Genomic DNA, 71,829 nt, shown 5'->3' with positions numbered 1-71,829 from the left:
GCGAAGTTAATGACATTCCCATCAGCCTCAGCCCATGTGCTAATTAACGGATGTTGCATGATAGCATGTTAATCTCAGATAGTAAACATGATTAACGTTATACCTGCAAACTATCAGCATATTAGCACTGTCATTGTGAGGAAGTTAATATTGCTAGTGTTGGCATTTAGCTCAAAGCACTGCTGTAGGTAGAGCAATGGAATGTGATTTGTGAACCTAAAAACATTAAAAATGACATTTAAAAAGTGTCTCTTTCTGGAAACACTGTCCTGGTTACTGTGGACAGCAGCCATTAGAAACTACCAGACACTCAGCAGTCCCATTGAAGACAGTTGACAGAGAGGCTTATTCTTAAGGATGGATAGATGAAACTTAGGCTGCCAGCTGGTCATTGCAAAATCTGAGGCTTTCCACTGGGCTTTTTGTGCTGTCTGTCTCTGTGATGGGGAGCAGGTGCTGGGCCAGCAGAGGGGCGCACTGCTGCTGCTTGTTTGGAGAAGACTGAGGTGGATCTCGTCTTTGGAAGTGTCAGTTACAGGGTTTGAAACCATTGACAGGTGAAGTGGGTCAGAAAGCAGTCCCTGGGAGTGAATTGACAGCTTCACCGACTCTAATAAGATATCCCAGTTGGCAGTTTTGATAGCTCTACTCCTGCTCAACAAGCTTCTGGCAAAGAAATAGTCATTTTCTTTTTTCTTGAGGGCTTGTCATTTAATTCACTGGTGTTCCTCATATTCCTCCCATTTCTTAGCAAGCTGCAGCGTCGGACTGCTGTATTTCTCTTTTCTTCAGTGGGCATATTTCTTCTGAAAGACATAAAGCATCTGAAGTGGCCATGTGAGTGGTAAAACTATCACTTGCACATCTGAAGGCCATTGTGTTCGTGGGTGCTGAGATGTCTTACAAGCTCTTCAACCCTCTTCAGGGTCCAACAGCAAATTGTGGTTCCTTTACAAAAAGATCCTGCAGAGGTACATGTTGGATTGAAATAGTCAGAATAACAGATTTCTATGCTGTACTGCTGTTATATGACAGTCCTTGTTATAGTTGTTTGAAATGTGTGTCCACACAGAACATAGTAACCGATGTATTAGATCACTCTGTTATCAGGTTTTAGTTCACTAATCAAATACGTAGCAACAGTCTTCTTGAAATAAACAGAATCGAGCCTATCCATGGCTCTTCTCTTGCAGAATGTAATTTCTCCTCTTTTCTTTTTAAACGTTGTACGCTTGCCCCCCCGAATCCATATCCTTTTACACAGTGCAGAGAACATTGCAAATATACAGGCAAGAGTTGGGCAAACAGTATTGCGAATCAGATTGTTGCTGTATTTACTGCTGGGTTATGGTAGGGATGTAATGTAATGAGTACATGGAAGTGCAAAGCTGACTGTAATAATCATAGATGAATAATATGACCTCAATTTTGCAGAGAACGCCTGAATTATTATAGAGGGTGAATGGATAAGGTGTGGTCATATTAAAATGGATACCATCAAGACAGCACATTGGTCCATTTAGTGGAGTATTAATACTCCAGTAAAGTTTTTATCAAGCTTGAGTACCCCCCCCCATCCCTGCTGGATGATGAAGAGGTGTCTCTTCATCTATGTGCACGCGCGTGCTCTGTACATCCGCTGTGTGCGCGCGCATTATAAAAACCCTTTGGTTCACGTGCAGAAAGAAACCGTGGAGGGGAGGGGAAGAAGTGACTTGTGGGATGCGGCAAGAGACACGGAGGGGGGAGAGTGACTGACACACAGAGTGGAACAACAGCGAGAGGAGCGGGAAAGACAGCAACAAGACAGCCAGAGTTACGCTTCATTTAGCGCCTGACATTCAGGTTTGCGCAAGACAGACAGCGGAAGAAGAAAGTTCAGATCCCACCAGCCAGCGCGTGGGAGTGGGAAGCAGGATCGTGACTGACTGAGGCAAGCTCCACTGTCTGTCTCGTCATGGCAGGTAATTCAGTCTAAGCATTACACACCTAAACACCGCGAAGAGGCCGGTGTTTCTACAGCAAGCTCTCTGCCTCGGCGGCTGCAGGATGATCTTAAACGTGCCGAGTGTCAGTTAAGCTAACGACACTTAGCCAATGCTAACCGTAGCTAGCCAGCAAACTCGAGTGTCATCGCCCACTGGCCTGTCTATGCCGGCTAAAGCTAGCTAGCTAGCCAGCCAGCCAGCCGCCAGCTGCTGCTAGCAAACGGTAGCTGTTTACCATTATCGCCGGCCCGGGACCAGTCTTGCAAGCTAACACTGCCTACCGTGTTAGCCAAACAGTATCTAGCTATCCGCTACTCTAACCTAACGCTAACTTGCCGTAGCTGTAACGGCTGCCTCTCAGACGTGTGCACGGCACTTACAAACCACTGAAGTCATGTAGTCTGCAGTTAATGATGAAACTGGAAGCAAATAGCTACAGATGTAAGTGGCACAGTGCACACATTTCTCATACATGCCATGCCTGGCTTGACGTGCGAGGCTAGCTAACGTTAGCTCAAACTTTGACATTGCCCACATGCATGCTAGTACTTCAGGCCTAATGCAGCCCGAGCAAGCGCTTAGATATTCAGTGCATCTGTTCATTCAAAGGACTGAAAAAGCCAGGCCAGCCTATGATTGGGACATAAATATACTAAAATGTGAAAAATGTCCCCTCAAATAAGAACCAGATAGCCAAGGATTTGTGTAGCTTAACGTAGCATTTCACCTTTCATTCATCAGCTGATTCTTGTGCAGTGAATGTTGAGTGTTGTGCAGAGTTATTAAGAATGATATGCGGTTTTAGCCCCTTGTAGCCGATTGAGATTGATGGCTATGTATTCATTTTGCAAAAATAGGTCAATGCCAACATATTTAGTACATGCATTTGGTCCTTTTGGGTGGGGAAATGACACTGGTGTTTGGGCAGAGGTATTGCACATCCTCCTCCTGCTGAAACATCAAAACACCTGTTTGCTTTGAGCATTTTCTTGTGCCACAAATGCAGGTAATCCGTGAGAGTGCGACAGTTTGCATTTGCCAGAACCTAGCCTGTCCTGGCTTTTTGTTTTAAATCATGATTCATTTCAGGATGCGCCTGAATGATGAAGCCAGGATGACTCATAAATGTCCTTGATTATTCTGCAGAGCTGTTCCATTATGTGTTGACATTGTTATCGCCAAATCAGACCAGTTTTTATTGTGTAATAACAGAGATGGTCACATGTAAAAATATGTGGAATTGACCTAGCTGTACTGTGCAGTGAGCTATGTTGATGGAGAACCTGTTGAGGCGAGAGATGGAGATCTTTATCAAACAAGACAGCTTGTTTTTTCATGTTGATCTATTTTTAACACAGGACTCTGGTGTGAGAGCATTTAATGCTGGTATAGCAGGCCTATGATCTCGACTTTTTTAATTTGACGGATGCATTTATACACTCATTGAAAGTATAGAGATCTTTGACATCCAAGTGGCCTGTATTTCATAACAGCAGAAACAGCTGGCCTCTTAATACGCCTGTACATAACTGGTTTTAAAGGAATCGTGTGTGTAACAGTTCAGGGATATCCATGTCTTGATTTTAGTTTTAGGAGAGAATGAAAGATCTTGTATTATATCCAGTTCTCTTTTGAGGCTAGACTTACAGAAAGCGTGAGGATATGTGCACATGTATGACCACACAAATTCTTGCAGCAGGTTTGCCATCTGATTATAGTTCTGACATCATTTCGATTTTCTTTTGCTGCCCGAGAGTGACAATATGCTGAAACAGAAGCTTTACTTATAGAGGTGCTACTTGTACACTACTTGAATGTATTTGATTGAAAAGTCCAAATACGGTCATTGCACTGCAGTCAATGTCCATCGCGTCACAGTTAAAGTTAAAGTTACAGTTAGAATCTGTGAAACATCTTGAAGTTTGGAATAGAAATAGATGTAGAAAAAGAGCAACCAACATTTAACTTGACTGCTTATTTTCTTTTAAACTCTGCAGGACCTGGAGGTGACATGCAGTGGTGCTTCTCTCAGGTGAAAGGAGCCATTGATGACGATGTCGCTGAAGGTATGAGCTCTGCCAGAAACGGAGTATTTATAAGTGTTAAGCACAGATGGGAAAGGAGAGAAAAAAAATCTTACAGGTATTGTGTAATACACAACAGCTTGCAGTGAGTGAACAGATAGCAGCTCAACATCTTCCTCATCTAGATATAGACACAATTTAGCCATGACGTGGTGTGGCGAGCTGTGATGCTGCACATTTCAACTACGTACTCCTTGCTGCAGAATGATAAAATAATGGCTCCTAACCTTAAATGTGACTGTCAATTGATTTGCTCCCCATGTGTGGTCATCATCTAGATGACTCAAAAGAGAAAGTTCCTTTTTTAGAACTGTGTGTTAAGGTAGTGCTAATACAAACCAAATACTGCTGCTTCACATTAGAAGCTTTCCACTGACAAGCCACAGGACGGCACTCATTGCTACAGGAAGTGCAGTCTTATTTTGTTGCTAAGATTGTTGACTGACTACTAAAACCTTGAGTAGATCAATATAACAACCACAGTGAGCTGGGTAGATGAAGAGCTGTAGACATCATGCATCACGGATTCTGATCACGGTTGCTCAACTTGCAGGGCAGGTGTCCCAACTATAAGGAAATGCAGTAATAGAGCCCTCAGCAGGACAGATGTCTGGTAGTGGTACAGAGATGCTGAATTATATATCTACGAGTGTGATGGCTTATCAGACACTGCACAGTGATTTGTACTCCTTCTAGACAGGATTTCTGCAGTTATCACAGCAGCAGTAATTTCCCCCTCTGTGCTTACACATCACATGTATTTGACTGGATTGTCTTTTACAAATTGTTTTATAATTGTAGAAATTTCTCTCGTTGATGAGGTGAACAAAAGAATGGAAACACCTGTCAATGTAACATAACGTTCATTCAAGAGCACCACAAACTACATCCTATGAACTGACGAAGCTGGTGAATCAACATCTCTCTAAACAGTTGGAACTAAAACCTAACATTATAACATTCATGAAGGTAGGATTTATTGCTGGACTGTTGTTTTAAATTACATTAGTTTAAGTCAAATGTAGGTAATAAATTGGAAACTGAGAATTCCACTGGCATTTTTTTGTGGACCCCTGTATGGTGGTGTCTCTGTGTTCCTAAAGCAGTTGGCTCATTGAAATGAATGAGGAAGCAATGTTCATCTGTTTTATTATTATTATTATCAGAATTATTATCAGAATTATTTTTCTTTTTTCTGCAACAGTGCTTTTGTTGGTCTTTCTGTCAAATTGAGGCTGCTGGCTGTATCCCAAATATTGTGTCCCATGTATTTTAGAATATGAACTTTCTCTTGATTGCATTTTATCAGATATTTCAGGGGAACAGTGAACAGATCTTGAGGCATTGTCGCTCATTAATTTGTATCTTGTGCGTTCTATCCCCAAATGAATGAAAGAAATTCCTATTGGATCATGGTACTCTTTATGTGTAACCTGTTACGAACAATATTGATGGTAGCTCGAATCTGTAGCTAATTTACTGTAAGGCAGAAATGTTTGTGGTGTTCTGTGGCCTTGTATGTTTCAGCCCTTTAGCACATGCCTACAGTGGAGTGACAGAACTATGGTACATTGTACTCAACCTACATTCTTAATATCACTGTTCTTCATTTATGCGGCATCCGCACAAGTATAATGTCTTGCATTAGCCGTTAAGAACTAATGCATTTTAGTAGTCCAGGTAGTTGCTCTTTTTATGCCTGTGATGGGCATTCCTCATTTTATACATTTTATGTGCTAAACAATTGAATTAGTAGGAAAAATGAAATGATAGGCGATGGACAATGTAAAATAATTAGGCACTGCTCTAATAGAAGAGCACTGTGGCCGCTTACTTCTCGTTCAAATGTATTACCCCCCTACTTTGGGCCTCAGGGAGCACGATGCACACAACAAAGACCTCCTACTACAACCTTTTTCAGCTTTGTCTTTCTGCTCCACTGGGCAGCAAAGGGTTAAGTAAGTAACCGTGTGTGTGTGTGTGTGTGTGTGTGTGTGTCAGAGTTTTAGTTTATAAAGCAACATACAGCTGCTGGGGAAATGGTAATGCTCTCTGAGAGAGTGAAAAGGGAAAAACTAGGTTACTGATCATTTTCCGTCTGCTCTACATGCTCTGACATCCTTCTGCATCTCCGGCCTACACGCTCGTCCATCGAGAGCACTCTGATTCCAGGACAGATAATAAATCCAGGCTTAGTTAGGATGAACTGAGTGGTTCCTCATTGTCTTTTCATATCGAGAGAGGTTGGTTCACCTCACCACCCCGATTTATAAATAACATTACTGCAGATGCAAGTTGACACTTACGTCATTTTTGTGTTTTCTTGCAGCGGACATCATATCTACTGTTGAGTTTAACCACACAGGGGAGCTGCTAGCCACAGGAGACAAGGGTGGGCGCGTAGTCATTTTCCAGCAGGAAATAGAGGTACAGCTGCAACTTTCAATCCATTTTGTAAAAGGTCAACACCTGAACTCAATTGCTCAAGTTCCAATGGTTTGTTTCTAGGAACTATGCTGTAAGCAAAAAGTTGAGGAATAAGAGTTAAAACTGATGATATGCTTTACGTCCATGCCAGTTTTATTCCTTAGTAAAAGTAGGTGTCACCTCTTTAAAGCTTGATATGTCTTTTTGGAATGAAACTTATAAATATAAAACAAAACTGATTCCTGGCAGTTGCTGTCTAACGTCTGCTCTCTTCATCTTGTCATGTCTGATGTTTCTCCCGTCTCCTGGCAGAATAAGAATCAGCCTCAGTTCAGGAGCGAATACAATGTTTACAGCACTTTCCAGAGCCATGAGCCCGAGTTCGACTACTTAAAGAGTTTGGAAATAGAGGAAAAGATCAACAAGATTCGCTGGCTTCCTCAGAAAAATGCAGCCCAGTTCCTGTTGTCAACTAACGGTATGTTGGACACTTTGAGTGCGTAACCAGATATTTGTTAAGGGCCATCTGCGGTGACTTCAATTGTAAATGCAAATGAGTGACATTTAACCCATTTTTAACAAAGAAACTAATTATTGCCCTTTTCATGCTTCACAATCAAATGTGAACAAGAACTGGAATTAATATTTAAGAAAACGCTGTTTAGTAATTTCCTCTGCAAGACTGCAAAATTCCTGGGAATTTCTCTGGTTATTGTTTTCAGTTGTACCTCAAACAAAGTATTCAGGCTGTCCTTACCTTTCATATCATGTATGGAGGCATTTACACAGGACAGATGGCACTGCACAAAAAGTTATTATAGTTATTGGTTCTCTGTGTGACAGCAGCTTATGGACGGGTCAAACGGCTTAATAAAATCAGTGGTGAGCGAGAGAAAGAGCTACATAAAGACCTTAAGTGCAATTCAAAGTTATCCAAAATATGTGACCAAGCATATAACAACAATTAATTCGGCAACAGTAGAGTCAAAGATTTTACATCCTGAAAGGTTTCTTTTAACCTCCCTTTTCTAACTCCTCCGTTTGATTCCTCAGAAATGTACCCAGACGAGTGTGCTGTTTTCCTTTGAAAAGAACTGGTGCTGTTGCTATTTGCATTATTTATTTACTTATTATTTATTTTTAACAGATAAGACAATCAAGTTGTGGAAAATCAGTGAACGAGACAAGAGACCAGAGGGCTATAATCTCAAAGAGGAGGACGGACGCTACAAAGACCCCAACACTATCACATCACTGCGGGTCAGTCCTTGAACCAAAGGCAACTTGAGGGGTATTTCAGGAGGTGGGATCGCTGAGCCAGACCAGGGTTTACCAGAACTGAAAATAATCTCTACACGTCCACTTGATACTTGCTATAGTGAGAGAGCAGTGCTGCTTAGTTTAGTAGGTTTGCTTCCTTAGATAGTGCAGACAGCTCAGTTGCTCCACTGATGATTAATGCTGATGAAATGTATGTATAAATTGCCCTGAATACCCACACAGGTGTTCTCTACTCATTATGGCTGATTGCTCTGTTTTAGGTCGAATTTAGGGGCAGCTATGCTGGCAGAGATCATCAAATTATACATCTAAAAGGATCATATATTGTAGCTGCAAGTTTTCCTGCACTAACAGATGTAACAAAACTGACTCATCTAATCTAATAGAAGCAGCTAGATGTTATTCAAACGGTTTGATTACAGGTCTAATCAGCCAATATAACTGAAAACACCCTCTGTGAGGGTAACATAGGTGTTTGGGAGCTTTAACTGTGGGTACATAACTAATAGTTTTGTATGATGTACAAGATATAAATGGCTCTGCCTCTTAACTTGGAAGAGAATTTAATACTCATTATCTTACAAAGGCCTACCGATTTGGCTTCTTTCGTAATGTGAGCAGCAAAGTTGACTGCAGCTCTGCAGCACCTCACCCCCCAAGTCTTCTTCACCACGGATTTAACAGTTCTGTACCACTTTATTGATTGAAAAGAAGAAAGAAATGTGGTCATCACACTCAGTAGATGGACGACTAAACAAGCAGCTGAAAATCATCTTGGTTAAAGAAGGCGTCGGTGCTTCCTATTTAATCTAGCTAATTAAATGCACTGGCTACATGCCCTGGTACTCAAACGCTATAAAGAGCTTTGTGACAAGAGAAATGTGCCACAAAGTGCTTTCAAAAATTCATCCCTGCCTTTATTGTGAGTTTCAAATTACACCCTGTTTGTTCTTACCTCAGGTACCGGTTTTAATACCCATGGACCTAATGGTGGAAGCCAGTCCGCGGAGGGTTTTCGCCAGTGCCCACACCTACCACATCAACTCTATCTCGGTCAACAGTGACAATGAGACATACCTGTCAGCAGATGACCTCCGCATCAACCTTTGGCACCTCGAGATCACTGACCGCAGCTTCAGTATCCTTAAATACACATCGGCGTGTGTGTCTGTGCACCTGCCTAATCATGCAACTCATCTGAATATGAGGTTATATAATGCCAGACTGATCAACACCAGGATCGGCTGTATTGTTTTATACAGCCCTGCATGTTTTCGTCACTTGACAAGAAAATGGCAGGTTTGACGCTCAAAATTAGATGGGGACAAAGAAAAGAATGTAGAGAATCAAAGTAATGCTGTCACACAAGACAAACAAAGGAGTGGGGTAAAAATGATGTCTAGTCTGTCAGGGCATTTCAGTTGCCATTGGTTGTCTTTCATGTCTAACCAATAAATGGGATGAGAAGACTAATTGGTATCCTTGAGGGGTATTTTGTCTCCAGACACCGCTCCATTATCGGTCTGCTGTTTTTGTTTTCTCTCTTTCCCATGCGGATGCTCTGTACAGGCGACATAATCACCCAGTTTGACACTTGCCAAAGCAAATTGCTGCAATTTTCTAAGAGGTGTTTAGGAAATATTATAGTGCTCCAAAAATGCACTGAGAACATTATCATGCATACTTAAACCAGGTCAGACGTCATCCTAATTACTCCACAGGTTTATTTCTCTTAACCCAGTGCTCTTCAGATATTGTTGACATTAAACCGGCCAACATGGAGGAGCTAACGGAGGTGATCACAGCAGCAGAGTTCCATCCTCATCAGTGTAACACCTTCGTCTACAGCAGCAGCAAAGGAACCATCCGTCTGTGTGACATGAGGGTTTCAGCGCTGTGTGACAAGCACTCCAAATGTGAGTACCCACTTTGGTCACTTTTAATCACCATTCCGCTTACTCGACAGGTGGCTTAAAGGCTTGATTCATTAAATTAAGCCCCACAATTGTCATTGACCTACACTTTGTTTTATACTAAACCTCTGGAGAGTAGAAAGGTTTCCCATTTACATTGCCTGCTCACAGCAGGTAGTAGAGGACACATTTGCCCAAGGTCATGATTGTTTATACACTGTTGCCCATAAAGTTGGAATAATTGTTCAATACCCCCAATGTTGTTAAAGCCTGAATACACAGTTTGAAGAGGTTAATTGTGGTTTAAGTTTCACTGTGATATGTTTGGAAGAGTTTGATCAATAAAGTTGAGAAGATATACACTTTATTTATCAAGAATAGATCACATTGTCACAATCATTTCATGAGAAGAGGTAAAAAACATTTTATTCCAACTTTATGGGCAACAGTGTATATGCACATTTTCAGTATTTAGGAATAAAACGACTAGCTTGAAACCAGTAAAATCTGTTTGCAGGTAGATCTGTATGTGGAGGACATCTGTCGGTTCTAACTAGCTAAGATGACACATGTTCCAGATGCATATTGTGTGTCTTTAATGATGCTTCACCACATTAAATACAGTGGTGACATTTACATCAATCATGTTTCATGTTAACTTTATCAAACGTGAGAAGAAAACGATAACAATCAATATTACATTAATATCCAGTTAAGCTGTAGCTACTGAAATGACATGACATCACATGGATGCTGGTTCCCATAGTAACGTGCTCTCTAGAGTTTTTCAGGAGCTCAGCAGTCAGAAAAATGGTGACAGTCAGAGATGCAAAGATTTGACATGGTAAACGGAGCTCAAGTAAATTCTGATCTCATCTCAGATCTCACCGCTGAATCTAACCGTTTTGGCTGCATGAGGAAAGCAGATATTGCATTCACTGTGGCACTACACATCCCCAGCATCATATGTGTGATCTAGCACACGTGAAAACACGACCAGAAACCAGTGGAATCAGACCTGCAGCTTCTGCTCTTTCCCCACATCAACAACAGGCTGACATGTCCCATTAAAATGCCAGCAACCTTTTTGTTTTGTGAATTTATGCTTATCTAGAATTTAAAGGAAATAAAATGACGTGTACATGTATAGCACATTAGGGATGTAGCGACACCAAAAAATGGTTTGATATAACCATGATAAAAAGTCCATAAGATGAAATGAATCACAATATTACATTTCTGATTTCTGTCAGGCAGCCTCTACCACCTTTAACCATAATCTAAGCTATAACCACTGTAAGCTTTATAAGATGACATAAGATTTCTTTTTTCTACAACCGTTGGGTCCTCCTGGTATGATGTAATTGTAGACTCAAGCTCTACACACTGTATACTGTAACGGTTTCAGTGAAGTTGTTAAAAACTTAATCTAGAATCTTGAACACTGTCTGTTTTTGTTCTGCTTCTTAATACATTTGCGTGATGCCGACATAAATCACATGTTTGAAGTGTTTCCATAGACACACCCGACTTCAGCTGAACAATGTCGGCATACAGTTTGAGACAAATTGCTGTCCCTTTTTGCTGTAACTAATGGCGACCAACGTGCGACAGCTGACTGGCAGTAACTGGTCCGCTGACGAAACTTGCACTGCAGCATTTGTGTTGACCCGATGTGCAGGCATGTAATAAGTATTACTGGGGTACATTTCACATTCCCATGATGACATCGAGACATTTTTTTCATCACAATATCACAAAATTCGATAAGTCGTTATATCCCTACTGTATACCCATGTAGTATCGTTTTTTTGGTGGCTCAGGGTGTCATGATGAAACATTTTTTAAGGCATTCTGTGGTCTAAGTTTGTGAACCATCAACTAGACTGCATGAATCTATTATTTGTGACATCAGCATATATGAAAATGTTGAAGTTTCCTTAGAATGTACGTAACACTGGATATTGTTCAGAAACCTGCCTATACAGCAGTCTGACTATTTTTCACCTTACTTCCATTTGCTTTCTTTCTCCCGTCCAGTGTTTGAGGAGCCAGAAGATCCCAGTAATCGCTCCTTCTTCTCTGAGATCATATCTTCAATCTCCGATGTTAAGTTTAGCCACAATGGACGCTACATGATGACCAGAGACTACTTGTCTGTGAAGATTTGGGATCTGAACATGGAAAACAGGCCAGTGGAGACCTATCAGGTGAGACTGGCAATCTGGTGCACAGTAACAATGAGCACCTGGATTAACTCTGTTTGAGGGAGCTGTTGCTGCAGACTCCACAAAGAGAATGATGGAATGATGGTCCCCCATTACTCTGCAACTTTGTCTGTGCTTTAAGAGTCTCCTGTTGGGGATGGTGGAATAGCATCAGCATTTATTTCAGTGCTGCACAGCAAATACTTTTACCACTGATTAAGATTTTTAACTCGAAAAGCATGCATCACACCACTGAAAATGAATCTGAACAAAAATTTACCTCGCTAAATTCAACTGGGCTTGCAAGCTAAACGTTTTCATTGTATGGAAAGGGGATTGCTTTGATTAACCCAGTGTCTGAATGACACTGACATTGTTCAAAAGTCACCCTAATGTATTGTTTCCTTGTCGTCTCAGACTCAAAGTTTACACCAAAACAGTACTTATCGCAGGCCAGTTATTGCATGTAATAATATCTCTACACCTTGTAAATGGAACAATAGATTTCATTTTATTCTTTCAAATGTAACTAAATGGTGAATGAGCATTTAATCTTAGTTGGTGATATTTTGATGTAAACACAATGACAATTCAAGAAAAAAGTGGCCACACCTTTTTTTTTTTAATCATTCCTTGTAATATCAGAAAGTGGCCACTAAGAGGCACCATAAATATGTGGTTTGCTGTGCACTGGCTTTTGCAGAGGAACGTTTGCTCCATTGTGATACCATTTTAAATAATACAAGACGTAGATGGCTTGTGTGTAGCTTTAAGTATGATTGTATCATTTGAAGTAAATCCAGATCTGCAGTGGTAATGAGGATCTGTCACAGGGGATGTGTGAGTCTTGAGAATGCCCGTTCACACCTGCTTTTAATATTACAGGTTCACGAGTATCTTAGGAGCAAGCTGTGCTCGCTCTACGAGAATGACTGCATCTTTGACAAGTTTGAGTGCTGCTGGAATGGCAATGACAGGTGAGTACGTACAGGGACGTAATAAGACTTAGTCTTAACTGATGCACCCGCAAATTAGGCCACTTTGCAAAGATGGACAGGACATTGGTTCAAGATTTACTTTCTCATTTCCTCTCATCAGTGTGGTGATGACCGGCTCATACAACAACTTCTTCCGGATGTTTGACCGTGGCCAAAGGCGGGATGTGACTTTGGAGGCTTCCCGAGAAAACAGCAAACCCATGCAGGTCTTAAAGCCTCGCAAAGTGTGTGCAGGCGGCAAGCGCAAGAAGGATGAAATCAGCGTGGACAGTTTGGACTTCAACAAGAAGATTCTTCACACTGCCTGGCATCCCCAGGACAACATCATTGCAGTGGCGACGACCAACAACCTCTACATATTCCAGGATAAAGTGAACTAACCGCGGAGTGAGCTTATGTGAGATCTGCCGTGACGTCATGTGTACCACCTGCAACCTCATCCAGGGTGATCTGTGGTAACGCCGACAACCAGCATCCCTGTCCGTCACTACTGGGTGACCACACTATGCCACTTTGTTCTAGATGTGGACAGAGGAAGCCTCGCTCTTGCCCATCATCAGCTTGTCTGTGGCAGAGTAACACCCGCCTTGTTGTTTAAGTGATGTTGTGCCAATTATCCCCCCTCTCCCCTTTTTGGTATGTTTGTTTTTTTTTGCCAGCCCACCTGCCCTTTTCTTCCCCTGGGGTGACATGGGTAAACCAGTTTAATTTCCTTAAAATTCTGAATACAGATACACTTATTTTTATAACTTTTCCCCAAATGGCTCTGTGGTAGAAAACAAAAACTCTTTATTTAGTATGTCCCCTTATTGTCCTGTGCCATTCTAGTGTTTATTTTTCTAAGAAATGTTTTTTTTGTGCATACACCTTTTATTAATTCATCTGTTATACTGCCATAGTATTTTTTTTTTTTTTTGAGTCTCTTCACGTCTCCCCTCTTTGATTAAACCATGCATATTCAACAGTCACAAACGTATGCTCACAGTTTTCTTTACACACTCACTGCTCATACTGGACAGCAACACCTCAGCGGTTGCCCGGTTGCCTCCAGGAGTTTGAGAAGTACAGTGTGTTGTCACAGATTGAAAGCCTGGCCCAGAGGGGAGTTGTCTCGCTCGCTGTGCCTCAGGCTCTGGGTGGCCAAATATGTCCACGCTCCAGAAGAGATTTTTTTTTTTTTTTTCTTTCTTTCTTTTGGATTGGCTCTGTGTCTTGACATCTCTTGTGCATTGGTTCCTCTTCCCTCTTTTGTTTGTGTTCAACAATAGTCAGGTATAAGAGATAGCCTATTCAAAGATAATTATTATGATTGTCATATTTATATTAAAAAAAGTCAAAATGTCACAAGATTTGTTCCGTCCTATTTTGTGAGATGAAGCTGGACCTTACACATATCTTTTTGAGTGTTGTCTTCCCATGGTGTACCACAGCTCTGAAGCAGCACTTCACAACAGGGAAAACGCTTGATTTGACACTGGACTCACTTACTGCACCAACTAAAGTACTTGGATGTTTTGTATGACTGAAGCTTAAAAGAAACATTATTTGAGGCATTAAGTCACCTTAAGTATTTGTTGAAACCTCTGCAGATATTATTAATGCTACTGTATGTGATGATACAATAAGCTGCACAAGGGTTTGCAGCAATTGATCTGTCCACAGCGCATTTAAAATGTGGACAGTTCAGACTATATTGATGCCTCTAGTAATGTATAACTACAATTTTAATCTATGACGGTGAAGATAATAAAGGAACTACTTTTTGCATCCTTGTGATTGCCTGATCGTTGATTGGATCTCAACAGTACTGTACTCATTTTACGCAATGTGCTGTCAGTGTTGATGTCTCTCAGGTAACTATGGCAATCTATGATCCACAAGGTTGTACATCAGTTGCTAAATCAGTCCTAGGATGTCCTGGATCAATGTCTACACTATTAACTAACACAGGACCAGCCAACCATTATTGATCAGAGCATCATCATTGTTTTAACTCCTCCTACACGGACACGTTGAGATAACAACAATCACTAGATGCCACATTATTAGGGCCCGAGCACCAAGCGGTGCGAGGACCCTATTGAAATGTAAGGAAATGCATCCGAAATAAATTGCAAGTTTGAGGCCCTAAACATATATGTAAACTCATGAAACTTTGCACACGCATCAGTCGTGGTGAAATATTACATATTTTATGGGTCTTGCAAATGGGTGTGGCAAAATGGCTCCATAGCGCTCCCTAATTTCAAGCCCCGGAACCATTTTTTATGTACATGTACAAAATTTGGTGGGTTCATGTATCTCTTCAAGATGTACAAAAAAGTGACCTACACCCTTCCTACTTTCACATAATGGTATGATCCTACTCTGTTCTCGCATGTGATTGGCTGCATGGTGTGCCCATGACAATAAAAGTCTGAAGATGCGGCGCTTCCGACGGCAGTCGGCTCTTCTCCTTCAGCTACAAAGAGTCGGAGGCTTTGCTTCGGCTTCATAAAGTCTTTGGAGGAAAACATCATAGAGACACGGAGTTGGCTTTGGTTAATGAGGTCAGTCTGAGGCTGAATGGCTGTACAAACACAAACAAATCAGTAGTCAGTTGTTAGCTAATTAGCTAACATGTTGACTGCTGCTACATTTTACTGCTGCTTGAGGTGGATATATGCTAATATATGTATATGATAATAAGGGCACAACAGTTTTACTCTGTGATTTTTGGATGTATTGGTGGTTTCATTGTGGAACAAAAGTACCAGATTACTGCTGTAATAAACACTGATGGTTCTAATGTTCTCTGTGTTTGCACTAGAACCTCCAGAAGTTCCTCATGGACCTTCGCAGCTGTTTCCTGTTAATCAGCTGCTGCTGCTTCAGAGGGAGAAAGAGGAAACAGATGAGTATACAAACACACTGCAGCAGCAGGAGAGTTAAAGCTCAGACTTAGTGTAATGTTAATTTAAAGTCCTGTTTAATTAGTAAGAGTGTCTGCAGTGAGTTTGCTGCTAATGACTGGACTACAGGGTCAATAATCACTGATCAGTTTCACCATGTGGCTAATCAGTGGCTAACACACTGGCTAGTGTTAGCATGTAGCCTGTTTGTAATGGGATGTTATTCAGGAGCAGATCAGGCAGCAGTGACGTTGCTCCCTATGGTGTCACCTGGAGCTCAGGTGTGTCCACTTGGTGCAGTTAAGGGACAAAGTTTGTTTGTTTCCTGTTTTTTTGCTCTAATGAAACTTCAGACTTTTAAATTAGTTTAAAGACTAAAAGCTCAGGGAAGTATTAATAAATCAGTGGTTTATTGTGGCTGAGATTAGGTGAACCACAGGAAGTTTATCTAATAACGTCACTTATTTCCTTTTTACTTGAGTAAAGAGCTGTAGTTTTTTTGTGAATCTTCTCCTTGCAGGTGGTGGCTTCCCTGGGCTGAACCTGTGGGACACAACAGCTTGTGGTAAAAACGCTCAACTTTACCTAGAACATCAGATGGATGTTTAGACATGAAATGTGAGCTTTTATTTTCTCCTCACAGAGCAGACTAATCATTTTCATCCACATCAAACTCTGATTTCTTCCTGAACTACTTGTTGTTCCACTCTTCTAATATGATGATGATTTACAGGTAGAAAACAGTTCTATAATGTCACTAAATGTTGGAATTGGAGCACAAACATTGATTTGTGGAATTGGTAAAGATGAACACAGGATGTTGTCACGTCAAACTTTATTTACACTATTTAACATGAAGAGAACAATTTCAACCTTCTGTCTGGTCACTCATTGATAATAGTTGTACTGTTTTTGTGTTTTCCCAGGATGCAGCAAGAGAACCTGGATCCAAACAGAAGGTCCTGTGGAAATGTAGCAGACTGTAGTTACCTTTGTCTCACAGGAGGCGCCCATTAGCAGCAAAGTCTTAATGCATTCAACATGTGATTGTCTCCTCTGCAGCATCGTGTACGAACAAAAGATAAAAGTTGTGCTGTTTGTGTTTTCCCAGGATGCAGCAGGAGAACCTGAATCAGCCATCGATCCAAACAGAACTGTTTGTACGAGAACCTCAGTTTAGCACTGATTTCTACATAAAATGAAGTGGAAATTGTTGTTTTACTTTTATTCTGCTGCTGCTCTTTATGGAAAGTTTGTAGATAATTGTTAAACTGCTTTGAGGTAAAAGTAGACCAGCAGCTCCCCTCTGACAGTATCTGCCTCCATGTTCCTGCTGGATGTCCAGTAAGCGAAGCAGCACTGTCACATATCTTAAATAAAAAGGTTTTGTCTAAATCTTGTTTCCTATATCTTTTATATTGTGAGTGATTTTTTTGCATTGGCTTAATTGCACTAATTAACAGGGAGCTGAGCCAGAAGGCAAAGCTGTGGATCCACCTATGGCCAAATGGTCTGTATAGCACCTTTACATGATGTCCCATAGGCGCGCTTCTGATTGAGGGATGACCCACAGCTGGCCCCATTTTGGAGCAGAATCCTGTGTTTTACTGGTCATGGATTCAGTGTAATGTGAAATTGATAATTTGTGAACCCTCTTTAGTGATTAATTACAACAAGGTCAGTTTAACCCTAAAAAAGAAAATACTTAGACAAAAGTACCGTCTACCTGGTTGGAGCCTCAAATGCCGCGTTTCCACCGGCTTGACTTGGCCCGGCTCGACTCGGTACGCTTTAGGTAGCGTTTCCAGTACCAGGTATTACTTTAGTACCTCCTCCCACAATCCAAAACACATGCAAGCTAGGTTAATTGGTAACTCTAAATTGCCTGTAGGTGTGAGAGTGAGTGTTTGTCTGTCTCTGTATGTGGCCCTGTGATTGGCTGGCGACCACTTCAGGGTGTACCCCGCCTCTCGCCTGAAATCAGCTGGGATTGGCTCCTGCTCCCCCACGACCCTGATGGATAAGCGGTATAGATAATGATGGATGGATGGACTATGTCAGCCACTTTTAGTTGCCCACTTCAACCTCTTTGCTAACTAGTGTTCAGTTTTCATCAAAAGGCGTTGCCTTGGTGGCGCGACAAATTTCAATCAAAAATTTGCCTTCGTCATGAGTATTAAAAGTGCAGTAACTCCACTCTACAAGGTCTTATCTTCACCACATTTATACTGCTTGATGACTGTTTGGCTCTGAAGACATGTACATGCCAATTTTGAACCATAGTCATAGCGCCACCTAGTGGCAGGAGGAAGTGCATGTTTTATTCTCAGACGTCTCTCTCTCAGCAGGTTAACCACAGCCACCTCAAATTTGGTCCGAACATTCCCAAGACGTGGATGATGCTCACTTATGAAGCTTTTGAGGTTTCGTCAAACGTTGTCACCGTGGCGACGCTATGTTCGCCATGAAACAGGAAATTGCTGTATCTTCAGTGTACATTATCCAATCTGTTCCAAACTTGTCATGATTAATAAGAAGACATCTACATGACAATTAGTGACTGCAGTCACTGCGCCACCTAGTGACAACAGGAAGTAAGACTTTTGTGCCAATGATCATTTGATTTGCATGAAATTTTCACAGTGTAGTCAACACTTCATATGCTGAAATATAGGATGCAATTAGTGGCTGTTCTCTAACGCCATATAGGAGACACAGGTAGTGACATGTAACTCCTTGATGCACTGTCCGAAATACATGAAAATTCTGAGCCGCATGGAAGGGTCGGTGTCCGGCAACAGGACGAAGCCGCCGCCCACCCCGACATGCACAAAGGTGCGAGGATCCTTCAACGCTGCTTGCAGCTTTAATTTAGACTTTGACTTCCGATTCATAATCGATGCTAGTGGTCCATGCATGTAACCGGGTGTGTGTGTGTGTGTTTTTGCTCGTTATGTAACTGGAGTTGCTCTCCCCCCTTTTGTTATCAACGGGACAGTCTGACGTCATCAGCCAGCTCCTGATGGGGGGTCTGAGCGGCTCGCGGCTGCTGCTCCCAGACTAACGAGACGGACGGAAACAAAACCGCAGCGGTGCATTAGCTTAGCCTAGCTTAGCTAGCCGCTCTCTGAGAAACGGGGCAGAAAGCGACTGGGGGCACTTGTACTATCGCACGTCTGAATGTGTGCAGATAAGGCGGTGCGCGTTCTGCACTGACTCGAGCCCTTTTACCCGCCCTGCTCACCAGGCATAACCATGTCCGACGCTGCTAACGCTGACGCTACTTCTACAGACAACAACGGAGACCCCGGGCTACACGGTGAGCTAAATGTTACCTCATTGCTGGACTTGAACGGCCCCCAGTGCGTTTGCTCTGTGGGGAACGTGCCGGGGTAACTGTGTGCTTTTATAATAAGTTTATTGTGTGTTTTTACTCATTAAAGATGCCGTGAAGCCACATCGTTAGGGGTTAAGTAAGAACGCTATGTTCCGTGTGTTGGCACCAATAGCGTTTCGACACGCTTGACTGACAGGCGAGTAAGCCAATCAGCGAACCAGATGGCGACTGGGAGGTGGGTTTAAGTATTGTCAACAAGGCGATATGGAAGTAGTCAGAAATGGGGGCAGATAATTTATTTTTTTTGGCAATTTACACGTAGTTGCTGTACTGAACAGGCAGTTAAATCTTTACAAGTAACAGAAACCAGCGTATATATCTAACATTTACAACCTCCTTTATCCTTCTATGTATATTATTTTCAGGTTTTCAACATACAAATAGAATTTTCTTCCATTCTATTTATTCCTTGGCACTATTTTGCACCAACTGGAGTAGCAATAAATAGCATTTTCCACTACATTATTTCATGAAATGTATCACTTGAACATTCACATGTCGAAATAGGATAGGCTACGTGTAGGACGTGCACAGGCTGTTAGAGACGTAAACAAAGGCATGTTTATTACACTCAGGGGCTTGTTGAGAAAGCTGCTGTGGTTTAAGTTTTACCACACTATGACTTGGCATGACTTGACATACTATTTATGGCCACAGTGACAGACGTTTTGGACATGAGGAAGATGGGGAAAGCACTGTAGGAACACGGAGGCTGGTCAATTCAAAGCCACAGTCTGGACAGGAATCAAACTTTCCAGCCATCCCTCTTATTTTAAGAGACACACAATTTTTATTTTTATTTTTATTTTTTTAACCGGATCGGATAGCCTGTGATGGATGTCACCCTTTAAAAATGGCCCATGGAGAAAGCAAGTTGCAAGCATTTGGCTGGTGGTTGGCAATAATGTTCTACCCTGGTTTACAGCTGTTATCAACAGCATGTAAGGATATATCTTCCCCCATTATAAGAGATATAAAAGCAAGCAGAGTTGCTTTTATATCTGAGACAGTTTTGTCATTATGTTCAAATGTGGTAGTTCCGTTGTGTATCCTAGAGCTGTCCAACTGAATAAATATTGTATCTTGAAGAATGTTGCATGGTACGCCAATAACAGGAAAAACACCAGAAAAGGACATATTTTTCTTTATTTTGCCTGAGGCCTCATAATCCCTTGCAACCATAACATTAACTCAGCACAATTTTTGATGGTAAACACAGTGGTCGTGAATACATCTGAGTGAGTCACAAGAAGCATAAAATTCACAGCAGATTTTATTGGTGGCATTTGTGCACTAGGACATATTAGACTGTGCCAGTACATGCTGAGACACAGCCTTAGGGACTATAAGACCTTCCACTTATCAGATGCGGTGGCCAGCAGTGTGCTCTGTTATCTGAGACTATGTTATTTTTGGCATTTCCTGGAGCTCTCACACCAGCGTCATAAACATATCTATCTAGTACCTGGGATCTTCAGGCATTCTCTGCTGTCTGAACCTCAGCATTAGTAGAGGTCACCTCGTGTCGGTGTCCCCTAAACCCACCCAACAGCTGATAACTGCTCTGTGGCCAGAATGTTCGGGAGCGCCAGCGCCATGGCAGTGTGGTTTTAGTCCACGGAGCGGAGACAATGGGCTGTCGACAGCAGCTTGGCTCACAGTCCACCGCGTAATCTGCAGGATGAGTACGAGTGCTGAGTCGAGGCCTGTTCGGGGGGGGGGGGGGGGGGGGGGGGGTTGTGTGTACATCATTTAGGTAGGGGGTGTAACTGGCCTGATGCCTGAACTGAAATTCAACCCCCTTAACACCCATGTGAACATGGTGTTTACTTAATGTTATGGGGTGGTTACGTGACCTGTTCGGTTTGCCCTCCCCTTTTTTATTTTGACAAGCAACGAAGGAGAAAGTGCTTTTTCCTTGAAATCCTTCACCCCTCACTCTCAAATTCTTGCCCTTGCTAACCTGCCCCTCCTCTATATTTGTAACCCAGCTCTGACATGCAGTGCCGCCTCAGCTGCCAGTCCATGCCGGAGCTCACGTACAAATGAGGAGCGTCATATATCACAGTCAAGGTCTACAAGAAACCACAGCACATAACGCTGGCAGGCATTTACTGGACTGGCCTTTCATCACACAGCAGTAAATAGAGCTTTACTCTTGAACGTCTTTGACTGACAGGCTCAGGCTGTCCGTCTTGTTGTCCCTTCCCGGTTTAGGAGGAGCAAATCATTTTGACAGCTTTCCTCTCTTTCTCATCCCTCTCATCTTCCTGGGCTTTTGTATAAATGCCTTTTTGCTACACCAGGTGGGAGTTCTGTTGCTTCTTTAACACCCTGTAGCCGTCAATCCCATTTTTTTCAACATGACATGACAGGAAAAGGACAGGTGCAATTAACAACATTAATTATGGCTGCAAATCCATGTAGGTGTGCCAGTTTTCATCTGTATTGTGAATGCTGGCTCACCAGGATGCTAAAAATTGAAAAGAGCCACCATTAATCTCATTGGTTCCACCTGTGCTTGTTCTGCTATGACAAGTCAATGTCGTTCCTGTCTGCTGGGGAAAAGGCTCCAACTATATTCTTCTTTTTCTGTTCTCTCTGTAAAAATAAGACTTCACCAAAACTTAAGTTTATTCTGATTATTCAACACGATTCTAGGCTTTTTCACTGCAGACATTTTAACATGTCATAGCAGCAAAAGCATTTCTGTGATGGTTGCATTCCATTTAGGTGTGTCCGTTTCAGGGTTCAGTTATTGTGCATATTTGCTCACTGTCCAGACTTACTGGGACACATGAGTGTAACAGAGTGCATTAACAGTGTTACTTTTACCTGTGCTTTTCCTGCTATGGCAGTCCAAAACACCTCATAAAGCCTTATTATTGGGAGTGCCTTGATCATCCAAAGTGAAATTATTAGTCAAAGCTTTTGATCAAAGGCACACATAGTGAAAAATGAACATCAATAGCTGAACTAAAACATAAGAATAGGTTGGCAGTGCATTGTCCCCTGCTGCAGAGGCACAGGCAGACTTTAATTCTGGGAATGTTACCAAAAAGTGGTAACCAAAACAAAGGACATAGGACATAGCTAAATGACGCATCCCATTTGCACACTCATGATTTTATTGGCCAGTGTAAGCAAATAGCCTGCTCCTTGGGGCATTTCAGATCCCCCTGAGCAGGATGTTGGCTCATTAGTTTATTGACATGACTTTCCACTGGGTCCGTCTTATCAGGAGATCCTCACACTTTTATCCGGACGTGTCTAAACTAAGAAACACCTTATGATGTCTAATATTTATGTTGTAATGTACTCGTGCAGCCCCGCTCTTTTACATAAAATCAGTCATAGCACTTTTTTGTAGAACAGTTGACTGCCATACCCAAAATGTAAGAGCTTGTGCCAGTTTCTGACATTTTACCCTATATTTATTTCATATATATTTTAAAAAGAAGTCCATGAGTTACTTTCTGTGTTTAAAAAAAACAGTAATATAAAAACTAGGTGTAAACAGAATTTAAGTAATACTGCTTGGAATGCATCTTATGTATACATCTTTTTTAATCCCCTTGTTGCTAGAGGACTTTGTATAATAAACTGTGGTGGTCAGTGTCTTCTGCAGCAGGAATTAAAAGTTTTGGGTGTGTGGGAGGGGACATAAACTCTGGGTGAAAATGTTTTTTTTGTGAAACTCATTAAAAACCTAAACATTGTGCGACCGAGCAGCTAAATGGTTAGGGTGCATGCCACACTGACTGAGCCCAGAGCAGCAAGTCCCCAGTTTGATTCCTAGCTGGACAGTTCACATTTAGCTCCCACACTTCCTATCTCCTAACCTGCACAAAAAATCATCTTAAAAAAACCTTGGCAGCATTGACAGAGGTGAGTGAATGAAAGTTGTCCGTTTCCTCCCACAGGGTCCTGGGTGGAGTTGGAAATGAACAGAGGCACAGCTGGATCAGCCCAGTCACCCTCCGCACACGGTCCAGCCCCGGGCCTGCTGCCCCTCCCTCAGGTGGAGGAAGAGGAAGCCATGGTGGGAGGGCTGGAGCACGTCCCGTCCTCATCCTCGATCCACAATGGCGACATGGAGAAGATCCTGCTGGACGCCCAGCACGAATCGAGCCGCAGCAACTCCTCCTGCGACAGGTAGTGTTAAAAGGGCTCTCCTAAAGGGGTAGTGAAGTACTACAAATTTGAAAATAAAAAAAATCTGGTCGGGTGGAGTTAGAAAGAAGTGAGTTTACCCCATAGCCCGCTCCTCATCTCCTCTTGAGGGTATTGGCTCGAGGCCACATGAACTGCTACCAGCAGAACAAACCCCACTCTCCAACTGAACTGTTGCAGTCAAGTGACATAGAGGGTAATGTAGGCACCAGGTCTTAACAAGGAAGAAGAATGTGTGGAATGATAAAGACAATCTGGTTGTGCTGTATTGATCCTTTTTTTCCAATAGTCCATCATGAATCTGACAAAGTTATTAGAGTACACTGTTAAATGCTTGTATAATAAGACTACATAAAAAGCAGCATAGAACAAAGTTAGGAATATGTATTTAGAAATGCAACAAGCCATATGTAGAAAGCAAACTAATCTCCCTTTAACTCTGAAACTCATTAGATATTACAGGTTTAGGTGAAAAGGCTGATAGATTTCCTAATCTGCTTAACACTTAAGTAAGATGAAGGCCTGGGAATTTCCACCACGATTGTTCAAAGAAAGTCATGAGTTATTGGGTTCATACAAGACCGTGTTTATTGTTGTGGAAGACTGAGGCCACGTGGCCTAACCAATGTTCCTCTCTTCTTTCTCTCAGTTTAGAGCAGACTGCCTCAGATGTTACATTTGATTTACAGCCAATGAAAAGTGTCCTGTTTTTTTGCAGCAGGAAACTCAATAACTTTTGGGTGTGTGGGGACATAAATTCCACAGAAACATCATCTTGATTTTGCTCATTAAAAACAAAATCTAGGTCTTTTTTTTCTTTAAAAAAATCAATAATTGTTGTATAGCACAAATGCAGAGAAAACAGCAGTCTGGAGTAGGCTGACTGATGGTATAACTGTTCAGCCTTCATGTCCAGATGGCTGTTTAGCTGCTGATCGAGGTCTTTAACACAAGGGCTTTTAGAAGCAATGTGACTAAACTCCTGTGAAAATCAGCCCATAAATGAGGAGTGGCTTCTCTTTCACGATGTCACTGTCAACATGTTGAGTCAGCTTCGACTTGACAGCTGTTCAGGAGCTGCGCTGGCACCAGAAAATAAAGTGACGTCTCCTCTCACAGCGTGCCTCTCATTTTATTGAGCATGTTAGAAAAGTCCTGACCCTTTCACTCCCAGCTGCATCATGTGCTCGCATGTTGCCCTCGAGCTTGTAATAAAGCGGAGCTTATCAGAGAGCCGGGCAGGGCAGTCAGCTGTCAGTGAGTCACCTGAGGATGGTTGTGAGTGTTTGAGAAGGACACTGTATCAACAGGCTGCTCTGAAACAAGCAGGAACGCAAACATCAACATGGCAAACGTAGAACAACCCAGTGTCCTGCTACTCATTTAATTGGGAAAATGTTTTCTTTACTTGTCATTCTAAGATGCACACTCCACAATTCATCAGAGGTCAGTAAAGGAGCAGCAGGACTTAACTGCTGGCTAAAGGAGTGGCAGATGTTGTGTACTGTCCTTGCCGAGGTGTAGTGGAATTAGATGGAAAGCCAAACGCCTTTCACATCCATGCATGAGGCTCTGAATCTTTAATGAACACTCGATGAGCATGAAGTCATAAGATATGAGTGAAACATAAAGGAAAATTACTTATTTTTGTAATTACTGTCTTCTACATACAGTTTAATGTACAAATTAGTCCTTAGTTTTTGTAATTAACAACAAAATAAAATATAGCAACATTAAATGAAATCCATATCTTCACACAGAACAGACGTATATAACTGGAGGGCAGGCATATATTATGCTTTAGGCTTTCTGTTTCCAGCATCTTGAGACCGTATTGAGGAAAAAAACTGTTGTGCTGTGTTATCCTGTGGACTCAATGCATTTTGTATATCCACATATAAATCAAGTAAAAGATCAAACCAAATAACTTGGATATTAAGATACAAAGCACTAATACATGACCGTGCGCCCAAGGCAAAAAGAGAGAAGCTATGTTGAAATGATCATACATTTTATTTTAGTAGTTGGCTAAACTTACAGATACCTAAAGCACTGTTGCTATGGTTACCTGTAGGTTAATATCCCTTGTACACTGATCTGGAGTGATTGTTCATTATTCGCCAGTCAATCAGAAACAAATGGTTTCCATGGTGTGAAGCCTGCTAACTCCAGCATGATATGGAGCTCAATACGGAGTCATGAGTTTGTGGCTTTGCCTCTGATTCGTCCTTTGTGACTCTGCCCACAGCCCTCCACGGCCCCACAGTCCCCAGGATGACGGACAGATCATCTTTGATGTAGACTTGACCGGCAGAAGAGACAGCCAAGTAAGAGCCTGTGTGCTCTCCATCAGTCTGTTGCCATGGCAACCACAACCACTGGCCCTGAAGTGGTTTGTGTACACGAGAATGACAACTGCTGCCTGCCTTTAGTTTCCATGGAGATGGCCGCCACACCCAGCGTTTGTTTTGCATGGCATGCCTTGTCACCATTACTTTCACTCCTCTTCTTCACTCTTTTTGTCTTTCGATCACTGTCATTTTTTTCTTCTGTTAAAAATGATTTGAGAGTGAGTCTTTATGTCCGTGACATACACACACATGCATGAACACACAGAACATGCCTTGCTTGTCTTGAAAGACTGATCATCTTGGACATTAAGCCTGAAGGCCAGGGTTGTTAAATTACGTGTGTGTGTGTGTGTGTGTTTAGTCAGAAGAGGACGTTTTGGATAAGGAGAGGGACATGGACATCCTGATGAAGGACGCAGACTGGGTTGCGGACTGGTCTAGTCGACCGGAAAACATTCCCCCCAAGTAAGTCTCAACCCAGTAAACAGTAGCATCACGTTTCCATGGCAAGTGAACACACGCTTGGTTTCCCTGCGCAAGTGGTCAGTGAATACAGCAATAATGCTGTTCTATGAAAGGAAAAACAGTTAATTTGCTATTTTTGCTGGGTCTGTGTTTGGGTTCTGTTTTTACTTTCCCATTATGTATTCATATATCAAATATCTGTCAGAAAATAATTTACATTACACTTTATATCAAAATGGGGGGAAACTAATGACTCATTGCTGCACATAACACAAAAGTGTTACCCAATAACATTATGACATGGTTTGGAAAGATCCACCCATCCTCTCATGACTCATAAAACCTGAAGCTTTTTCAAAGCCAGTCTACCAAGTGCTTGCAGCATTAATAAGTGTTAGAGGTGTGTATTTGTATGATTGCCAACATATCCAGCAGCCCTCATGTTGCCAAAGGCTCAAACAGAAATGGGATGAGGCCTGGAATAAAAACGGGTTCCTCCTTTTCCATCTGTTCAAGCAGCAGTCACCGTAACTGACTGCTGAAGTCCTCTGAAGAGGTCCTGTAATGACTCCTTAGATTAAAGACTGACTTTAGGATGTCCCTATGCAGTGACTTGAAGACAGAAAACAAAGCAAATTGTCTCATTTGAGAAGCATACACCAAAAAATGTTGATGAGTTAGAGATAAGTGACTGGCTTCAACAATAGATGTTTGGGGGCAAATTTAATTTTAATCTGCCAAGTTGTTGATGAAGAGCCGTGTGTCTTATGTGACTGATTTGTGCAGGGAATTTCATTTCCGCCACCCTCGACGCTCAGTTACTCTCAGCATGAGGAAGACTGGCGCCATGAAGAAAGGGGGCATCTTCTCCGCTGAGTTCCTCAAAGTCTTCATTCCCTCACTGCTGCTATCACACATCCTCGCACTGGGCCTGGGGTAAGAAAGACACCGCCACAGATCACCTGTCCAATCACATCAAGCCTTTTAAGGCATGTGAATGTATTCAAAAGCTTATTTTCATGCCAGCGTTTAATCTTATTGAATGATTGGTTATTGATATTATTGTCACACTATTATTATGGAAAACAATTTGTGCCCAGATTTTGCTGCCACCTGTATATTATAAAACAACAGAATTCCTTTCAGTTTTAATGATAGTGCAGCTAAACACCAGTAGGGGGAGCTGCATGGCCGCAAAAACTAGTCGGCTGTGTCCCTCCCTCCCTCCCTCCCTCCATCCTATCTGTCTGACAAACTGGCAGAGCAGCTGCTTACTGAAAGGCTGCACACCTGCTGCCTCATAGCGAGCGCCGACACTCCCAGGAGCACTTTCTGCGTGTGATAACGCATGTAGCACTAATCCTGGCTCCTCAATCAGATAATGTCACAGCGGTGATACCTCAGACGGCAGTCTTTTCTCGTATGTGATCTGATATGCAGTGAGTGTCATTAACAAACCCATTGTAATCACAGCATCCCTGTTGGCCATTCTGGGGTTTATACAGTTACATAATAAGTCACTGTGGCGTTCTCGCTGAATTCTAACTGTTGTTTATTAAGATGTTTATGAGAAAGGGGCTAATGGTTTTATTGTTGGTGTTCCTGTTTGTTTTAATCTCATTCATAATCCTCTTTATTAACAACTTTTAGAGTTGGCTGTTAGTCTATACTGGGTTTTGGTGTTTTTTTTAGTTTCTGCGTAGAGACTGCATCAGTTACAGCTGATATCAGCTGTCAAATCTGTATGATCTTTGATATTCTAATATCACTTCTACGCAAGATACTATAGATATTAAATGCCAACTATGAAATAAACATTGTAGGGATCTGTTTTGCTATTTGTAAAATGCCCAATACGTCTGTTAATTTACAAAGACATAAGTATGGAATTAAACTCCCATTTTTGCTTTGGTTAAAAATCTGTTGCGCTATCCACATAAAGAAATCAGGTCAGTATTATGGGTGAACTACTGGTGTTATCCATTGCCTTCAACTTCAAAAACCATATCATGTCAAGTTGCAACAGAGCACATTTGTGTAATACTTTATTTCACAAGATAGACAAGGAATACAGAATGCAAATCATTTGGTGGATGTTAACAAGTAAGTGAGTTAGCTCAGTGTGAAGGTGGACACCAGAGAAAGGAGTAAAGGCAGAGGAGCTTGTGAACCTGTTTTCTGTGTTGCATGTCATTGAAACAAACCTACACAAGGTGAATTGTTTGCATTTTTATCAACAATACACAAGACACTGATAACAAAAGCAGCTCCGATGGAGTTCTTTTCATGATTTCTCATTAATTTCTACAGAACCTCGTGGTGGCCATAGAGAGAAAAAATATCTATTGAGTGCACGTTTACTACACTGCACAAAATACAATTTGCGGTCACATTTTGATTAATTCATGCATACGAGAGAAGCCAGCACAACAGACCTGAAATACAGACTATTCTCAGCACCAGCTGTCACACAGACGTCCTGCAAACAGCCATGTTCAGGACTTAATCAAAATACGCACACAAATTAATCAAGGCTAATTTTATCTCATGCTCACGCAATACTATTTTTTGCAGTTGATGTAGTAAAACATGACCATGAATATTAATCTATTTATCTATCTACTCAGAGTCCAAGCTTTTCTGTAGCCTACGACACTGACAAGGATGTACAGTACTGAACAAAAGTCTTAGGCAGGTGTGAAGAAATGCTGTAAAGTAAGAATGCTTAATTTAATTGTTTATTTTTATCGATTTACAAAATGCAAAGTGAGCAAGCAGAAGAAAAATCTAAATCAAATCAGTATTTGGTGTGACCACCCTTTGCCTTCAAAACAGCATCAATTCTTCCAGGTACACTTGCACTAAGTCAGGGATTTAGTAGTATCATAGTCAGGTGTATGATTATCCAGTTATACCAAACAGGTGCTAATGATCATCAATTTCATATGTAGGTTGAAACACAGTCATTAAGTGAAACAGAAACAGCTGTGTAGAGGGATTAAAACTGGGGGAGGAAAAGCCAAACTCTGCTACCAAGGTGAGGACAGTTTCATGTCACAGGTCATCATGTTCAGACTGAGCATAGCAACAAGACACAAGGTAGTTATACTGCATCAGCAAGGTCTCTCCCAGGCAAAGATTTCAGAGCAGAGGGGGGGTTTCAAGATGTGCTGTTCAAGCTCTTTTGAAGAAGCACAAAGAAACGGGCAACGTTAAGGACTGTAGATGCAGCACATGAAAGACGCAATATGTTTACCTCCCTTCAAAATCAGAAGATGTCCAGCAGTGCCATCAGCTCAGAACTAGCAGAAACCAGTGGGACCCAGGTACACCATCTACCGTCCAGAGAAGTGTGGTCTGGACAGAAGTGGTCTTCATGGAAGAATTGGGACCAAAAAGCCAGACCTCTGACGTGGAAACATGGCCAAGAAACTCAACTATGTACGAAAACATAGGAACTGGGGTGCAGAAAAATGAGTCAAAATTTGATATATTTGGCTGCAGCAGAAGGCAGTTTGTTCACTGAAGGACTGGAGAGTGTCTGTAGGCACCGGTGAAGCATGGTGGAGGTTCCTTACATGTTTTGGGCTGCAAATGGAGTTGGGGGATTTGATCAGGATTACTGGTGTCCTCAATGCATCTGATTGGCCCCAAATTTATTCAGCAGCAGCACAATGACCCCAGACATACAGCCAATGTCATTAGGAACTATTTTCAGTGTAAAGAAGAACAGGGAGTCCTGGAAGTGATGGTGTGGCCCCCACAGAGCCCTGATCTCAACATCATCAAGTCTGTCCCAGAAGATCTGTAGTTAGTTCTCCGAGATGTTTGGAACAACCTCCCTGCTGAGTTCCTTCATAAACCCTCTGCAAGTGTCCCTGGAAGACTTTATGCTGTTTTGAAGGCGAGGGGTGGTCACACCTAATACTGATTTGATTTAGATTTTTCTTCTGTTCGCTCACTTTGCATTTTGTAACTTGGTAACAATAAACAATGACATTTTATATTTTTGGAAACATTCTTACTTGAGAGCATTTCTTCACACACTTTTGCTCAGTATGTATGTACATGTGCAGTGAGCACACCAGTACAGTTGGTCATTTCTCAGCTTACTAGAGACATTTACATACTGCCATGAGATGATCTGTAACCTGCTCCTGGTTTGTGCACCTTTCTTCTCAACAGAGTCTACATCGGAAAGAGGTTGACCACGCCACCCGCCAGCTCTTTCTGAACCTGAAACTGAGGAAAAGTGCCTGAGAAGTGGCCGCGAGTGTTTGGAGAAAGTTTTGCTGTCGTAAAAAGAACGCCGTCTCTCCCTCCTCTGTCCCGCCTGCCCCCCGCTTCCCCTCGTCATCCCTGAGATATGACATGTTCTCAGGAGGACTGCATCTACCTTTCCTCCTCCCTCTCCTCCTTCCCCACCTTTTTTTTCCTTGATCGCTGTTCTCTGACTGTCTGTAGATTATCCCCTTTCTCCCCCCTTCTATCCCCCACTCATTTGTAAAAGCTTTTCAAACAACGAATAAGGTCAAATTAGTGTTTCTAATGGATGGGTTTCCGGGGAGGGTCACAGCATCGAACCAAACTCTTCTACCACGCGCGCTGTCCCAGCTCCCTTTGATCATGTGACACCAACGGCTGTCCTGTTTGAGAAATGACCACAGATTGTGCCACCCTCGTGAGTAGCCCAACACTGAATCTCGAAAGGGTTCGCCCAAATTCAGAGTCGGCTATGCGAACTGAAAAAGTTATCATGCCTTTTTTGAAAGTAGCCATTTTGTTCATTTTCTTAAGGTAATTTTTTTAAGACTTATTTTACGACAGTGGTAGTTTATTGAGAAGTTGGAATGATGAAAGGAGTTACTATAGAGGCCATCCCAAACCACAAGCCCTCATGAATTGCACTGGGGGAGTTTATGGCTGTCTGCCAGACGGGAGGGATTGCCTTTTTTTTTTTCACTTGGAGACTAGAAATGAATCTATCCAATTCTGCACCTGAATGAATATTTTGCAAAGTGACAATAACTGGAAACCAGGATGTGGATGTGTGCAGGCAGCGTGTCCCTCTCAATGTGTACACTAACAGTATTTTGTGGTTGGGTCTTGGGTAATGGCGGTGTACTGCCCAGAAAGGTTCAGCCGTCTGTCCGAACAGTCGTTATCCTCCCAGCGAGCCTCCTGGTCTGTCTGAAACATATCGTACAGCTGGTTACCACTTTTACTCCGCTTTGGGTTGGATATAACATGGTACTCTGCTGACTGTTCAGGATTAGCTACCAAAAAATGCGAGATTTGAAATGAAGAGAACTTGCTTTATTGACATTTGTTTTGAGGATTTGAGTAATTTTATTTAAAGAAAGTATTTCAGGAAAGATAGAAATTTAATTTGAAGCAATTAATTTCGATAAATGGCATACATGGTTGGATTAGGATTGCCTTTAAAGCTGTGATTTTTGAGGAAAAGTGTCCAGCGGTAGCCAGCCCCGCAGGCTAACACTCCAACACATTTGCCAAAATGTCCACAAAACAAGCTGTGCATGAAGGGAACTGAGTCCAGGGTTGTTCTGACTGTGGACAGGAAGAAGGTCCCAGACATGCAGCACATTTCTAATCGACTGAAAGGAGGTTTGTTTTCACCTAACAAGGCTCTGTAAACACAGGTGCGTGAGTAGCATGTCCAGTCAGGTCCACTGCATGATTGAAAGGCTAGATATCAGACGTGGGCTTCACTGCAGTATCTCTGAGGTTGGACTTTGCACCTGCATTGAATATTATTTGATTTAGAAGTTCAGATTCAGTAATTCTTTACTTCTGCAGGACATGCAAGTGTGTTGCATATGCAGACCCATCCCAGCCAGAAGTAAAAACATTCCTGGAGATGTGATATTTCAGTTATTCAGGAGTAAATCAACACTTTGAACAGAGTTGTGAACATTATACTACCTTTACATGGAGTTTGTGGGATGGCATTTTTGACAGAAAGAGATGAGACTATGAGACTGTTGCCTGATGACAAAGACAGATGTTGCTTTGTTGCCTTTTCAAAAAAAATGCTCAGTGATTTTGATTAACTGCACATCAGTGTCACACAGGAAGAAAAGAGTAGACTTGTATGAGCTGTGACAAAGTTTTAAATCATCAACGTACGTCACAACTATAAAACAAACTATGTGGAGAAAATACTACTGCGGTACGACCATTTCAGCCACAGAGATACTGCACTGTTGTTTTGTGTGATATGTGTCTCTGCCTGTGTTTGTACATGCGGCGTTTGACAGTAATATTTTGGATTGTTCTTTCCCGTTTGGCTTGTTTTTGAATTGTCTGGTTTGTGCGTTGTTTTTTTTTTTCTTTGTTTTTTTTTTTCCTGATGTTGCAGAAAGATTGTGAACGCACAGCGCGGGAGTCAAGTTTGACACGGATCGTGTTTAAAAGCGTGAAAACAAAACCCCTATTGTTGATGGCAGGGCCTAATGTGAATAGGAAATGGAAGGTGTGGAAAGGGATTTCCCTCAGACTACGATGGTCTAACAGTAGTTATTGTAATGACGCATTTGCTTTGATTCTTCTTTTTTCCCACTACATTGGAAAAATTGATAAACATTTTGTCATTAAAGATTACCTGAATGAAGCTGGTCACTGAGTGTGCCTTTTGCATTTTGACAGCTCTGAATAAATTAGTTTCAGACTTGTACCCCACAGGTGATGATTTATTACTGCTGTGAGATTCATTGTAATTAATTAAATTTGTAATATGATTAGTAACAAATTAAGGATTTTAGCCGTGCTGCTACATGACATCTTATTTTGCCAGATGCTGCTCTAAATTTAATGACCCCTGTAATTAAAATTCCCATTTTGCTGATGTTTAAATGTGTAATCCTTAAAGCCTTTCACCAATAATTTTAATTCTTTATTCAGTCATGTTTAATTACACCATTTTTATATAATAATGATACAGTTATTATAATACAAGTTATCAGAGTGATCAATGTGTTAGAAATGCTTGTTTGGTTTGACCAGAAGGCCTAACATTAAAATTTAATTGACTACAATCTGAAACTTGGCAGCAGCATCTAAAATTCAAACTTATTTTAATCGGTATTAGCTATTTGACAACTGCATCTGCAGAGGAAGAGATTAAGTAAAGAAGTAAAAACAATTCTTTTTAGGTTGAAATGTTGGCAAATGGTGCATTTCAGAGGCTTTTATAGAGGTCCAAGTCAAAGCCCTTCTCATTATGCACAACATTTCTAGAAGTGCCAGGTTGTTCTTCGCAGAACTCTCCTCCATCAGACCTTTGACCGTGTGCGGCCTGAATGTTTCAGCTGCTTGAAACCAGAGCAACAAGATAACCCCCCCCACACACACACACTGACTCAGGAAGCAGTGCTCTCCAGTGGCAGACACTCTGCAGTGCTGACGGTCACTGGTGCCTTCAGTTATTTACATACAAGTATTTCCCACAGTTACACTAATCTCTCATCATAACCATTGGCTTCAACAGGCTGCAAGGTATTCAGGCTTTGCAAAAAAGATGATCAGTCCATTAATGTCTCTGTTTGACGTGTGGCACCTCCATCAGAAACACATTCAGCACCAAGGCAGCTTTATCCATCACAAAGCCTGATTGTAAAGGAACCAAGGTCAGTTTGCTGCAGATTGTTGTCACGGCCCACATGAAGAACAGCTAGCCTGGATCTGTCTACAGATAACAGCGTCTGCCTGCCAGCACGTCTAAAGCTCCCTAATTAACATGATCTTGCTTGTTTAATCCAGATGAAAGCTGTGTGTGTGTTCTATTGACATGTTATTTCTTGGCTGGGAGCAGTGACATTACTTAACCCAGCACAGAGTAAGAAATAGTCTGGCACAGAACCCTTCCATCCTTTTTACACAGTGATTTCTGTACAGATTATACAAACAAGGTAGTTTAAGCGGTACAAAGTCAGACTCACGCTGATTCCACTCTTTATGCTAACTACACTGGCTGCTCCAGCTACATGTTTAGTGTACAGACATCAAAGCACATAAATGTCCTCAATGTCCTCTCATTTAAGTCTATGCAAGAAAGAAAAAGTATTCTTCCCAAAATGTCAAACTTTTCCTTTAAGTATTCCTTTGTATTCTAATTTTCAGTTATCCAAAGGCTGAATGAAATTGGCACAATGCTCTTTAAAAACACACTCAGCCCTAGAGGTGGGATGAGCTTCTTATTCTCGTTCTAAAAGGGATGCAGCCATGAGTAAAACAGTAAACAATGAGGCGTTAATTGGTGGCTGAACAGTGAGCCAAATATAAGAGTCAGTCTAAATGACTGGAAGAAATCATAAAAGGAATAAAGGAAGTGAAAACTTCTAAAAATGCCATAAATCCACCTCATGTTCAGTTGGTTGAGATTGAGGCTGATGTGATTGTTTGCATGTGCCAAATGGACTTCATTCATTAACCTCATTAATACAATAAATATAAATATCAGATGTTTGCATAACCCAAGTTAATAAAGAGAAAGCATAGAAAAAAAGCTATGAATAATGTTAGTTATGTCTCTGTGTACAGTTTTAATCAGGTAAACAGTAACTGATGTGAAAGTACCCCCCCCCCAGCCCTGCTCTTCTTTAACAATGCCTCCTCCAGTCCTCCTCCAGCTTCCCTATATGGAACCTCAGCACACCTGTTCCTGGCCAATCCAGGAGCAGCGACACATGCAGCTCCTCCCACTGCAGCTGATGGCGTTACCATGGGTTACAGGGTGGTGGCCGGCTTCGTCTCCATCCCTCTGGTGAGGAGACTTTTCTCCTCATCTCCTCAGGATTCAGCAGCAGTACACTGCAGCAGCTCTCACTGCCAGATAAAGACGCACTGTGTGATGAGGAGAGAGAGAGAGAGAGAGAGAGGAACAAGTCGGAATCTTGACAGTCCATCAATAATTAGTAATAATTCAGAGTGGTCATGTGCCTGATTTGCTCCTTGGGATGCTGTGTCTGCAAATCCAGACTGCTGTCTGAATGTGTGTGTCTGAATGTGAAACATCAGCTGTGTTCATGCTTTATTTAGCAGACAAATAGGAACAACTGCAGACAGACATAGTGTTAAAGTATAGTGAAAGCAATTTCAAGTCAGTCACATACAGCATTAGACATGAATGTCTATTCCTGTTCTGTTTTTCTTTCTTCCTGCTTGTTTCTGCTTGTTTGTGTCTCCCACAAGGAAGAAGCTCAGTTTTTCTGCAGATAAGATGTGCTTCAAAGTGATGAGTAGAAACAGAAAGTTATGTTTTATCGCTCAAAAAAAAAAAAAAGGAAAACAGGTGCTTGGATAAATATCAGAAATGCTCCTTTAACTCTATAGCTCTGAGTGGGTTGGCTGGTGTGCATGTTTGATTGACAGCAGAGCCAGCCAGACCACTGAGACGCCATGTAAGCACGCCTGTGCTGGGAACTGTAGTTTTTCAAGTCAAGAGCAGACTGTTTAGCATCTAAGCTAAGTAATGTTCACTGTGCTAGCACACACCAGCTAATCGGCTAACCAGCGGGGGACCATTCCTCTGGTGGATGATGGTTCGGTCATTTATTTAGAAAGTCGACACAATGCATGTGACAGCACTTTTAGAACATGAAGGAAACATTAGTTGTCTCTTTTAGCCAACAGCATGCTGCCATACCGTTGGCTGCTTCATTGACAATGCTAATGTGCTGATGTTCAGATGTTTTCATCATCTTAGTTTAGCATGCATATTAGCAAATTAGTACTAAAAACAAAGTGCAGGTATTTGATTAGCTGTATTTAGGCAGTATCGTATAAATTAAATCTTGAATCTGATGAGGAGCAAGAGGAACAGTTAAGGGATCAAGTCAACCAGGATTTATACTCTGGGGACCATGAATATTTGTCCTAAATTTGAAGGCAATGCATGAAATAGTTGTTGAACCATTTCAGTCTGGATTGACGCGATGGATCGACTGACCACTTGAACAACATTAATATGCATATGTTGGACTCTAAGGGTTAAATCTGGATTATCCACTGAGCAAAGTGGGCAGCTGCCCTCAGACAACAGGGGCCCAACAAGTCCCAACTCATCTGTGTGCCATTTGGTTTGCTATCATTTCTTTTTTAATTGAACTTTTATTTAACCAAATAAATAACCCCACTGAGGTTGGAAACCTCATTTGCAATGAAGTTCTGGCCAAGATGTGAAGATTAAAAGCTGCAGACAATTCAGTGGGGGCCCAACGCTTAGCAGGTTTATCGATCTGTGTTCAGGGTGGAAAAGAATGGAACTAAGAAAAGATGGGAAAAAGGCTGAAGTGAATGGTGTTTCTATTCTATTCTGTTCTATTATATTTTGTCAAATCTTTACTTTTTTGCGGTTTGATTTCTTAGATGTTTGGATCTGTTTTCCTTCATATTAAATTGACTTGATTCAGATTGACAAACTGCTGTGTAAACTGAACGGGCCCAATAATCTAATAAATACGTTTTCAGGGGGAGCAGCTGATTACAGAGTCCACTCATACCGCTGAGCTCACTACTTGTCCTACATCTGTTCCTGGATGCCAGGACCGTGCCCTTCCTGTCCAGAGACCAGACTCTCCCTCCGCCTCCTCCAACTGTTTATCGGGCACGTTGCCAACTTTTGCCCTCTAATTATCCCCCCCCCTCCCGGCCTCCCCCGTCTCTGCTCTCGGTGGGGTGTGTTTTGTTTTATTGAACAACAGGAGGGGTGTGTGGGTGCGCTGTCTCAGCCTTTGGGCGTGGCTGCACCTTTGACATTTTCAGAATCCATCTCTGACATTCACACGTCAGACGTCAGACTATGTCTTCTTCTGAGATGACCACACACGCAGCCACTCACACACACACACACACACACACACACCCTCACAGCCCACTGGGAGAGGAAATAGTAGCAGCAAAGCCATTTACTGCCCACCACGTTGTTATGGAAACTGGTCCAACATGGGCTCAGTGCTAAAATGTTTTCCGTGGCCACTCGTGCAGGAAAGGTTTTGTCTGTTATAATGTGAGTCAGGAATTAACTATGTGTGTGAGAGGAAGCTGGTTCTGCCTGCTCTTATTGATCACCATGCAGCACTGATTTATTTATACCTCACAGCCAGCTGTTCTCTGTGAGGCTCAACTGAAAATGTCTGAAAAGTGTCCATCAAAAATCATATGATCAATGTAGATGCAATGACAATCTAACTTTACTTTGAGCAACATGATCATGGAAGTTCATGAACATAAATCTGCATCTGTAGGATATTACTATGTACATGTCCCATTAGTTAGTACAAGACATCTTGATGACCTAATCACACCTGATTCATGCTCTTGTGTGCTGTGTATGATAGTATTCAAGGCCTGTTTCGTGTTTATAGTAATATTGTTATGTTGCTGTAATTATTGCTTATTAGAACATTTCATTTTCTGGTGTCTCTGTGAAGTTGTTTTAATGTGATGATGTGGATATTCAAAAGCGAATAAATACAATAACAAGACTCCAGTAACAGTCACATACCATTTTCACATCAGATTCATGATGCATGTTTATACAGTACAACATTTTCTAATCTGATGCATTGATGATATACTTGATGGGCTGTGCTTTAACACTTGAAGGACATGAAAAACAATTATTAAAGAAGTGTTATAGAGGCCTTAAGGATTGATTTGTAGTTTAGCTGTGCTACATTAACCCACTAGTGCAGGTAATGTTCAGTAACTTGTCAGTATTTGCTGACATATTGATGGAGTGGAATGTATGTTCTTAATGGTGAATGATCAATGGACCGCACGTTATGGATGCTGATTGATGAATCACAGAAGTGCTGATGAATAGAAGAAGTGCAGAGGCAGGGAAATACATATCTCCCTTTACGCAGTAAAGACATTTAGCATATAATCAACTGTAACTCCAGTGTGGCTACAGATGCACACGCTAGTGTTGTGAGTGACACAGGCAGTGCTTTACCGTATCACAGCAGAGAGTAAAAAGCCTCAGATGAATTATGTACCTTATAGGGTCTGAGGCTAAAAAGTGTCAAGTTTGCAAAGTGGTGAAACCACTGTTCTAAGCAGAAGTTTGCAGTGCAGGATTTTTCAGGGATAACAATCGATATGAGGATCAAACTGGGTGAAGTGAGGTTTACGGTCTTACAGGAGAGAGATTTTAGTTGTTTTTACTGGTAAAACAGTCGTGGCCCCAACAGAATGGGATTGTACCCCCCACTAGAGGAAGCTTTTAGGAACAGAGGTTTATAGGCAGAATATTTCACCTGGGTTGATTTAAAGGGACACCTCAGCTATAACAGTGGGAGACACATTATAAAAAAGGAACTGACAAAAGCTGGGATATGATGCCTTTTAATATGGGCCAAAACTCCAAACTCTCCTACCCCTGCATTTTGTGTTTGCCTTTCAAAGTCCATGCCTTCAGTGCTTAACACAAGACTCATTTTTTTTAATCTCTAGGCTCAAACAGAGACCACCATGCTGACATCTGTCCATTATACTAAAATGTCATTCCTACTAGATATGATCTGTTTATGATTCAGCAATTTCTGTATCTTTTCTATTCTACATGTGTTCCATATGGCTGCTGAGACATCTGAGCCTCCCAATGAGGATCAATACGGCATCATCATATTAGACTGTAAACTGGTCTGATGCTGCTGAATTATGAATACAATACAGCAGTAAAAGTAAAATAAATACATTAGACCACTTTATAATGAGGTATCCCTCAGGCCTATATGTTGTACCTAATGCCTTTAATAATGTTCAATAAATAATTTCTCGTTTCTAATTGCTTTCCTCATCAGCTATAAGTCATCGATAAGAACAACTTTAGGGTTGTCGGGCTGAGAATCTCTCCGGCTGCTTTGTATTCTCCTCCTGGAATAACTTTGTCTTATAAGTCAACCACTTGTCCTTAGGAAAAGGCTGCAGAACATCTAGATCAATGTTATTTCATCAGCTGTTTATTCACATTTTACTGCAGAACTGGTGGCTAATTAGAACGTGAACAAACCCATCATGACCCTGATTTAAAGGCCCTGAAACTTATTTTCACAATCAAATATTCATGTTCAGTGGAGGGGTCCTACACGAGTGCACACCCTTCTGGTAAAGTTGGAACAGCTTTAATTATTTAGATATCGAGATATTTCCTTTTATTGTATTTCTTTATTCTCCAGGCGCTTCTTCCTGGTTTGAAATGGGCGGGGTTCAGTCGGAAAAACGTGATGTCACGCTCCCCTGTGCACCAATCAGGAGTTAGCAGCACTCATATCAAAAGCTGATAACAGCTGTAGGGCAGTTTGGGTACAACACACACTGTTCTGATACAGCAGATTAGCAGAGAGTTAAACTCCTAATAACTCCTAACTAAATATGTATTTTTTTTAGCTTTGATCGCTTCTTATTTAGTCATTAATATGTAATGTTATTGAAAAATAGTTGCTGACATTTGCAGCAGTGATGGCAGTGGTAGCAATAATCTGAAACCTAATATAATAAGTAAATGATAAAGATAAACATGACAAACTGACATAAGTTTAACATACAGAACTCACTAGTAGTGTATGGAAGCCAATTTCTGCCACAGCGTTGACAAAAAAGATCCTGTAATCAAAATTACGAGGAGCTCCTTATTCTGAGATATCATTTTGAGACACTGAGTCGTTACTTTGAAATACTTTGTCATTGTCAATCTCATTATAATGACTTACACCACAAAGGTGTGCAAAGGGGCTTCCATATTATTAACATCAGTGTCCTCTCCCACTGTGTAAACCCTAAGTCTGAGCTGGTATGTGTCAGGCCAAAGCTGCAAAAAGGACCTGCAGCTGACACACCCTGGAAGTAAACTAAGTGTCACATGTCTGGAGGTGTGGGCGTGGGTGCAGGGTGGGGTGCTGAAGGGACAGCGCCCTTCATTGTTGGACTGGGTGTGACTTTTGGGGGAACTCTCCGTGGTGCTGAACAGCTTCTCCACCTCAAAGTTCTGCCCCTCTGAGACACACACACACACACACACACACACACACACACACAAAGCCATCTGACATGCTCTGCTTATTAGATTACTCAGCTTTTAGACCCACTGGCAGGCAGGTCACTGGATCCTGATGGATGACAGCTCTAGAGACCAGGTCTTCACTTTGGACAAGAAGGGACTGATCACAGATCTGACGCGCTCCTGCCAACACTAGTCTCTGGACGGGTCCACCCAGACTACAGGTAATCCCTCTCCGGGAACATCCTCCTCCTGCAGCCTATTGGAGCTTTATTTTGTCAAAGCTAGACTCTGGGTCTCTCCCTCATATGCTGACTTTTCCCCTATGAATCGCACAGGGGTATTGGCTGCAGGCTAGAAGCGAATTTAGACTCGTGAGTAAGCAAACCCAAACTGTTTGCTGATCAGTGAGGGGGGGTCGTACGGCAGGAGGACAGCGGAGGATTTTCTCACATCGTCCCCAAACATCAGATGGTGTCACGTAGATTCGCGGTGCATTTCTCTCTCTACAGTGGGAGTGTTTTCATGCAGCTTTTTTTGCGCTTTTGTCACATTGCGACCACCTGCGCTTGAAAACCGGCAAAAGGCGGTGGCTGTCCAGGCGTGCGGAGCCGGGAAGAAAAAAAAAAAAAAATCACGCACACACACACACACACACACACACACACACACACACACAAGGAGCTGAGACTCTGTGCATCTGTGCAGCTTCTCCTCAGAAACCTCACTGCCCCCCCGCCAGCAAGGCAATGTCGACCGCCGGGGAAGTGCCTGCCTTCTTCAAGAGCATGGGCTCTGACAGCCCCGCCAGGCCGAGGCAGAAATTCTGTGGCATGTTCTGCCCGGTGGAAGGCTCCTCGGACAGCAAGACGCTCGACTTTGACGCGCTCTCGGCGTGCAGGGGCAGGAGTGACGGGCGAGTCATTGACCGGCAGACCGACATCTCCCAGCCGAGGAAGGTGGAGATCAGGGAGAGCACTGGGAAGGAAGCTCTACAGAATCTGGATGATAAAAGGGTAACTGTCTCATATCCTGCATGCTTACTGAGTGTGTTTTTGTGTCCCTCTCTCTCTCTCAATCTGTGCCTCGCTTTGTATTTCCTCGTCCAACATTCAGATCTTTGCACAAACCGGCGTCATTTTCATCCCAAAGTGTCACAATTACAGCCTCTGCCTCTCATTCGAGTTTATTCAACCCTATAGCCAGTGTATACCAGACAAGTTGATACGACTACATTTCCCAGAAAGCCCTGTGATGTAACACAGTAGACAGAGGGCCCATCATGCAGAGCTGCCAGAGGGAGTGGCTCCTGTTAGTTTCAGCTTTCGTGGATGTTGGTCATGCAACGCTGTGTGGTCATGGCCTGCTAATGCACTGCTGAAGTGTCCCTGAGCAAAAAAAAACACCTGCTGGCTCACTGGTTAACAGGTCTGGGTGTAAACACACAGGGAACACACAGCCTTGGGCGCTCACGGGATGTGATGCAGCGTTGGCGAACTCCTGCACTGAGCTCCTTTCACAGCAGATTTCAGGGTGTGGAGCTGATGGACGGGAGTTGGCAGCTCTGACCTGCATGACTTGCAGGAAAATCTGTCAACTTCTCAGCTGCTGGTTCAAACTCACTCACCAGGTTTTACTGCCGGGGGGTAGACCTCGGCACTAGCTGTGGCAGCGCTTCCTTTTTCTTAATTTTTAAGCACTCAGGATGCTGTTAAAAGCTTTGGCCCTGGTATCATGTTACATATTGACTGGAAGCATTAGCCACACAATCCTCTCTTCACACACTCTCTTTAATCCCATGCTTGTATTTCACTATGTCTTATATTAGTATAGTCGTTTGTCGTACTCTTGTCTGATGGAGGAAGACACATTTGGCATGACTTGTTCCAGCATATTAATAATAAAAGATTGAATTAAATGACGGGATGTTTAAAAGCTTCTCTACGTCTTCGGCATGAGCAGACAGCAATGATGGAAAGTAACGAAGCACATTTACTCAGGAACTGTATTTAAGTACAATTTACTCCAGTATTTCCATTTCCTGGTAGTTTATACTTTAAAATATTGTCGTTTTACTCCATTACATTTGTTTGACAGCTTTAGCTGCTAATTACTTTGGAGATTCAGCATAATAATACAAAATATAATCAACTAATGAATTATGAGGTATAATTATAGGCTAAAATAAGACTTTATTGGTCCCCTAAGCTGCCCTGCAGTATGTAAATCAATTAAAATTAACCTCACCTTTATACTTTAATGCATCAATTATAATGATCCAATAATATAATGAATATATGTCTGAAGTTGGGCATTCTGCATGAGTACTTGTTGTTTGTTCTCTTGACTGAAGTAAAACATTGAATGCAAGAATTTTACTTGAATATTTCCGCTGTGGTTTTTCTGTTTTTGTCCAAGTAAAAGATCTTGTTCATCGAATGTCAGCCTGCAAAGCTCTGTGTTTCAGATAAAGGTTGAAGTCATGGATGACATCATGAATCTGTTGCACAGACCTGCACAGATTTTTTAAAAAAAAGTGGGCCCTCAAAGCGAGACTATGTAGCTCGACTTTTAAATTAAGAAACAACACGTTTGTCCCATAACAAATGAAACTGCACCTTTTCTCCATCGCATACACTCAGCGGTATTTGCAGTTACAGCCTTCATTGCTGAGTCAGCTGACTTCATGTACTAAGTCCCCTGCAAGTCTTTAAATGAAAGAATCATTGCAATGTTTAATTTGTGACTGGAGCAGAAATCAGAACCTTTAAGCATTAGTTATCCAGCACCAACCAAACAGCACACATGATAAGCTTTATATATCACATTTGGTAAAACCTCCTTCTCAGCAGTGGGGCAGATACATCCCATCGTCTCTGCTCCCCCTCTGATCCCAACAAGTTTCTTTCAAATCACCAGTAACAAAAGGGATTCAGAGCTGGGGATGGGGGATGACCTCACTCTGTGCTCTGCCTGAATCCACATTTGGAGACACAACAGATGAAGTGAGAGGAGTTAAGATGGCTGCTGGCTGCTTCTTCAGTTGTTCAGCTGGTGCACTCTCTGCCTCCACTAATCCAAGGAGAGCAATTGATGGCATTAGTGGCTCTCTCCTGTCAATGGAGCAGGGGCGAGGCTCTGCGCATGCTCCGTGGGGTTCTTTTATGGGGAAGAGGCTCGAGAGTGGTCCCTCCCTCCCTCCCCTCTTGTCTGACTCCGTCTGGGAAGGAGCGGTTTGGTGCATCGGCGGAGACCGGGAGGCTGCCAGGACGCGATCCGGAGTTGAGAGATAGTTTGGCTTTTTGTGATCCACTGCGACCGTCCCGGCTTCCTCTTCCTCATCCTCGTCATCCTCGTTCCGACCCGGCGAGCGGCAGTAATCCGCACATCCCGTTGCATCGATAGCGGTCCACGGCGCAGCGCAAGGCGAACCACCGGTGAACATGTCTGGCTACCAGGGCAAGAAGAACATCCCCCGCATCACAGTGAGTGTCGGCGTGTTTTATTGTTGGAGCAGATGAGAGTACTTCCAGCAGGATGTCCGGTGTCCTGGTGTGGGCCTGCGGGTGTGCGTGCAGGATGTCACCGGGGCGGCGTGGTTCCTGCGCCGCTTGCACTCCTTCGACACAAATCCGAGCTCCGAAGCACTGCTGGTGAATGCATTTTGCAGATGCACGCCGGTTTTATAGTGAATTGTGTCTCAGAGAGGCCGAGCGCAGGTTAGGATCGATAAATCGGCGAGGCCACCGTCAGTCTGGGGAGGGTGAAAAATGATTTTTTTTTTTTTTTTTGCAGCATCTTTGCGACAAGTGCTCTAAAACTGGGCCACAGTTTAACCTCACACCCTTCATCCCTGCTGCAGATTCCCACTCAGTCTACCATTCTTTGTCCGTGGGGTGCACAACAGTTGAGATTTCACGCCGGTGGTCTTTGTTAGGCGCTGTGTCTGCTATCACTGCACACCAACTGCTGGGGCAAATGCTTCCCTGCATCCGCTCCAACGCTCAGTGCTGGATCTTTGTCCAGCTCTCCTGTCACAGCCTTCGATTTTAATTGTATTCTTAGAGGCACGTAAGGGCACATTAATGGTGTCACAGTGGGGCAGATTATTTCCCTGAATTCATAGCGGAGCTGCAGGGATGGTGGTGGTGGTTCAATGGAAAGTAGAGAATAGGGAGGGGAAGGGAGGGGAGGCAGTGGAAGGGAGGGGACAGTGGGTCCTATTTCCTTCCATGTTCCTCTCTCAGCTGTGTAATGAAGGGAAGATGCAGAGCTGATCAGGAAGGAGGTCACTGTCTGAGCAAAGTGAAATAATTGGGTCAAAATGTCAAAAATGGCACAGAACAAAGGCCACACGGAGCTGTGTGTCATATTTTTGTCTCTGCACAAATATGAGATATGCTCGTATCATCTGGCTTATACTCATTAGCTAACAAGCCCACTAGGAGCAGGCCGAGGGGGCCCAAGTGTTCAGGTTAACTGACTGATGCTGGCCTCTGGAAAAAAAATCTTAACAAAGAAACTCTAATCAGGACCTTGACATGGTGTGTGTGGGGTGGCAGCTGCCCATTGTCTCAAAATCCACTCATTCTCATTGATACTGTGTTAGAAGAGGCCTAAACCTCCATCCTGCTTCTGGCAGGCATCATGGAGGCAGTGCAGCCCAAACCAGAGTGTCCATGCTCATGCAGATGTAGCTGGAATCGTAGTTCTGAAGACATTTGTGTGAATGTCTCTGTGAATCTGGGCACATCTGTAGGTCATAGCCGATGCGCAGAGCTCCCATATCGCACCAGTGTTCCCTGCAGACTCGCACATCAAACAGGCTGATTGATTGATCCAGTCCTCTGCCATAGAGTTGAAATGTGAAAGCAAAATCACATTCACTTAATATCCAAATGTCACCGAACTGCATCTGTGGACCTTTGCTTCTGTGTGACTGTGGGGGATAGGCTACATGTTCCAGGCCAGAGGGATACAACATTAATTGATGACAATTTTTGTAATTGGTTAATTGTTTGCTCAAGCAAAAAAAAAAATCCAAACATTCTGTTTTCTGGAAACTGGTGATGAGCTTCTTTCTCTATTTTCTGACAAGTTATTAAATATTAAATCGACTAATAGTGAAAATAACTGACAGATGTGATAGATAGATGAAAAGTCTTGCCTTTCTCTTCCACCAGCTGATTTAGCTCAAACTAGAAAATCACCATGAAACCAGAATATTTTGATGGAGACAAAAGATGTTAAAATCAGTCAGAAAGCTGAATCCGATAAATGGAGACATGTTGTGGACAGCGTTGGTATCATGGTGTCTGTGGTGAAAACAGGAAGCCTCTCAGGTAAATCATTTTCCTCTTGACGCTCTTGAGAGTTCTTGAGGTGCAGCAGCCGGTTGGTGGAGAGATCAGAGGATTAACAGGGGTTGTAGTCCCAACAGTGATTAGTTCAGACCTAAATGGATAGACTTCCTATTCTTAAACGGTGCATGAAAGAAAAAGGGGGTCAGAGACAGACTGGATTTGTCTAAAATATAAATCTCATTTCTAAAGAAGTGAGTGTGATAAATGTGTTGCGTGACATTGTGGCTGCTGAATGGGAGAGTGTCTTAGTCACTTCATGGATTTCATTTTTCCAGCTGGTCTCAACTCCGTGAGCTTCAGGCAACTTCTGGAACCGCTGGGCTTCTTCACTGAGCAGGCGTCAGTCTGAAGAGTGGATGAGCTTATTAAACCAAACGGCAGAGGAAATGAACGCGGTTAAATTTAATAAAAACTAAACCGGAGAGCAGCAGTGACAAAGGAACTCTGTGTGTTCGATGCCTTTCTGCATAAGCCAATCAAATTTAGAGCTTAGATCATCATACATAATGCTGAATGTGTCGTCCGCCCATCCCACCCGTCATGATGGGTGGAACGCTTGCTTCCATATAACAGTAGAGCTGCCTGGTTCGTGTGGGCCAGATGGAGTCGGGTCAGCTGCACAGGCAGGGACGTACTTAAGGCGGCGCTCATCAAATATGAATGAACCTCCACAAGTTCACCACCTGGGTGTGGAGCTTCTCCTCCAAATTTCTGGTGCATACAGCTAAACCAGAGCAGAGCTAATAGGTGAGCAATTAAAGTGGATATCGAGTCAAGTAGAGCTACAACTATTGATTATTTTTACAATTAATCGATGGATTGTTTGGGCTGTAATATGTTTAAAAAAAAAAAAAAAAAAGAAGGAGGTGAAAAATGCCCATCAGCAGTTCCCAGAGTCCACTTCTCCAAATGACTTGTTTTGTCTGGCAAATGATTCAAAACCCAAAGATTTACACTTTACAATCATTTTGGTCATTGATGAGTAATTTAAGCCCTGACTGCTTTCTCACATTTGCTGTTTTTCTCAGTTTTACATCACTGTAAACTGAATATACTTGTGTTTTAGATGGTTTGTCAGATGAAACAAGTAATTCAGAGATGTCATATTGGAGTCTGGGAGCTTGTGATGGGCATGTGTCAAATCAGTTAATCAGACAAGTAATCAACTGTTTGCATCTGATATTAAACAGAGAAAAAGACCAAATCTGTTCGGCAAAGTTTGGCATTTTTGCTCGATAAATCAATCGCAATTATTGCCAATTAACTTTCTCTTGATCACCAAATCGATTTTAAAGAGCTGATCATTTCAGCTCTAGATTCAAACAAAAGTTATTTCAGTGTCTTAACTTGCTTTGCAGCACAGCGACGGTTATAAATACAGCTGAAAGCAAAGTAAAAAACAAGAGTGAAGACAGTTCTTGTAAAGTAAATGCACCTCTGATGTCCACATCCAGGGGGGGTAAAAATAGACTGAGACTATAATAAGACTGTCCTGGATTAAAGTCTCTGTGACTACAATCCTCAGCTTATGAGAGATCATTAGGCGGTCTGCTAGTATACCTGTAGTACAGCAGTTGTCCCCGGTGGGAGCTCAGTGTGTGTGTGTGTGTGTGTGTGTGTGTGTGTGTGTGTGTGTGTCGTCCCTGTTAAGGTTGCCTCAGTCTGTTCATGCTGTTATCTCACCGTGCACAGCAGCCCGGGGCACTGTCTGCTCACACATTGCGCGTCGCACGCTGCTCTCCAAATCACCCACCCACCGGCTCAGCCTCTTTTTTTTTTTTTCACGCTCAATCTAATCCGGGATTCCTCGATTCACAAAAGCCACAGAATCTCAGGGAAAACACTGTGTGCGGGTGTATTTGTGTCCGTGTGAACTTTTTTTCATTCATCAGCACCTGAACAAAGAAGAATACTGTTGAGGGGAATCTGCAGCAGGGTCATGGTGCCTTCAGCTCCAGCAGCCTGCAGAAAGAGGTCACACAGTGAAAGATTTATGTGAAGCTTTCACATTCAGAGAAAGAATTTATTTTTTGGAATATTTCTGTAATTTATTTGTTAATTAAAGGAATTTTTTAGCATCAAAATAAGAGTATATATTCAAGAGATTAAGAGAGAGATTAGGACATGATTTGTCAACGATCAAGAGAAAATTTAAGTAAACTCTTGAGGGGCCAAGCCAGAATTTACATTTATTAAGCAAAATTTATACTTTAAAGTGAATTTTTAAGAGTTCAAGAGAGAATTCACCAGTTGGTAAATTAATGAGTTTAGTCCATCAGTGAGTGTGGAAAGTTGTAACTGATTTCTCTGGTGATGTGAACTAATGCACAAAAATCACACTGTATGTATCTAAATCTCCCAATATCTGTTTAATTCACACACACAGAACAGTCACGCAGTTTGTCCTCTACTTTCCAAACCGACGTGTTAATTTACTCATTTATCCCCGTGAGTATGCGTTTCATTCCCGTTCTGCAAGTATTCTGTTTTGAAATCAAAAAAAAAAAAAAAATCCAACATGTGCCTTCACAGCATTTGTCTGAACATGTATGGAGATGATTTTGGTAGCAGGCTGGTTTTTTAATAATCCAGAGTGCACATAAATCTTAGTGCTGAATGTCTGACCTGGCAGCGTTCTCCACCTGACTTCACAAATGTTCCCAGGATATTTTCCATTTGGACAACAACACACAATGTTGCCGGGTTACGTCTAACACTGGCAGACGTTCTCACAGTGCCAGATCGGATTTTGTCCTCATTTCATGAAACTCCTCTCAGTCACCAGCGTCTCTTTCCTTCTGTTTTCACCTGTGTGTTGCTGCAGCTCATGTTTTCATGATGTCCAATAAACTGCAGGAGTCATGTGATCCAACAGATTGATCTGAGTGGCTGTAATGGAGAAATAATCAATATTCCCAGACTCCATTATCAGTAGTGTGCTTCTTTCATAGTCGGAGGCCTTTTGCAATAGAAATCTATAAGTGTGTTTGTTTAAAGCTGCTATCATCAATATTTTCATATTAACAGTGGGTCACATGGCTTTGTGCAGTATAACAGGGATCATTTGTAAAGATGAGCCCACAGAGAATTATCATCTGAATCTGAATTTTTCCTCAGTTCTGAGGGTCGTTTTAGCATCTTTTAGATCATTGTTCTGTTTTTGTTTTGGTTCATTCTCACGTCTCTCATCAGCATCAGAACTAGGGAGTAACTGTTGAAAACAGTGGAGCCTTTAGCAGCCAGATATTTTTCTGGAGTTTGTGCAGAGAGCTAAAAGAGAGTGAATATTGGACTGATTTTCCAGAGGTTACCTGAAACACAACTCCAGATGAATGCTAACGTTGCTCCGTGTCTGCTGGATGTGCAAAGAGGCAGCTGTTTGCTAACAAAGTTGCCTTATAAACTTGTAAAATAAGCTGATATAGCGTCAATATTGTGTTTACTGCCTGTTGTGCTGCCTCCAGGAGGGAAGTTTTAAGGATTACAACAGTGGCTCTTCAGCGTATTTTCATCAACCGTGAAATAAGCAACAAAACAAGTTAAATTAAATGCGATATTATACAAATAACATCACTGAGATGTAAATTAAGCTGCCAGACTCTGTAGACTGCTTTAATGATGGATTTATTTCTAAATAAATCCTGCCTGAATCCTGAATCTTGTTAGCTTTGCTAGGATGGGAGCACACTTTTTTTACTGTTCTCACATGAAACACTCATTTCCACTCCACATTTGTCCTCATAGTCATGCAGGCCACCCCTCACAATCTTTCTATGCCCCCTCCAAGTGGGGCCTGTCCTCCACTTTTAGAAGCACCAGGGTGTTTTCTTTTGAGGAAGTGGATGCAGAAGGAAAGTTAAGAAAAGTTATTTTCTATATTAAACATTGTACAAAAACTTAATTTGTATGAGACAAATTGCTTTCTGCTGGAATGGCATCAGAAGAAGGTGTCTGGAATGAAAACACAGCAGTTTTGCAACAGTGAACCCATTGAGCTTTGTCCACATCCTGTTTGAGGGGCTGTAAGAAGAGGGAAAGGTCACTGTCATGTTTGGCTCCGGTCCAGTACAACCAGACACTCGCTCCTGCCCCTGTGAGCTCCAGAACAATTGGATGATTATTGTACAAATGTGGATTCAGGGTGAGCCATTCTGTTAATGTCCCATCTTTTTTTTTTTTATTGTTTTGGAGCTGAAGCTAAGAAAAACTAACCCTAAAATAAACTTTTACTTTCTATAAACACCTCTTCATGCACCAAAAATGAGTAATTGTTTCTGAAAGGATGATTTTGTGTTAGTCCAGTAAGTAATGTGATAATGACAGTCATGATGAGGCGCATGATGGAGCAGCATATTTCAAAGCAGTTGTTGGGATGAAAGCGGGCCAGCGCTGGGCTGGAGCGAGGCCAGTGGCTCCACCAGAACAGTCTGCTGGACATAGATCGAAGATTACCGCATGATCTATTTGCATTAGTTCCATCAGCGCTGTCAGAGCGTCACCACACCTTTCAGATGACAACTGCAAAGCCTTTTCCAGACCTGCTGCAGTCAGCTGAAGTCCTCAAGCATGTGTGTGTGTGTGTGTTTGCTTGTGTGGGTGTGTGTGTTTCCTCCTTCCTTCATTGAAAAGCAATGTTTATGTGGCTGCCAACTTTTCTGTCTAAAAGAGGATCTGACTTTATGTTTGTCCTCCATGTGTTTGTGTGGTTACTCTACAGCTGTAGTAAGAACAAAACAGATGAGATAAGATACTTAATTGCAGCCCTATACTGTCTGATTAACTGCCTCAAGTGATGTCACTGGAGTCACTTTCGGTTTGGGCTAAAGTTTCAAATGATGTCATTTGTTTGAGTTCTTCTTTTGCCTTTTGTACAGAGCAGAAAAGCAGCAAACACTCACATTTGAGAAGCTGCAATTAGAATTTTTGACATTTTTGCTTGATAAATGATGATTAATTATCTAAATTAAACACCAACCACAAAGTGCATGTGACTGAAACAAATAAAAAGAATAAAGCACGTAAAACAGATAGAAAACACTAGTATTATTTACTGTATGAAGTGGAGTTTGCATCATATATCGTCATATATTCCACCTGCTCCTTGGCCTGTATGCAAATATTAATTTCTTTGTGTCTCTCTGATTGGTTGGAGTCTTGAAAGATAAAGAAATTTAAAAAAAAAAAAAACAACATGAAGTAATACTTGAAAAGGGTGAGCTGTGCAGGGCTGAGTTGTGTGAGGCAGGGTGGGGCTCTGACTGGGGGCCTGGCCCAGAGCAGCAGTTGTGCTCGGGGCCAGAGCTGCTGGCCGGGCAGCAGCTAGCGGCAGCGGCTCGAACAGAGCAGCCTTTGTTAGCCGGGGATGCTGGAGTCCTTGTGACCAGAGCTGCCACTCCCTTTTTGGACAGAGGACCCCGGGTGACACGCGGGGAGGGACGGGGGGTGAGGGGCTCAGGGTGGGAGGCTGTGGAGGTGGTGGAACCCCCCCTCCCCCTCCCCCTCCTCTCCTCCCCATGGCACGGCAGCAAGCGTGGATGATTGATTACACAGTCTGTGCTCTGATTGGCCCCTTCTCATGTTGTTACTGTGACAGCTCGACCACATGAGGAGGATGGGGGGGGGTGTCTGGAGGCGGGCTCCTGTCTTCATTGTTGCAACAGTGAATTCTTCCCCTGGTTTTGTTGTTCAAGCAGAGCTGGAATTAAGCAGCAGAAAGAGGAGCAGTGATGAAGATTTACTGTGTCTGTTGCTGCTGGGAAACATGCTGAGTCTCTCAGTCTTTTCCTCTTTCTGATCAATTGAGAAAAATCCGATTAAATTATGTTTCTATGCAATAAACTGCTGCAGTCACTCACCATTTGCACCATTTTCTATGAACTAACATTTGTTTAAGACTCCCTGCAACCAGTAATTTGTTTTATTTTACAGGGTCATGTAGGTTACATGAATGAAAGACTTTAATGGTGTCATTTGGGTTGCATGGAGAAAAATGGTTATGCTTTCTATTGCCATTGTAATAGACCACCTTATGGTCTTTGCACTTAACAAATCAGTAAATAACAAAGTATTTAGTTGTTCACAAATAGATATGTAAATACAGTTAGAACTGGCAGTACTTTTTTATTTATGCAATCATGATATGAAGGAAAAAAAAAAATCCACCTGAGGTAATAAATCAAAGTGTTTCATATTCTTTTTTTTGTTTTGTTTTTCTTACAGTATTTTCATCTCCCATTATATTTTTGTGCTAGTGTAATGTAATATACTGTGTATCACAGAGACTAAGGGTGTGAATTCAGTGAGAAAATGAAGCTGGGTTTTGGATGAAGGATTCCAGAGTCCTTTCTCTTTCTCTAATTCCCCCCCTGCATTATAAACTGTATCACTGTTCAAACATTCTCACAGAAACCTGGTGCTGATCCAAACATCAGAGCTCCCTGTGCTGTTGGCTGCTCCCCCCCCCATCTGTGTGTGTGCGTGGAGATGAGGAAAGCCAGTATCAGTTGACAGACGTTGCACAGCCATGTGTTCCTTATCAAAATGCATCCTAAAAAGGCCACGCAGACGCGGCTCTGCACGGTCTGAGTATTTACTTTTTGTTGCGAGTGCCAGTCCACCTTTTTATGTGACATTTCCCAAAATGTCTTTCATCAAATGCACTTAATCCTGCATCCAATCGCTCCAAATCGGATGCTCACCCTCAGCAGCGTATTTTTATAGGCGTCTATAAAACCTCAGACCTGTCTTAACATGTCCAGATCTGCAGTGTGTGGTTCCCACAGTTCTGCTCCGGTGAAACATTTCATGCGTTTAAACGTAGTTGAATGTGTAACCACTTATCATCTTTATTGTTTTCTAGAGTGACCGTCTCCTGATCAAAGGAGGGAAGATCGTGAACGATGACCAGTCCTTCTGTGCTGACATCTATATGGAGGATGGAGTCATCAAGTGAGTTTACGGGTTTTTCTTCAGGCTGCCGATGGTTGAAAAACACACATTTCATCATGTTTACAAAGGTGTAACAGATCCACAGGGAGGGAATTGTGAAAATACAGTAGCACTTACAGTGACATCACACACAAGCTAACTGCACCTTCAATAAATGCTGAAATTGGAACTTATTTTGGTGTCTCAGTTAAGTATGATAAGCAAACGCAATATAGAGTTGGACAGTCTCATTTCAAGGTCTATTTTGTTGTTTATCACACGATCCTCGTCATTAGATGGAGTTTGCCCCGTTGCCATGGAGATGTAAATGTGTTTCTGAGCACTTAAAGGACTTGTGTCCATGTCAGCTTCATAGATGGAACTTTTTGTCACCTGCTGTTTCCAAGGTCAAGACAGAAGAAAACAAAGCACAATGCTCATTTCCTCTTTTTCTTCTCTTGGTAATTAATAAAAATTTTTTTCCTCAGACAAATTGGGGAGAATCTCATCGTGCCCGGCGGGGTAAAAACCATCGATGCCCACGGCCGGATGCTGATGCCGGGGGGCATCGATGTGCACACACGTTTCCAGATGCCTGATCGAGGCATGACGTCCGCTGATGACTTCTACCAGGGCACCAAGGCCGCTCTGGCCGGAGGCACCACCATGATCAGTAAGTTATCCAGCAGAAAGCGCCTTCTGTTCGTGAGTGAATATATCACTTTGCTTTCCTTTCTGTCGAAACTCTGCTGACCGTGGGGTTTGCGGTGCATTTTCCCTGCAGTAATTCCTCATTCACTGATTGGCTTCAATTTAAAATATCTTAGTGAGAAGAGGGAGGGTGCCAGGCCAGTTAATGAGCCAGCCAAAATATAAAACCGTCCATCTGCTGTGAGGACTCAGAGCCACGAGGTGCTGACTGCTGTTCAGACTGAGCCAGGAAGTTAATTAAGTTTCTCTTTGGACACACAGGGACTGTGTGGATCGGACTTTGTTATTTAACACACTGTATGGATGCTCTTCTTCAGATTCCAAATTAAAACTATTACAAACTATTGCAAAACTATTAGCATATTACCTAGTGACTAGTGTTTTTATATCCCTTCTTTCTGTCTTTTTTCAAATTCTAGGTTTTTTTGCCATGACCTCGTACTATTTCATGCTACAGTTTCTGAGGCTGGCTTCTAATAATCAGATCCACTTTGGATCCAGGTTCAGGTTTGTGAAATAGACTCACGTGCTTCTTTACAGTCTTTAAATATTATTTGTTAAATAATTAAGTTGAAAATGACTTAGAATAAAAATGTGTGTCGCTAGATTTGATCTGCATACTATCAATACCCGACCCTAAGAGAGGCTTCTTTCTGTTTTTCTGTTGCATAAAACAGATACAAGGCTCTAAAGATGAACAAGGTAATGTAATGTGAAAAGACAACAGAGCTAAATGAAGCTGCTCTCTAACACAGGCCCTCCCTCTGCTGACTCAGCAGCTCAACCCTCCTCTCCCTCACGGTAGAACAAACACTCCCAGACGACTCGTGTGTCAGGCCTGGAAGTGGGCCGTAACGTGTGGCAGCCTGGTGACAGGGGTGAACAGATCACAAGTGGACGCACATGTGATTGCACTAAAAATGGAAAGTGACAGAGGGAGATGGAAATGTGGTTTGAGAGGACGGGCAGAGACAAATCTCAGATCTGAAACAACAGAGGAATGTTTATTACTGAAAAGATTAAAGCCTGTGTGCCATGTGCTCCGGACTTAGTGAAACGGTTCTGAATCCAGTCTAGATTTTGCCAGAAATAGATGTGGGCTGTCAGTCTGAACATTAAGATTGGGTTCTGATCACTCAAGTTTCACTTACAGGCAATTAGAAGCACTATCGATGGAACATCTTGGAAAATTCAAGCAGTCCAAAATCTTGGGGTTTTGGACTACTTTCTCTCTTCTCATAGGCTAAAAAAGAAATCATTTGTTTTAGAGAATTGCTGCCAGATGAATTGAATAGCACTGACTGATCAGCTGTGTCCTCTGCATCAGTAGATGTGGGTCATTATACACTCTGAAAAGTAACATATTGAGCCCATATACTCTAAGCTTGTCTCTGTCTGGTGGAAACCATGAGCAGATAATAGAGACATGAGTCATGTGTCTGGTAACTTTCAAAGATCTATACGTTCCACAAGTGGTCATTTGAGACAAATTTGGAATGTGTTTATCTGCCAGGTGTGAACTACAGTCAACCGGCAGTTTGGTCTTGACACGACGCCATAATCAAGGATAACAGTCAGGTTGATGCGTTTGTATTTGTGTGTGTGCTTCCAGTCGACCACGTGGTTCCCGAGCCTGGCATCAGCCTCATCTCGGCCTTGGAGCAGTGGCGCGAATGGGCCGACAGCAAGTCCTGCTGCGACTACTCGCTTCACGTCGACATCACCGAGTGGCACAAGGGCATCCAGGAAGAGATGGAGGCGCTCGTGAAGGACCACGGTGAGAGCACGGCCAATACAAAGTCACATTTAAGTCAAATGTTTCTCCACTTTTCATTGAGACTTTTAAAATACAAACTGTTTTAACTGCAGAACAGCACATTAATGTTTAGTCCGGTTTATTTAAAAGTGTTCCACTGGGACAATAGCGAGACGAGACTTTGAGCTCTTCTAGCGCCCTCTAGAAGCTTCAGTGTTCACTACAAACCTCAGTTAGTGACGACTCAGTGCTGTTGCTCTGTTGCGGCAGGAGATTTATACGGATTTAACGCCGTATTTACAGCAGCTTATTCTGACCACATCTTTCTCAGCCTCTTGTAAAAATCTGAATGGATTTTACATGTATTTTAGTTTAGTCCTATCGGCTCATTGTTAATATATTTGATCAGATAAGTTACTTACACATTCAGAGTGGTCCATTTTTCCTGTTTCAATCTTCTCTTTCCCTCCTAATTTTTTACACTTTGACATCTTGTGTTTTTAGGTGTCAACTCGTTCCTGGTCTACTTGGCTTATAAGGACATGTTCCAGCTCACTGATGCTCAGGTGAGACTCCTTCTCTTCTCCTTCATTCTTTGTCATGGCATGTATCCCTTAGAAACACAGTACAGCAGAGATGGTAAATGCTATATACTATCAAAAATGTAATGCCTTGATGCTTTTTGCTCAATTTGAATGAAACCTGGAGGGAGTTTGGCATATTGCAATGCTACGTTCTACTGTGAACAATGGCACTGATTGGCTTCATTGAGGCGCAGCGTATTCTACGCTAAATCTAATTAACCTGGAATTTACACAAAACTTCCAGAAAATCCAAATCTAATCTGTACAAATTGCTGTTAGCCTTATAGTCAGCAGTGTTTTGTGAGATATGAGATGAGACGGAACAGAAATGAATCCACATATAAACATTATTCTCTACTCTTATCAGCAATAATTCGATTAGACACAATAACTAAATCATAACTTGTTTACTGTTGCCCTTATCCTGACTGAGAGCTCAGCCAGAATGTGGCGGAACAAAAAAAAAGTAGTTTGGTCAGTCTGCCACATTATGTTTGCATGTGTTTACTCTGGCAACATACTGGATAGTGGCACTAAGTAATAACTTGAACAAGTACAAAGCGAGATAGGTAGCTGACAATGAGCCTGGCAGCATACTCTCATAGAAGTCATATCTCAGCCTTGATTTGGCCCCATGTTATAGTGAGCGTTACAGTGAGAGTCTGTTCATTTTGGCAAGGCATCGCTTCGCACTGATTGTCTGCGTCTCTCTCTCTCGGGAGAAGGAATGGATAATCAAAGCCACGTCTCCGTCCAAGTTTCTCTCTGACTCATGGTTAGAATCCATCCCACTTGAAAGCTGTTTTAAAGCAGATCTGTGCTGGTCTTTGCACCTGTGTGAGGAATGCTCATGGCCACAGTGCAGCCAGAGTTTATCATTTTCTCTCCCGTGTCAAACTTTGATGGCTCATTATTGTTGCACGTTTGGCAGCCGGGAGGTGATGACTCATTGGATACGTCAGTTTTTCTTCAGTCAGTGAAGTACTCGCCTCGCTTAATAAACAGTCAGAGCATGGGGGAAATCAGGGTCCATGTTTCATTTCACCACTAAAGTATTCACTGAGTCACTGAGGTTATGATAATTGTCTGGTTGGTTTTACATTGTTTTCTGGGGCTTAACATATCATCTGCTACAGTACATGTAAGGAGAGATAATTAGAGCTTTGATGGAAGTATTATATGTCTGATTATGATGGCAATATCCAATATCCAAGATGCTAAATTTAAAGGATTACAAAGTGACAAGTCATTGTGAGGGGAATGTGAAAGTCTGAGCCACATTTCGTAGCAATCCATCCAATAGTTGTTCAGACATTTCACTTGAAAGCACAAATGGCAAACCTCGTGGTGGCGCTAGAGGAAAAGCCAGGTAATCACCGCAAGGATTCATCCTCTGGGGACCATTAATGCCTGTATAATGCCGGCATTACCCTCTCTAGCGTGACAAGAAGAGAAAGAGAGAGAAATAAAAACATTTCTCTGGAATGAACTGCAACAACGTTTGCGTGGGAATAAACAATTTAGGATTTAAAAACCAAGCTAACCACTTTGGAATGATCTCGCTGTCAAAGTGTTTGACAAAGACATTTGTTGAAACTCGCTTAGCAGGATTTGTTTTTAATCTGAGGATTAAAGGAGTCATTTTTCCAGTGATATTTAAATTGGTGTCTGACATTAGCTTTAGCTAGAAGACATAGTCAGGATGCTTTGTGTTTTTATTGTTGGTTAAAAAAGATGAGAGAAAACTAAAGCAGACATCTTTTCTCATAACGTAGTATCCACAGTCTTAGCTAGACTCAAGTCTACATTCAGACAACCCACTGAACTAGAAGCTCTCTTAACAAAAAATGACTTCTGTACTTCACTGATAATAAATAACATGTCAGAAATCAAAGAAAACACTGTGCTGTGGCTTTCATCCGAAACGTACAGCAATGCACATACAGTAAAGAGCAGAATTCAATATTTGTATTGACAGAAAAAGTTTGTGCTTCAGAGATCAGAACTGTGTCTTCCTCTCTGCTGCAGGTGTACGAGGTGTTCAGTGTGATCCGCGACCTGGGAGCCATCGCACAGGTGCACGCTGAGAACGGAGACATTGTAGCTGAGGTGGGACATTTCACCCCATAAGAGGCGGAATCTGGACTTGAACAGACACATGTTTTTTTTTTTTTTTTTTTGGCCTTTACAGTTGGCATCACATGCACCTGCACATGATTCAACATCTCACATCTCCACTGTGGTTTGTTTGTGTGTGTGTGTGTTTAGGAGCAGCGCAGGATCCTGGAGCAGGGGATCACTGGGCCTGAGGGACACGTGCTGAGCCGTTCTGAGGAGGTAAGACAGACTGTCAGCGCTGTGGACACCGTGTGACTGACCTGTCTGGATTTTGCTGGTTTGATTTTGGGTGAGGAGGAAGTCGTATTCCCACCACAAGGAGGTTTGACCTTTCCAACCTTCACAGCTGTTGCTGTTGTGTTGTTTGACAGTTTTATAGTGAGGCCGTGGGCGTCCCAATGCCTTGGCATAAACGTGCTCTTCAGACTCACCTTCACAAGTTTAATGCTAAGATAAAAGCAGATCCTTTACATAAATTATTGCTGTTACTCATGAACATCCAGATGTGGCAATTAAGTAGAGAATTACATTTGAATTATGACCTTGGCAGCTGAATTTATCGATAAAACTTCTGTTTTTCTCCTTAAAATTTTATCTAGTACAAGGCAAGAGTGGAGTATTTAGACTTAACTCCTCACTCAGGGATTATGCACTTGTCCTTATGCAAAGTAAAACTCTGAATGATTTCTCTCTGCCCTGCAGGGTTATTCAAATCCTGCTTGTAATCCAAACTGTTATGATTAGTGATTTATGGAATGGTTACTAAAAACCTCAGACAAAAATCTGAGAAGAAGGACACCCACGATGTGAAAAGTAAAAATGAGAAAAGGAGCGCTATGATCCCAAAGGCTTTACAGAATTACAGACATGATGAAGAATCCACAGTGCTCTCTCTGTCTCTCTCTCTCCTTGGAACATTTTGTTTGTCATTGAGAAATCACAATCCTGCCATCGCCTCCTTCAAAATAAGTTGCCAAGAGTCTCTTAAGTGCTTTACCTTATTTTTGTTGCTATGGATGGAAAACAGATTTATAAATAAAGCATCAATACCCTTGATAGAATAGTTTGACATTTTGTTTTTTTTCTTTCTCTTTCTTGCCGAGAGTTACGTGAGAAGATCAATACCTTAGCTTAGCACAAAGACTGGGGTCAGGGCTGCCAAAAGCAACAAAATCCAGCAACAAAATCCAAAATGCTAAGATAACTTGGTTGGTAGCTTCAAATTCACCGTACAAAGCAGATTGGAGTTAATTTTCTCATTTAATTCTTGGCAAGAAAACAAATGAGCCTAGTACCTAAAGTCATTAACCATTCCATGTAAGTATAAACCTACCGTGTAATGAATACTTGCTAGTTGATTTGTTCAGCTCATTTTCAGCCTAATTTTATCTGTCTATAATTTTCAAGATGGTCTGAGAGACCATTTGCTTATATTAAATATATAATATAATATATATTGAATATATAAAATCTTAAATCTTTTGAAATATGATATTTTTACACACATGTGGTGGCCTCTCTGTGAGCGTGGAAGAAGAAACTAATGTCGTCCCTCCACTTCCAATCGTCCCACCTCGGTCGCTCATATGAAAACATCTCTCTTCTCCAGGTGGAGGCGGAGGCTGTTAACCGCTCTGTGACCGTGGCCAATCAGACCAACTGCCCCCTTTATATCACCAAGGTGATGAGCAAGAGCGCTGCCGATGTCATCGCTCAGGCCAGGAAGAAGGGTGAGACTTAAAAGCAGAATACTCATTCACTCATTCACAAACGAGATGCACTGGAACGACGGCTACAGTCCATGTGACATGCATGACACCAACTCCAGCAGTGTGGTATCAGTATTGTAATGGGACTGGACTTTCAGGTACTGTGGTCTACGGAGAGCCAATCACTGCAAGCCTGGGAACAGACGGTTCTCACTACTGGAGCAAAAACTGGGCCAAGGCAGCTGCTTTTGTCACCTCCCCTCCACTGAGCCCCGACCCAACCACACCAGACTATCTCAACTCCCTGCTCTCCTGGTAAGAGCAGGATCCAAACACACAGTCAGAAACATCCTAATGCCAAAGTAGACTTTGTGTTACAAACAAATTAAACTTTCTCTACTCATATGAAACGTCCCTTTATTTCCCCGCTCCACACCTTTGACCACGTGTGTAGTGGTGACCTGCAGGTGACAGGAAGTGCGCACTGTCCCTTTAACACTGCCCAGCGTGCCGTGGGCAAAGATGACTTCAGCTTGATTCCTGAGGGCGTCAATGGCACTGAGGAGAGGATGTCTATCATCTGGGACAAGTGTGTGGTAAGTGAATATATGGGTGGGTAATATGGATAAAGTCCCATCTATGCGTGCCCAGAGGATGAATCCTCCCAACTTCCAACCAACCTCTCCTCTAGTTGGAGATTTCTGGCTTTAAGTTAAATATCTCGGCAATAGTGGATGGATTACCATGAAATTCCCTGCGGCTAAGTTCTAATGGCTTTAGTGATTGCTTAACTTCATTAGGTCAAACTTTATATTGTCTAATATCTTGATTTATGATCAAATACCTGCAAAGCTAATGACAATCTCATCAGCCTTAACAGGACTTTGTGTTTAGTTCTTATTAGCAGCCATTAGCATGCCAACACATTTACCTGATTAACATCAGCGTGTTAGTATTGTCATTATGAGCGTGTTAACATGGTGACATTAACATTTAGCTCAAAGCTCTGTGTACAGCCTCACAGAGTCACCAGCATGGCTGCAGACTCCTAGTCTTGTTTATACTAGATGTTTTTTTGCAAAGAAAGCCTGGAAGACATCATTTGTGCTAATTAGTAAATCTGACAATACACATGCACCAAAAGCAAAATACAGGCAAGAACGAAAAAACTGTTCCAAAAACCACATCCAGCGGCACATCAACACACATAAGTGAAATAATGTAACATTTAAACACTCAACAGTCCACACTGAGCAAGAATGACATAACAAACATGCAAGAGAAGATCAGGACAAGCAGGACCAAGGCAGCACAGTAGGACAATGAGCCCTGAACTGTTCTCACTCGCTGTTCTGATTCACTCCAGGTGACGGGTAAGATGGACGAAAACCAGTTTGTGGCCGTGACCAGCACCAACGCCGCTAAGATCTTCAACCTGTACCCACGCAAGGGTCGTATCGCTGTGGGTTCAGACGCCGACCTGGTGCTGTGGGACCCCGACATCACGAAGATTATCTCTGCCAAGAGCCACAACTCGGTACGACCTTCCTGCCATGAGCGAGGCCTCTTAATGCCAAACGTTAAAGCCACCATGTGCATCATTTCACTGTGATTGCTGTCTGCCACAATGTATCATCAGCCAAAGTCTAAAAATGTCAAATTTGATGGTTGCTTTAATATTCTACAAAAGCCTATTCAGGTTACCAGTGTTCTAAACCCAGTAGGTAATAGCTGTATGAATGGCTGAATTGAAAATAATGATAACTTCATTTCAACTTCACTTTTACTTTATTTAAACAAGTGGAACAATTTAACAATTACAAACCAACTTCAACTTGTCTCAAGAATGTCGAATCTAGAAATGACTGTGTTGTAAAAGACACAAGAAATAGGATGGTTCTTCAACAACAACCGTCGAAATCATGGCACTATGTAATAATGGTTAATAATGAGAGTGCAGTTCATGTAATTGATGACAGCCAGAGCTCTCTGTTGTATGGCTGTCTGACTGTTGAACAGGGTGTGGGCCTCACACGGCGTCAAGGGAGTGATGTCATCCTTAAAATCTGCCAGAGAGCTGGAACACATCGTTTCTGATTGTTAGCAGGCAGATCACTGTGCATCTGTGTGTGTGTGTGTGTAAGAAAGACAGAGAGACTATTGATGTGTATGTTATTGGACTGTGTTTGCTTAATCCTGTCATGTTCTTTGGTTTCTTTTTTTATTCCGCTTGGTCAGAAAATGACGGACTAATGTTCATGGGAGAAACTGCTCATTTGGAGTGTGTGTGTATGCATGAGTGTGTGTGTGTGTGTGGGTGCGTGTCAAAGGATAGCTCAGCCTACTGGTGATCTCATTTCAGGCTCTCAGAGTCCACCAGCTTGCCATGACTTCAGCCTTAGCTCCAGTAGCGTTTAGGAGAGAGCAGTCGTCCAGCTTCCAAATTCGTCACACAGCAACCTCCCCACCCTCCCTGTCCACACACACACACACACCCACCCAAACAACCCAAACCACTCACATGACCCCCACTTCTTCTTCTTCTTCTTCTTCTTCTGGCCTGAGAACTGAGGCCTCTGCACGACATTAGTTGTTTTTCAACGATTAGCTTTGCTTTCTTTATTGCATTAGAAGCCAGAGGGACGGCTTTTATCGCTGTGCAAGTCAAACCAGTTAAGCTCCTTTCACAAGTGCACTTTAATCCATAAACATTCTGGCAATTTTACATGGTGGCATCAAGTGTGACACAAACTGGAGCCGATCAACATCGCTCTGGCAATTGTTCAGATAAATACTGAGTGAGATTTTCATAAATCTGTCAACTAAAGCAGCAACATTCCCAGGTCGAGCGTGTGCTGCAGGGAGGTTACATCATTCTGACGATAGGAGAAATCAGCAGAAGAGGATGAATCACCGTAACTCTGCTTTGAAGATATTTCTGTGATGATTTAAAATATCGGCATTAGTGTCATGAGATAGGAGCAGCTGTAATAAAACATCACAGGACTGCAGCTGTCGGCTGTCAGACAGACAAGAGCTTCAGCCGGCCTCGATCTAAAAACACAAACGGAAAATTACCAGACAATTCCATGTTTAAGATGTCGTATCTAAAATACCTTGTCGTGGATTATTATCTAGTTAAAAAAGATAATCTGAACGTCACGTCAGAAGCTGTGTTTTGGTGCTGCGTGCATTTATCTGATTCTCAGTCTCTTATTAGCTTCAAATATGGATGTATTGCATATTTTCCATGTCAGCATAACCAAGGCTTTTTGAACATTATGAATCATTCAAAGGGATAGTTTGGATTATTTGAAATCAGGTTACATCAGGTACTAACGCTAAGTAATGTTCTGCTGTGGATCAGGGCAGCAGAACAACGTATTCTATCCACGTAAAATTCCACATCAGTTTAAGTGTACACTGTATTTAGACCTCGTCGACAGGACGTACACTTAAACTAATGTTAATATTTGTAATAATTTAGGTGGGCTTTCTACTGCCTCGTCCACAGCATCACATTGCTTGGCATCTGCACTGGGACTGCTTACATTCATGATTTATGAAAGCTTGTATGTATCACCTAAAAAAACAAATTTTTTCAAGCAAAATGCATCACATCAAACTGTGAAGGTGTCTAATATGACAGCTCGTTGCAGAACAACTACCAGATGAGTGACATCTGTGAGTTTTTTGATGGAACTGGCTGCCACTGCAGCCTTATAACCAATATATGAAACAAGTGAAAACAGTGGGTGGCGTTCCGACACCCCTTTGGGACTGATAGGATGGGATGAGAATATTTTTGGAGTATTTGAAATTCTTACTTTAGTGTGAAAATTAAGAACATTCCGACTGTGTGTTGTCCTCCTTTTCCAACTCACAGCTGTTATCCAGTCGTGCTGCCCCCCGTGGCGACAATGAAACATCTGTCAGGAAAGGCCCATGCATTGTTATGTGTGAACAGTCTTGTCCTGTCATACTAGATCATGTGATCTGATCGTATGAGTGCCTGAGATGAGTAATCAACCACGTGAACTAAATATACTCACCTTTTCATTGGGAAACAATGTTGCTTGATGTGTGTCTTATGTACATCTGTTTACATATGTTTTTCTGAATGTTGCACTTGAAATGTTATTGACAGATGCTCCCACGTGAAGGTCTTTTTCATTTACTTTTGTACCATTGCTCTCCCCTAGACTGTGGAGTACAACATCTTTGAAGGCACAGAGGTGCGCGGCGGGCCTCTGGTGGTGATCAGCCAGGGCAAGATCGTCTTGGAGGAGGGGAACCTCCACACCACTGAGGGCTCGGGACGCTATGTGGCCCGAAAACCTTTCCCTGACTACGTCTACAAGAGGATAAAGGCTCGCAGCAGGGTACAACACGGCTTTTCAAACCTTGTGTAGTGAGGTTGTGGTTGTTGTTGGAGGAAGGGAAAGGCAGACACAAAGGCTGCGCCACACACCAAGCAGCTTTTACAGTGAGTGATGATTGTTTTGTGGAAAGCTGGAGGGGCGATGAAAGATTTCCTTGCTTGTTGTGGTTTCCTTAAAATGCAGCTGGCCGAGCTGAGGGGGGTACCCAGAGGACTGTACGACGGTCCAGTCTGCGAGGTGTCAGTCACCCCGAAAACCATGACTCCTGCCTCCTCTGCCAAGACCTCACCTGCCAAGCAGCCGAACCAGCCCGTCCGTAACCTGCATCAGTCTGGATTCAGCCTATCAGGTCAGTGCAGACGTCCGTCACTGATTCTTCGTCACTATGATATGATGACACTTTAAAGGAATGGTTCCGTGTGTGTGTGTGTGTGGGGGGGGGGGATCAAATAAACTCATTTAGGCCTATTTATATCTCTGCAAATAATTCATGGTCCTCTAAAAATTAAAAAGAGAGAGAGAGCGAAAGCATTAAATCCTTAATGAGCTTGATCTAAACCTGCTCTTTATGGAAAGTGTCTTGAGATAACATTTGTTATGAATCGGTTCAAAATAAATAAAGATTGATTGATTGATTGAAATCTTCAGCATTGGAGTGTGTTTCTCTACGTCTTGAGAACTGCTGCTACTTGACGCCATAAACAACCGTAACATGAGCGAAGCTATGCTAAGGTCACCACTTGAACTGCACAGATACACAAAGAGCAGCATTCATAAAATTTGTCAAAAGGCCTGGTCTCACCAGCATAAATCAAATTCCATCCATTTGAACAGAGTCACCAGAAACAAATAGATTATCTTGCGGGATACTCATGTGAATGGAGAGTTCAGCTGAGGGGAAAGCTGGGTTTGAATTTAGATCTGACACAAAATAAAATACTTTTCAATGCTGTGGGAAAGATCAAACACGTTTGGATGAAATATTCACAATACAAAGAACAAGTGACATTCTATCAGCAGTTTTGCAGATGTTTCTTTTGTCATGGCCCATCTGTGTAGAAAATGTGCTTTTTGGCCACATTTGATGATTCTGCAGAGGGTCCCTCCGCTCATACCCTAACCCTCAGCCGAACCACTTTGATGGTTCGGCTGAGGGTTGGTTTTGCAGCTTTGATACTGTTGTTTTATGACATTCGTTTATTTAAAGATCTTTAGAAGGAATTGATGATTGAAAATGACTTTGGCTGTCTTTTTACTACAATGGCATTGACCTGCGTCTTAAACCTGCTTACTTTGTAATAGCCTGCAGGGGGTGACTCCACTGTCTAACTGTGCAGAGGTCTATGAGAAAATGAGCCTACTTCTCACCTGATTTATTACCTCAGTAAACATGTTCTTTATGAGTTTATGGGCTCAGTTTCAAGTCTTGATCAATACAGGATGATGCTCATTCTGTAAATTATGGTCTCTTTGACAATAAAACCGATGATGAACCGGGGCATGCTTTAGGGACGACCTAATCAGAGGCAGGTCTTGCCTAAGCCTAACCAATCAGAGGCAGGGGAAAAACTGAGGCATCACTTCTGGCTCCAGAATGAAGATGGTGACGGCAATTAAACCAAGATAGTGATTTTGAAAACGCTAAACTCCAGGCTTAAAAACAACCAAGGGATGATGTCATGGTGGTAACGTCCACCTCTTTTATTCAGTCCGTGGCTATAAGCTTGTATCTAATATTTCAGCCAAACCTCAATGATGACATGCTGCTTTCGTCAAAACTAAGTAGAGGCGGGTTGAGCTTGACTCATTTTTCAGGGACAGTTGTGGTATGCACATCTTCACTGGGTACTTTCTTCTGAGCATTTCTACAGCTACGTAAGCTACCATAGAAAGTTCTGTGGTGAGCTCATGATACACTGTTAAGAAGACTGTGCAAGCGTGCTCCTTGAAATGTGTTGTGTTTTTAGTTGGCAAGCTAGCTACTTGTCACTAGTAAGTTAACTAGCACGTGGTACTGCCTTCAATTGCAACAACAACAAGAATGTATTTCTGCCACTTTCAGATATGACAAGACTCAATGGGTCAGTTGGTAAAATTATGAAATTAGACCCATAAATATCAGTTTATTTTGTATTTAGTGTAAACACAATCTTAGTAGAGTAGCCAACTTTCTTTTTGATCCCACAGGCGCTCAGATTGACGATAACATTCCTCGCCGGAACACCCAGCGCATCGTGGCGCCGCCGGGCGGCAGGGCCAACATCACCAGCCTGGGTTAGAGCTCCACCCTCAGCCGCTGAGGAGGAAACGAAGATGTGAGGAAGGACGGCCACCAGGAGCCGAGGGGTCGAGAGACCACGTCGCCACTCCGGGAGCCGAACCCTTCACAGCACCTGACCAGGCCATTCGTCAGCCTCAATCTTTCACCTCCTCCTTCGGCGCTGTTCACGTACCCACACTCCTCCTCCCTGAAACCTGATCCTAGAGGACACAGTTAGAAACAAAAAAAAAAAAGAAAAAAAAAAAGATCTGCCTCATATGATGAAAAAAGAGAAAAAATGAAAACACTCCTTATTTGAGCACTTTTGACTGCATTATTTTGTTTTTTATACTATATTTTATCCCTGCCAAGTATCCCTATGATGTTTGTTTTACTGTTGTTTTAATAGAGGGGTCAAGTGAGACTAAACTGAATTAATACAGTTAAGAAAAGAGGATCATTTTCATGCAAGATATCCTTTATATTTCCATTCCTTTTTTTTTTTTTTTTAAATTCTGGGAGTAGTTTAAAAGGAGCATGAGTACAAATCCAGTATTGTTATTTTTGCTTTTCTTAAATAGGCCAAACAGTAGGTTGCTTTTAAATTGAACAGTCTTACCATTTATTCAGCCCACAGACATCTAATACTTCCTTCAAGCTGTTGATTTGCAATTTGTATCTCCTTGAATTTCAATTGCTTCACTGTCCAGTGCATCGCCATCTCTCACACACTGCTGCAATCAATATCCAATTATTTGCCATTAGGATGGCCTTGGAAAAAAAAAAAAAAAAAACGAACACATAGAAATCTTTTAGTAGGTTTATAGATTTAACGCACTGACTCTCATCTCTTGTTTTCTCACCTGTGGCTTTGCTACGTACATAAGTAAGAAACGATATTCCACATTTGGCAGCTTCCTTACAGCTTGTGGACCAGAGGGAGCTTTGGCAGGTAGAAAATAGAGCTTTATGCCTCATCTCTGAGCGTTAGGCCGTCGCTAGGTTAGAGTATTGGAAGGAAAGATTTAGGGAGGAAAGAGAAAATTGTCCTGCTGTCACTTCAAACTCCACCTTTCCTTGCCTTATTGTCTCTTAAAGCCGTCCTTTTCGAGAACTTTTAGACATGCGGGGAAGGTGCCATTCGCTACGCAGCTGCATCTTTTCCAGCTTTTTTTTGCATTCCTGTGAATCATGAAGGTCCAAATTTTCAATTGACAGCTGTTGAAGCGACTGATAACCGTCCATCACCAACCAGTGCATTTACATACAGAATGTTTCTCCTCCTCCAAATGTGACTGTTTTATACTCATCAGAATCCCTCTTTCCTTTCTACTTTTTATGTGCCTGAACCCACAGAAGTTGTACTGATAGTTTGATTTTTCTTGTTTTGTTATTCTTATTGAGGTAAGTGAAGGATGTAAGATAAAAAGATGTAAAATAGCCAGGATTAACCGATTCAAAGGTGCCAGATTTTGCGCTTTCATAGGGCCTATTCTGTCGGTAGAGCCCCTGTAAAGACGAAAAATGCTCGATATCTTGAAATGTTCTAATGTTTTAGAGTTTTTAACTTGTTGTCAAACTGCTTTTTAGTGTCATTCTGTAACTAGGTGCCTATGGGCTGAGCACTATTGATTTACGCTTGAAAGTAGACATGAGCTAATGTACGTCTGACTAGTGTGCAGTGTTGATGTGTGAGGGATGGGACACGCCCAGCAGGCTCCTGTACAGCACTCCTCCAGCACTCGTTGTGGACGTGACGTCTCAGCAGGTCGTGCTGAGTTCTCATACACTCTTGTTCAGTTTGGGGTTTCTTTCAAGACTTGCATGATCTGGTTTTCATTAAGCCAAGCAACTGATTTCCTGAGTTAGTCCTTATGTCAACAAGGTCTTGGCTACCAGTCACCATCTTTCTGCAGCCTTTTTCTTCCCCATGACTCAACACGGAGCAACAAGCTCACGCTGACACGGACAGAACCAGGGGCCGGTCACATAAATCTAGATTAAGTCTAGTCTGTGATTTAGACTTAAATTCTTTAGACGAGTCTGAGGACGACCATCTCTTGTCGCTATAGCAACCCATGAGATAGCTGTAGTCAGCTTTCGGACACATCAATCAGTGTCACAAATCAGTGGTTTATCATATGAAGTCTGGTTTAAAAGTCGGCTTCAGACAGATTAAGTCTGTTTTTCATGCATCTGGCCCCGACTCCCACGCACATACACACACATACATAATATGTATACACACAAACGCACACCACCTCTGTGTTTGTGCTTTCAACCCCAGGTTTTCAGACGTACCCCCCCCCCCTCCGATTTGACTGGAGAGCCTTTAGAAGGCAAAGCCTGTCAGCGTTACGAATGGTATATGTATTTAAAGAATCCACAGCGGGGGGAATGTAACAAATGCATGTCTCTGAAGCATTCACGGATGAGACAAGATAGGAATGGGAAGTGGAAACTCGATCTCCACGGCAACTTGCACATCACACAACAAGGTTTTTGTAAGTCAGGAGTCGGGAATTTTACCCCCTTCTGTCTGACTGTGTTTCTTCATTCACTGTGGGCTACCGTAGCCTCTTTTCCCTACCTTTCTAATTAACATCGTATTGATACTTGTAGTTTATGTGAGCTTCCCTCTCCTCTTATAGACCCAATCTACACTGTTATTTTAGGCAGAGGGGTGTGTGGGTGAAGTCCTCAAACACTAATACAATTTGGCATCCAGGGTCGCTCTGGTGAGAGTGATGGTATGCTTCTTGTATTTTGGTATTTTCCACGTCTTTATCTGTCTTTCTCTTCCTTTCATTTCCCCTTTCTTTCATTCCTCCTCTCCCTCCCTCCCTCCCTCTCTGGCTCTTTTGTTGTTTCTGGCTGTTGCTGTGGCGACAGACCCCTCCACTCTCACAGGGTTCTGCTTTTTGTTTGTCATGGCAACGCTTCTCAGATTGGAGGTTGCCATTAGCAACCCATCCTGACCTGGTGCTATTAGTATAGCTTTATGCCTGCACACGCACACACTTACACACACATGTTTTTATTCTTATTCTGTTACAGTGTTGCACCATTCCTTCATAATCCCGTGCTGAGTTGCGTGAAATCCAGACTCTTCGGGTGTTTATAAAGAATCTTTTAGAGTTGAAAGCACACTAGACACAATGGTAGAAACACACACTTTCACACACACACACACAGACTCACACCAAGCCAACAGCCATTGCTGTGATGCAGCACCCATGCCTGAAGAATTGACTTGGATATTAAAAACCAGCTGTCGTCGCTGGCATCCTCGCCGTGTCCCATGCCTCCTCGATTTACACACACTAAAACTCACACTTATACTCCTTTAATGCTCTGTCAGCTTGGATGCTTTTTCTATGCCATATTATGCTAATGATATATGAGTGATATGTATGTACGCAACGTGCTGCAGACTGAGAGGAGCTTCTCTCCGCTCTGAGGTTGTTGATGCTATTGAACACCTTCTTGCCCCTGAACCCTTTCGTCCCCCACTGTAAGCCTTTCCCCATTGTGAAAGTGAAACTGTGTGATGGTATTTGTCTTGGTGGCTGTGGGGTTTCTGGGATGCTTGCTCATTATGGAAAAAGTGTCAAATCCCACGGATGGTGATGTAAAAAAAAAAAAAAAAAAACAACCAAGGACTTCAAAGAATTAAAAAAATAAGAAAAAAGGGATAAAATCTCTGCTTCTTTTGTTTCTTCGATGAAAGTTGTTAGACACAAAATAAGCTGATAGGCCTTTAAAGCCACAGAAACAACCATGACGGGGTAACTCGCAGATAGATGGCTGTAAAACTAACCATATGAACAGTGCTTACATAAGTTAAGTCCTTAGGATGCTTCAAAAGAACTCATTAAAAGATGTGTTGTCCGACCACAAACTCCAGGAAGAGAAGAAACTGCTAGAAACTCTTCTAGTTTTCACACAATGAATTGTAGAATTGGCAGTACCAGTGCTCGCTTTCGGAAAAGCCTCTCTTTGTGGGGATTCTTGGGGTTGCACTTGGTTGAACATATGAGAAGTGCCACAGATAGTTCATCAATAGAAAACAGACTGAGAGAGAAGTTCAAACCCGGCCTTCATTCACACCTCCACACACCTGTCGCAGTGTAAAGCATTCAGAGAGGGCTTTTCAGACACTGTTAGACGACATACGTATACAGCAAGCACTTCATCTGAAGCACACTGATGCCTTTATTTTTGGACTGTGCAGAGTGAAATTGGCAACAGATGACTACAGAAGTGATGACTGTGAGAAACAGTGATAAAACCTCTCAGCGCTATGATATGAAAAAATGAACAACATGGTTCAGCAGTTGTGAATCTTTGATCTGAACTTTTCGAACCCAACAGGCTGACTGTCTGTGTGCGGCTTCTGTGTTCTCCCAGTGCTCAAGTGTGTTTCCTTACACATGACATGACATGAGGGTTAGGTGACCCGGAAAGGCTAAACCTTATGTAGCTGTGAATGTGTTTGCTTTTTCATCCGTTAGCCCCATGTATCCGGCTTATGCTCAGGGCATGCTGGGATAATCTACAACTAGAGAGGATGACCAGGTCACAAAACACTGTCCCTACATCTGCCTCTAAAACTTGAAAGGGGTTTTTGTCACTGCGTGCTGCATGCAGTAGATCACTACTAGGAAGATCTATTCACTGTTTCTACAGTAGGTGGCAGTGCTGTCATCTTGCTCACTCACTGCTCCTTGACTCCGCTGCCACTGTCTGGAAGGATTTCCATATTAAATCAGTAATTAGATGGTCTGTGGCACATCTTCTGCTCCTCCTTTAGTAAATCACTCATGTTAGCTGACTAAATAATACATTACTTTAATCAATTACAGTAATATTCATGTAAGATTGATACAGAATTAGCCATGATTAAAATGTGGAAGAGTAAGTGGTAATGAACTATCAACTTGCCAGGCCTGTTCCCAGGAACTTTAAAGTGAAAATCCACCATTTCCTGCACTGTAATGAATTAAAACCATTTCAAACATAGAAGCATCCTTTGACTTCAGACACACTTTCATGTGCCTTCCTCAGAGGCAAATGAACTGTTTGAGATTTAAATGAAATGTGTGTTTTTTCATTCGGCAAGGATTTTCCCTTTACGGTTTAAGCCTAGCTTGCATTTTAAAAGGGAAGTGGTTAAAGACCAAACTCCAATTGTATTTTCATCAGAAGAAATCTGCCATGTTTCTCATCTATGAAATGATTGAATATGTTTTATATTTTGATGTTCATCTGGTGTGTTCTTTGTTCACAGGTTAGATTTACACACAGTATCTGAACACACAAACTACACAGTATCACCATTGCGAACCTTCTTGTGTACAACATTAAAACACAGAGCCCTCTAGTGGCCGCTTTTTGTCAAGTCAGGGATCTCTCCATCGCAGCAGAGTGCACAAATGGCAAGTCAAACAGTTTTCCACGGAATACACTCATCATTCAAACTCTGAGGACTCTTATAACTGACTAGCCATAACCTCTAGGAATTAATTGCCGTTGTAGCAACAGCTGATACAGAAGGAATCTAAGGTATGGTTAAGTTAGTCTACTTTGTTCACTAGTTTAAGGACATTGGAAGATTGCGGTTGTACTGATTTGGGTGTGACAGGCCACCCAAAATCTAGGGTTTGAGTTGGTGTCAGCTTAGTCTTGTGGCTATAACAACAAATTCCAAAAGTGGTATTCAATAAAACATTTCTTAAGCCACTCAAGCAGCATAATCCGCTTCTTTATCCTTCCTCTACGTTCAGAACGCTACAAGAACTTGTAATATGGCTAAAAG

General features: G+C 42.3%; 3 protein-coding genes across 4 annotated transcripts; all 3 read left to right on the top strand.

Annotated features, from left to right (window-relative positions):
* The first annotated feature begins 1,733 nt into the window (after positions 1 to 1,733).
* Positions 1,734 to 14,665, top strand: ppp2r2ab (protein phosphatase 2, regulatory subunit B, alpha b). The gene is made up of 10 exons (XM_070850506.1): positions 1,734 to 1,964; positions 3,986 to 4,054; positions 6,402 to 6,499; positions 6,812 to 6,977; positions 7,647 to 7,759; positions 8,741 to 8,918; positions 9,532 to 9,696; positions 11,734 to 11,903; positions 12,786 to 12,877; positions 12,999 to 14,665. Exons 1-10 carry the CDS (start codon positions 1,958 to 1,960, stop codon positions 13,276 to 13,278), a joined length of 1,338 nt encoding a protein of 445 aa, XP_070706607.1. The 5' UTR covers positions 1,734 to 1,957; the 3' UTR covers positions 13,279 to 14,665.
* A 4,154-nt stretch (positions 14,666 to 18,819) lies between these two features.
* On the top strand, positions 18,820 to 32,809 carry bnip3lb (BCL2 interacting protein 3 like b). Its single transcript, XM_070850158.1, has 6 exons — positions 18,820 to 19,108; positions 23,110 to 23,341; positions 25,608 to 25,686; positions 26,072 to 26,175; positions 26,962 to 27,111; positions 30,361 to 32,809. The coding sequence occupies exons 1-6, from the start codon at positions 19,045 to 19,047 to the stop codon at positions 30,407 to 30,409; spliced, it is 678 nt and encodes a 225-aa protein (XP_070706259.1). The 5' UTR covers positions 18,820 to 19,044; the 3' UTR covers positions 30,410 to 32,809.
* An 8,141-nt stretch (positions 32,810 to 40,950) lies between these two features.
* dpysl2b (dihydropyrimidinase like 2b) lies at positions 40,951 to 66,754 on the top strand. 2 transcript variants are annotated; one of them, XM_070850029.1, is made up of 14 exons: positions 40,951 to 41,217; positions 52,424 to 52,512; positions 52,980 to 53,164; positions 54,815 to 54,979; positions 55,463 to 55,524; positions 57,571 to 57,651; positions 57,811 to 57,879; positions 59,270 to 59,390; positions 59,528 to 59,684; positions 59,824 to 59,965; positions 60,736 to 60,906; positions 63,572 to 63,751; positions 63,935 to 64,100; positions 65,939 to 66,754. In XM_070850029.1, exons 1-14 carry the CDS (start codon positions 40,951 to 40,953, stop codon positions 66,028 to 66,030), a joined length of 1,947 nt encoding a protein of 648 aa, XP_070706130.1. In that variant the 3' UTR covers positions 66,031 to 66,754. The 2 variants fall into 2 exon arrangements, with proteins under 2 accessions (XP_070706130.1, XP_070706131.1); XM_070850030.1 differs by lacking the exon at positions 40,951 to 41,217 and adding an exon at positions 43,459 to 43,686.
* The last annotated feature ends 5,075 nt before the right edge of the window (positions 66,755 to 71,829 follow it).

Source organism: Pempheris klunzingeri, chromosome 19 (genome assembly GCF_042242105.1).
Source record: "Pempheris klunzingeri isolate RE-2024b chromosome 19, fPemKlu1.hap1, whole genome shotgun sequence".
In the NCBI taxonomy this organism is placed as follows: Eukaryota; Metazoa; Chordata; class Actinopteri; order Acropomatiformes; family Pempheridae; genus Pempheris; species Pempheris klunzingeri.
This window is presented reverse-complemented; position numbering and strand designations above follow the sequence as displayed.

Excerpts from the sequence above, each read along its gene's own strand:
- ppp2r2ab (XM_070850506.1), top strand. Across the intron at positions 6,978-7,646 it reads GTTCCTGTTGTCAACTAACG|ATAAGACAATCAAGTTGTGG; the intron begins GTATGTTGGACA and ends TATTTTTAACAG. Across the intron at positions 8,919-9,531 it reads GATCACTGACCGCAGCTTCA|ATATTGTTGACATTAAACCG; the intron begins GTATCCTTAAAT and ends AGTGCTCTTCAG.
- bnip3lb (XM_070850158.1), top strand. The coding sequence starts at position 19,045 with ATGTCCGACGCTGCTAACGCTGACGCTACTTCTACAGACAACAACGGA. Across the intron at positions 23,342-25,607 it reads AGCAACTCCTCCTGCGACAG|CCCTCCACGGCCCCACAGTC; the intron begins GTAGTGTTAAAA and ends CTCTGCCCACAG. Across the intron at positions 27,112-30,360 it reads ATCCTCGCACTGGGCCTGGG|AGTCTACATCGGAAAGAGGT; the intron begins GTAAGAAAGACA and ends TCTTCTCAACAG.
- dpysl2b (XM_070850029.1), top strand. The coding sequence starts at position 40,951 with ATGTCGACCGCCGGGGAAGTGCCTGCCTTCTTCAAGAGCATGGGCTCT. Across the intron at positions 55,525-57,570 it reads TCCAGCTCACTGATGCTCAG|GTGTACGAGGTGTTCAGTGT; the intron begins GTGAGACTCCTT and ends TCTCTGCTGCAG. Across the intron at positions 60,907-63,571 it reads CTGCCAAGAGCCACAACTCG|ACTGTGGAGTACAACATCTT; the intron begins GTACGACCTTCC and ends GCTCTCCCCTAG.